This window comes from Thamnophis elegans, chromosome 4 (assembly GCF_009769535.1).
Source record: "Thamnophis elegans isolate rThaEle1 chromosome 4, rThaEle1.pri, whole genome shotgun sequence".
NCBI lineage: Eukaryota > Metazoa > Chordata > Lepidosauria > Squamata > Colubridae > Thamnophis > Thamnophis elegans.
The window spans coordinates 76,564,652-76,636,740 of record NC_045544.1 but is presented as its reverse complement, the minus strand read 5'-3'; positions in this window follow the sequence as shown (position 1 = coordinate 76,636,740).

Here is a 72,089-nt window from a genome sequence, read left to right as displayed (position 1 = left end):
ATTGATTGCTCTCACCATTAGGAATTTGTCCTTCATTCTAGGTTGCTTTTTCTCCTTGATTAGTTTCCATTCATTGTTCTTTGTCTTGCCTTCTGGTGCTTTGGAAAACAGGTTGACACATACACAAACATCTTTGTGGAATCCCCTCAAATATTGGAACACTGCTATCATGTCTCCCCTGGTCCTTTGTTTCACAAGACTAGATATACCCAGTTCCTTCAATTGTTCTTCATATGTTTTAGCCTCCAACCCCTTCATCATTCTTGTTGCTCTTCTTTGCACTTTTCCAGAGTCTCAACATCTTTTTTTATACTCTGATGACCAGAACTGGATGCAATATTCCAAGTGTGGTCTTATTAAGGCTTTGTAAAGCAGTACTCAGAATTCACATGATCTTGATTCTATCCATCTATTAATACATTTTAGGATTGAATTGGCTTTTTTGGCTGCTGCTGCACACTGTTGGCTCATGTTTGTTATTGAAATGTGTAGACATGACAGATACTTCAATTAAATGTAAAGATATGGATAAGCACAATGGCAGACCACTAGCAGGGAGAAGCATAGTGCTTCACTTTCCGCTGCAGTGTTTGTTAGCATTTAAATATAAGGAAATTAAGAACAATTAGAAAACAAATTTCTGCAAACACCAAAGGTAGCTGCATATTTATCAGTCCTGTTGTTTTAATGCCCTCTACACTTATTTTACATGTATGTCAGAGCCGAGGTGGCGCAGTGGTTAAATGCAGCACTGCAGGCTACTTCAGCTGACTGCAGTTCTGCAGTTCGGCTGTTCAAATCTCACCGGCTCAGGGTTGACTCAGCCTTCCATCCTTCTGAGGTGGGTAAAATGAGGACCCGGATTGTTGTTGGGGGCAATATGCTGACTCTGTAAACCGCTTAGAGAGGGCTGAAAGCCCTATGAAGTGGTATATAAGTCTAACTGCTATTGCTATTGCTATTTGCATAATTGTCATTTCCCTCCCCATGCTATAAATGCTTAGTATTTTTTTTAATTTCTCTTTTAACGTACCCATGTGCATACATATCCGTGCATCACATCTGATAAAGTGAACTGTGGTGCACAACAGCTTTTGCCATAATAAGCTTTGGCTAGTTTTTAAGCATTTATTTGTTTACTGAGGTATATACAAATTAAGTGCATGAAAACATCTCAGCCTGGCGCCCCCAAGCCTGTACAGGTGGTGCCAAGCATACCTTTTTTTGAGAGTGCATTCCATAACTAGGTTGTCATTATTGAGTTTCCTCTCTTTTGCAGCTATAGAGGGCACTTCCAATAAGAAAAGTATTTGGAGCAGAACGTTGGCAGATCTTTAGATACAGACAAGCTGGTAGGGAAACTGGCTCTCCTTCAGCTATTTGGGTCCCAAAGCATTTTAGAGCTCTAAAGGTAAGTGTTGGGGGTAACTTCTCTCTATCTAGACCTTGTAGCTCCAGATTCAAATGAAGATCACTTTAACTTTTTACTGTTAAAATTTACCAGTAAATAAATAGTTAAATGCCAGTGCTCAGACCTAAAGTCTTTCTTGGCAAGCAGAGATATGTTGATTTTGCTCACCATTATGCCAGCCAGCCCAAACATTTTTTTTATTGTTTGCCAAGATGCAAACAATTCTGTTTCAGTTGTAAGAACTCCTAGAATGATATGAGCAAACCTAGTTTTCCTGATTAAAAATTCTAGCCAATAAATTCTGCTTTAAAGGACAGTTCCAAATTGTCATTTTATCTTTTGTTATAAGAATGGTCAGTTTTGATACATTAAAGCATAACTGCTGTCGTAAAAATCCTTGCAAACCAAAAATTCACATATTATGTAAAAACGAGAATCTTCGTTAACGGGGGTCATTGTTGTTCCTGTTGTCATCTGCAAAAAATCTTTTTGTCTGTTCTTTAACTGAAGGAAGCATTGAAAAGTAAAATGTTCTACTGTTTCTGGCCCTCGGCTATTATAAAGATTTATTTGTAATAAAAAGAATCAAGGTGGTGCTGTGCTTAGAGTGCAGTACTGTAGGCTACTTCAGCTGACTGCTAGCTGCAGTATGGCAGTTCAAATCTCACCAGCTCAAGGTTGACTCAGCCTTCCATCCTTCCAAGGTGGGTAAAATGAGGACCAAGGGGCAATATGATGACTCTGTAAACTGCTTAGAGAGGGCTGTAAAAGCACTACGAAGTGGTATATAAGTCTATTGCTAGTGCTATTGTTAAAATCCACTCGTTCATAGCTCTACCACCGATTTAAAGTAGTGTAATACAATCTGCCATCTCTTTTGCTGTCCTTAGGGATCTTTATACTTGAAAATTGATTTGGACCCTGTGTGGTTGCCACCAGCTCTCAATCCACCCAGGTATTTTGGACAATGATCAACCAGGGAATAAGGGAAGCTAGTGGAGCAGCAAGTATAAGCAATATTTGTTGAAGGAGATGATTTGGACCCTTGCAGTCTGCACTCAATTGCTGCATGAGATGAAAACCACTGGTTGATCTTGCAGATGATCTATAGTGGGATTTAGATGGAGATTATATTGATCTGTTTGAACTCTCAATGGTGTCCCTTTGTATCACCCATGAGGGTTAGGAGTTGAGGATACTCCTTTACGGTGCCTCTGCTCCTTCCTTCCTGACTGGTTCCATTTGATGTGGGAGGAGGAATAGCGCTTAAGCCCTTCAGTGGGACATGCTTCAGGGCTCAACCATCACCTCCATTTTGTTTAATATCTGCTTGAAACAGCTGGGAAATGTCATCCTAGTGGCATCCACAGTAACAATCAACTTTGAACTTCTGGCCTCCCCCACCAGGCACGTATCAAGCCAGTGACCATCAGTGTGGATGATCCCTGGATCATCTGTTAATTAGGAGCAAACAGGAAGGCTTGAATAACCTCAAAGAAAGAATGCAGGAATGGTTAAGGCAAAGTAAGAGAGAACTCAGTCCTGGGAAAGGAGAAGGCGTAAGAAAGAAACTCAAAATAACTCCGCCCTGAGTCTCTTTGCTATAGGAACTCTGGCAGGCTTTCAAGATTCTATTATTATATCCATCAACAATAAAGTAGCTTGCCTATAATTTCCCAATCTGGCCTACCTCAAAGGGCGCACAAGTATCATCAATATTCTGATAATGCCCAGTTTCACTTCTACACCACAGGCTAAGTAAGAGATGCATTTCCTGGAGGCTGTGAGAGGTCGATCAGAACAGAGCATCTTTAGGATCACTCCCGGAAAAATCAAAGTGCTATTTGTCAAGAAGCATTCTGGCTTCAGAACACTCTGTCTTTAGTTCTAGATTGGGTGGCAATATCCCTGAAAGAGAAAACCCTCAACCTGGGTGCAAGTGCAGAAGGTGGAGATCATAGCCTAGAGAGCCATAGCCCAGTTTTGGTTGAGGTGGCAGTGGCAGCCTTTTCAGTATCAAAAAACATTGGCAATTGTAACTTGTTGATACTTGCCTGGATTACTTCAATTCATTCTTCATGAGGTTGCCCTGGTAGGCAATTCAGAAAGTTCTGTTAGCCCTGAATATAGTTGCTTACTTGCTAACTGGCAATATTTGCACAATAAATGAATTACAATTTCACAGAAGAAAGGCTGACTACTAATAGTCTTCCGTGCCCAATTCAAAGTGGCGGGTATTTTCTACAAAGCCCTATTTGGCTTAGATCCTCATTAGCTCCTGGACCATGTAACCCAGTCAGTGTCTGAAAGAGCACAAAGGCAGACTGAGAATCTCTGTCTCCTGGGAGCAGTCAAACAGAGGAGGTGTCAAGAATCAAGTCTTTCTTGGTGACCTTCCTTGGTGTTGCCTCGTGACATGAGCATGGCCCTTGTCCCATGGCCCTTCCAAAAATATTCAAGACCAGCCTATTACAGTGGGCCTTCAGAGCTAGAGATATCCTTTAATGGAAGCTGCTGAATGAGTGTATAGACTAGAGGAAAGTATTTAAAGATTGGGGACATGCAGTGGGTTTTTATTTCACTTTATGGATCTTGTAGTATCAGCATCAGAGGTGGTATTCAGCTGGTTCTCTCCAGTTAGTGGGAGCTGTGGGAGAGTCTGCCCACCTGACCTGATGTAATGTACAACCTTCTGCACATGTGCAAAAGGCAGTGTGCATGTGTAGAAGGCACACTCACATTTGGAAACAGGTAGGGAAGGTAAGTGGATCGCATCGCTGATCACAGAAATGTTCTGCATTTGTCAAAATGTTGAAAGCCACATCATACAACTTGCTTAACCCATTCTGTACATGTCTAAGACATGACAATGCATGTACAAAAGGGGTAAGGCTGAATTTGTCATTCTCACCACCACCCACCCACCCTCTTCAGCTACCACTGTTTATGGGTTGTGATGTTGTTCTCATATTATATTATGATCGTTTGGGTTGATTTTTCAGGGAGTCACTTACAGCTCCAGGAGAAGGTGGGAAAATAATTAAATGTAATAAACAAACAAACAAAATCAGGCTTCTATGTAAACCTGGAAAAAGATGCCGTTGTTTTAAGGAATCTATTCATTAATGATTGTGCAACTCTTAAAGCAGCCACACCTTTCTGTGAAACATGTATCCCCGCCTGAACCCTTCCTCCTTGGCTCAGAAATTCCATCCATGATCCACTCCAGGGACATAAAGTGAAACATTAGCAAACTTAAGACTCATTAAAAGCATTTTGAGGTATCAGTAGGCTTTTGCAGTATGTGTCCATTGTATGAAAATGAAGTGATACAAAGGCTTCAAATTATCTTGCAGATGTTTGCAACTTTCAGCAGTGTTTGCAATTTTTTTTTCTTTTGTAGTTCTGGTTGACAGGTTTTGTTTTACTTGTAAAATAAATCAACTGGTTGCAGAAAACTCTGGTGAAGAATTCTTTATCTATCTAACCACTTGTCTATCTTGCAAGTCTGCCTTAAAATCAGGAAATCAGGATAGTGAGACTGAAAATAAAGTACATTTATTTGTTGCAATTTATCCATCTGAACTAGTATAGAAATAAACACTTCCTGTAAAATGTCTGTCTGTATTGATCCTGGAACGTCAAAAATGCAATCAAATGAATGTTTCTTTTTCCAAATCCATATAATTGTGGGAGTGTCTTTTGTATTGTTGCACATTGATTACTGATCACTTGCTGCTTTACCCTCTTTAATTTCTTTATCATTTATTCATGTCCGTATCGTATAGTGGTCCATAACATATAACAGACGTGCCCAAAGTGGCACATGGAGCCATGTTGCCTGGCATCCACAGTGTCACCCGTTCCTCTTCTGGGTTTCTAGCGTGCATGCACACGCGACGATCAGCTGGCCTTTATGCATGCAGCAGTGCTGGAAACTGGAAGAGCTGGTCTTCCATTTTCCAGCTGATCGTTGCACATAAAGGACACCTGTAACCGGCTGGCTGACGTACTTACGTACACACACACACACACACACAGTATATTCATATATAGAGAGAGGAGAAACAGAGAGAGAGAGAGACAGAAAGAGAGACAGAGTATATATAGTATATATATAGTGTGTGTGGATGTATGTGTGGATGTACGTACATACATACATACATTCATATATACAGTATATAGGGATTCAAAGAGCAAGTGCTTTCTTTTTCCTCTACTAAATTTCAATTTTTAAAACATGAGAGAACAGGAAGATAAAAACAAATTGACAAACATCATACACACAGAGAGAAAAACATACACATTCCTGTTCTTCAAACCTCTTTACAATTTGGCATCAGATCAGGTTAAATTGTCTTTAAATCCATACAGTTCCCATTTATATACATGTAGAGACGGGAGTACAGATCATGGTATTTTATTGTGTTCAAGAACAGGTATGACATTGTGAGTATATAATGATCTGTGCATAGAGCATTCTCTGACTGATTACAAGCACTCATTTTCCAAGACCCTTGGTTGCACCAAAAGGACTGAAGACCAACTCCCACTGTGTTACGTTGCATCCAAAGATAGAAGAGAAGGAGCAAAAGACACATGAGTTTATTTCCCTTCCACATTAATCGGTAGAGTTTTTCCCAGGATTTGGATTCCATCAGTAAAATTACCTTCTTGGAGTTTCAGGACCAGTTCTGCTCAAACTATAACATTGTCCAGAAAGAGAAGGTGTGGCATTGATGTTAGACAAGGACAGTGAAACCTTAAGGAATACCTACTGACCTGAATGAGTTTATACCTCAAGGATCAGGTGGCTTATGTTCTAAGAAACTGGAAGAATTGCTGAATACATATCACCCTTGGAGAATGGGTGAAATACTAGATGACTGAAGCAAAGCAATTTTGTTCTTATCATTCTTTCTTTCTTTCTTTCTTTCTTTCTTTCAAGCCCTGATATATTTCTCACAGGCACCTAATGGCTATTAACCTTGATGGCAATGTGATTATCTCTCAAGGGAATTTGTTGCAGTTGGTTGGTTATGTAAGAACAGACTGAAAGCTAACAATCCAATCCAGCAGGCACTGGATTATGTTAAATGCTAGGAACTGATATCCAGATTTCACCTGAAAATATACTCATAAGTCAAGAGAAAAATAGAGGGATGTTGAGATGGCAGACAGCATCCACGGGGGTTGGAAAACAAAGTGCAATGTGATTAGCTTGTCCTGATAAGTACACGTTTTGTGATCAGCCAACCTCTCTACAATAGGCACTACGTAAATGAATTCATAATATGTTTTCAGAACTTCAAAACATGTCTTGTGCACCCAAAAAGTTGGTAATCCCTCTTTTACTCATTCAAGGTTAATGTTCTTCTACAATCTCTTTTCATTCTTATATAAAACTTCAGTTTTAGTAATCTATTCCCTTCATTACTCCAATAACGTAGAGCAAAGGAGATATCTTACTCATAGAAAGGAGCAAGATCATTCCATGAACTTTGATGTCCTTCCAAACAAAGCAATGATTTCACCTTCTACTAAAAAGCTGCGGGCCCCAGGGAAATTACATGCTCCTCTGAACACTGCCCATTTTTTCGCACTATTTGTACCTGGAACTTCAGTTTGTACAAAACTTACATAATAACTATGTTTGTTAACATAACAACAAACAACTCTGTTCGTCTTTTGATTCCATTCCCAGAAAAGGCAGGAGAAATGAGGTACTGCTGGAAAACCATAAGAAAGGGGGAAGAAATGGATTGCATGGGGATATATTCAGTCTTCCAAAGCCGCATGTCAAAATGAGAGTTGTAAAGGATATTCACCACAGATTTCTTTTTCAATGAAATAGTGTGATGGAGCAAAGTAGCATCCATTGTGGCACAAAGAGGAAATTTACACCAGCTGCCATAATCTGGGAATATTCATTAGCTCACAACTGCATACAAAAAAGTGAACATCTGCTAAAATTCAATGCTAGGAAGTATTAACTCAAAAGACACGTGATATCAACACAATTCCCTCCCCACTTGATGCATCAGCTGATATTAGTTTAACCTCTGCCGTCATCTCAGAACTATTGGCATGTCTAGACTCTATTATATTTATATTAAGGTGAGGAGGTTTGCATGCAAATGATCTGGAATAGATGTAGCAATCAATGCTGTACATAAACAAGGACATCGGAATATTTCTACAATGAAAACCAAATATCATACACTAGCATACACATCCCTGCATTATTCAAAATAATCATTTTCCCTGAAGCACAGGGTAGGTTTTGGCATCTGTTTTTCCCAGTTTTTATTTTATTTTTATTTTCTCACCAAAAACCAATACAAGTAGTCCTCAACTTATGACAATAGAGCCCAAAATTTCTATTGTTAAGTGAGACATTTGTTTAGTGAGCTTTGCCCCATTTTACCATTTTTCTTGCCATCGTTGTTAAATGAATGGCTGCAGTTAATTAGTCAGTAACTGGGTTGTTAAGTGAATCTGGCTTCCCCATTGATTTTGCTTGTCAGAAGGATGCAAAAGTTGATCACATGACCCTGGGACACATGAAAGGTCATGAATATGAACCAGTTGCCAAGCATCTGAATTTTGATCACAAGATCGGGGTGATGCTGCAAAGGTCGTAACTATGAAAAACGATCATAAGTCACATTTTTCAGTGCCATTGTAACGGTCACTGAATGAACGGTTGTAAGTTGAGGACTACCTGTACTGACATGTCTCAAAGGTGCTTTTTTTTTTCAAGAGGCAACTGGACTTTCTGGATTTGCTTTGTTTCTCTTTGAAGATGTTTCACTTCTCATCCAAGAAGCTTCTTCAGCTCTTGGATGACAAGCAAATCATCTTCAAAGAAAAACAAAGAAAAACCAGAAAATCCAGTTGCTTCTTGGGGAAAAAAAAGTGCCTTTGGGACAATCACTCCATAGACACCTGTACTGACATTTCTTAACCTCTTATTTTATGATAGGCTTTGCATTTGGTGGCACAGTGGTTAGAATGCAGTACTGCAGGCTACTTCTGCTGCCTGCCAACTGCCTGCAATTTGGCACTTCGAATCTCACTAGGCTCTAGGTTGACTCTGCCTTCCGTCCTTCTGAGGTCAGTAAAATGAGGACCCGGATTGTTGAGGGCAATATGCTGACTCTGCATACCGCTTAGAGAGGACTGTAAAGCACTGTGAAGTGGTATATAAGTCTAGGTGCTATTACTATTCTTCATGTCAAACTCCTAGCTGGGATGAGGCTTCTTCCCGAAGCTATCTTTCTTCTCCTAAAGTTTTAGTTGAGTTTATTTGTGGATGTGGTTTTTAAAAAAAACAAAAAACAAAAGCTGGTGACTGCAAGGAAACTTTAAAAAAATAGAGAAGCTGCTAGAAGCAAAGTGAGCACAAGTCCACATAGCTTACAGCACTATTTATTTAGCGTATTGCAACAGCAGTTGCAAAGACGCAGTTAAATAAACAAACAAACAAACAAGTAAGCAAATACGAAACCATGAGTTTAAAGATTTTTTTAATATATAAGCAGCCCTAGGCACTCTTAAAATGGGCAAATTCACATTTAAGAGGAGTTTGCATTACAGTGCAACTGATTAGAAACGCAGAGAAAATGGGATTCAAGGCTCAAATCTACTTTCAAATCTATTATTGTCATGGCAGAAGGAATTTTAGATTGTCATTTCTCCTTGGGAGAAAACAAAAAGAGTAAGATAGGACCTTGTGATATATTTTAGAATATCATCTCTCAGACTAGCATTATCCCAAATTATGAGAGCATAACTCCCATAATTCTGTTTATTTATTTGTACCACACCTTTATTGTTTGTACAAATAACTCAAGGGGTCAAACATATCCAACATGTCTACCCCCTCCTATTCTCTCCACAACTACTACCCTGTGATATGAGTTGGGGTAAGAGAGAGTGACTGGCCCAAGGCCACTCAGCTGCCTTTCGTGGTCTCTTTCTAGCCTGGTGCCTTACTGTTTGTAAGAATTGCACCCAGATTGGGAAATACTATTGTAAAGTTTGCTATTCTGAGGAATCCCCTTAAACAATGGTGTGCTCTCTTTGAGATCATATGTGGTTAATGGATTAAATGAGAGCTCTTCCTTATTTGTTTTGTTAGGAATGGCTCATGCAACTTGCCTCCTGGCTTGCATCTTCCTGGCTGCTTTTCCACAGGTGTATAGAAATTCACTTCAGCTGTTGCATCATGTTTGAAAGGAAATATATTCACGCCTCTGGCTGCACACCCAGTCATCCAGGGTAGTCAGGTTACACTTCTCTTTATAAACTGCTCTAAAATGTGTCATCAGCTTTAAAATGCCATCAAGAAAGGAGTGTTTTCTTTCATCATCAGCCTTTATGTCTTGCTCTTCAGAAGACACAAATATTTGGCTCCTTGTTAAATCATTCTGTATTCAGTTGTCCAGTCTATGCCAACACCAAAACAAACCCCAGAGAGAAGAAAAAGGTTATACAACATAACACAAACATTTGTGTCTGAGTGCACAAAGAAATGACTGTTGGTGGTAGTAATTGTGGTAGTATGACCTGTTCTTTAATGCCCTTTTCCAAAGGTTTGCAAAGCTAGTTCATGCAGTGACAAGGGATGCTGTAGTCATATATAAAATTCTAGAAAAGGTAATGTTATAGAATACTAGCCGATAACCCGGTGTTGCCTGGGTATTTATTTATAGGGGGGAAATGTCCAGACCAAATGTAATTTCTAATGTTGGATTTTCCCTCTTACCAGAGGAGCCCCCTCATGGAGTACTGTGAAGTAATTACCGTAGCAACTCCACTGCGCTGTACAGTAGAAGCCAATACGGCAGTACAGCACAACAGGCTGTATCTTAACAGAACACGCACCCTGAGGAGTATTAGGGGTGTCTTACCCCCACAGTATTTTTCTCCAGAGAGTAAGTCATCTGTGTACCAAGTTTGGTTGAAATTGCTCAAGACGTTCCGGAGTTATGTTGGAACATACACACACAACCATTGATAGATAGATAGATAGATAGATAGATAGATAGATAGATAGATAGATAGATAGATGGATGGATGGATGGATGGATGGATGGATGGATGGATGGATGGATGGATGGATGGATGGGTGGGTGGGTGGGTGGGCGGACGGACCAGACCAGACCAGACCAGAAACTGGAAGACTGTGAGTTCTAGTCCCACCTCAGCCATTAAACCCAGTCACTCTCTCTCAGTCCAACTCACCTCACAGGGATGTTGTTGTATGGAAAATGGGAGGAAGAAGGAATATTAGATATGTTTGCCACCTTCAGCTGTTTATAAAAACATAATAAAGGCAAAATATAAATAAATAAACAACAAAATACAAACAAACAAACAAATATCAAACAAACCAGCATATTTTAACTATGGCTCACTGAGCAGGTCCTATAAATATGCTGCACATATCACTAAGCATAATGGGTTACTTCATGCAACCCCCAGACCAAAACCAGACAAATCACCACATCATGGTTTAACCTTAGGTATGAACCAGGTCAGTGTCTGCTTCCGCCTGATTCTGATAAGCCGCTCAAGTGGAATAGCTGCCAAATACTGAATTTACTTCTGGACACACTTGAGCCAAGGTCAAGTCCATTGCTGACACATGCTAAATGTTGAATTCTGCATAGCGCCGTGGCTTCACATAACCTTTGCGAAAGGCTCCTGGCCAACTTTCTCTATTAAAATCCTTGCTCCAGGCTTTCCTTCAGCAGGCTGGGTGTGTGAGTGAACTCAACTTGATCTTGCTTTAAATAGCCCATCGCCCCTGATACTGGTGTATTCCAAGAATTTCTCCTTGGCCTCTGTCAATGGTTTTAGAAAGGTCAGATACATACTGAGTCATTGTGAAGCCTCCTTCCCTCTTCAACCTCATCAGGTATCAAGAATCTGAGAACCAATCTGGAAATAACAAGACCCCCTGCAACACGAGCTGCTTTTTCTTCAAGAGTCTCCACCCCTTTTGCCCTTGTGGACAGGTTATATGTAATAAATAAATGATGGCTAAAGTGGGAGTGGGTTTGAGTAGTGCAAAGAGATAGATGTTTACATTCGGGAAGAGTAACAGAAATAACAGCCAGCTCCAGGGGAATGCTGCTAAGCCCTCACAAGCTCTGGGTGTGCTTGTATATGCGTGTTTAAAATTCTAGTGCTACTGTCCTAAAAAAAACACCCCATTTTGGAGACTTTCTAAATATGGTGCTTAGAAGGTGGCTGAAAAGAGGGACTGCCCCATTGTTCACTACACAAACCTTTTTTTATCAGCCTCTCTGGCCTCTCACCCTTCTATTAAATTCCTGAGTAAGATGTCAATAAGGAATTCTTGCCATGAGAGTTCGCTTAATAATGATGTGGTTAACACTATCAACACTACTTTTGAGAAAATGTTGGAAAAGATCTTCTTTCTCTTCACAGATAAGTCTTTCTGGTTTTTCAAAGTTTGATGGAGCATTATAGTGCAAAAAAATGGTGCATTATAGTGCAGAAAAATGGGAGCAGGTCCTATAAATATGCTATACATATAACTTGGTCAATTTTCACAGTTGGACTTGACAAACTATATTATTCTTGTCCCCAGTGGAAATAAGTCAGCTTATTCTGAGTGCAAAATTTGCATCTCATGCCCTTCCTAACATGTGTCTAGTTCCAGTCTTATCTTCCTGCTCTTCAGCAATGATAACAGAGAAGCCTTTTTAAAGGTCTGTTGGAAGTTCTCCATTTTTGTCTGGATGGATGAAAGCTCTGTTGGAAGACTTTGAACCCATCTGAATCTCTGCCCTTTCCATTCCCCAATTGTCAGAAGCAGTTTGAAAATGACCTTCACTCAGAAACGCTGAGAACAAGGTTAAAAAATCACTGCTACAAGTTTCACACTAAGAAAAATCTCTCAGCCCTCTATGTCCAAAAAGAAGAGAGAAATATTAAAAAACCAAAACAGATTCTTGGTGCTCTGCAGCTAGTTAGTCTCCTGCACAGAAAAATGTGAAATTAACAGGATCTTGTTAATTTCACCCATACCTGCTTCTGTTATTAAGTGGAAGTTCTCAAGTCAATTTTTTACTTACAGGACCTGGTAGAAGACCTTATAGGAGGACAGCTGTATTAATCTATGGTAGCAAATGCTATTAATTTTAATCTATTATTAATTGTTACAAATTATAACCTATACTGGACAGTGACACTATACTTTCTAAGCACTGAGTGGCAGGCCAATAGTGACACACAAACCACCACTCAACCCAAACTCAAATAGATTCTAATAAGCAACAGGAAACAACAGGATAATGATACTATTTATTTATTTAATTTATATTCCACCACCACCACCACCCACCTCACTGTCCAAAATGATTCTAGGCAATCCAAAATAACTAACAGGGGAACCTACTCCCTGCAACAAGGTTATTTTGCCCCACATCTATACCAACAGCCCATGATAAGCACATACATAATGTACACACTTTCATTGCTCTTCTTCTAATATGCTATATCCCCTGGGTCTCCAACCTTGGCAACTTTAAGCCTAGTAGACTTCAACTCCCAGAAGTCCCCAGCCAGCAAAGCCAACAAAGCAAAGCTGGCTGGGGAATTCTGGGAGTTGAAGTCCACCAGGCTTAAAGTTGCCAAGGTTAGAGACCCCTGATATATCCCATCATCTGCCAGCAATGCAGATAGAGGACAGATAGAACATAATTTGCTCAAAAGAATTAATGGACGCAAAAGCAAAGGACAAAGGAATATAGGTGGAGCTCAAGGGCCAGTAATGAATCCAACAAAATGGACGCACTATTCAAGTTTGCACTAACTGAAATTATATTTCTATGGAAAATGTAATTTATTTATTTCTTTATTTGCATTTCTGAACCGCCCATCTCCCTCAAAGAGTAATTGACTCCAGTTCAGCAGAAATGGACAATGAAAAATTGTAAACATAAATTTTGGTATGTATATTAGTACAAATATTACAATATAGGATAAAGAGAATAAGCTTATTTAAATGTATGGTTAACAAAGTCAAAGTGGAGTTATAAAACACAAAATAAAAACAAAAAAATATTTCCAACATTTCATCCTATTTTAAGTTGCTATGACCATCTTGATGTTGTCAACTACACAAAATTTTGCTCTAAATTAATTAATAATGAGCCTCACTTTTTTAAAAAAAATTCTACTGCTTACCTCTGATGAAATCTTCCTTTTCTCCATTCTGCACGCATGAAAATTTAACAGCATCTAAAACCACAAACACAACTGTGTATGTGTATTAGCCACAATTGCGCACTCATTAGCCTCAACTTAACTGAATTTTGGGTGGCATTAAATGTGACCATGAATGAATTGACGACTCACATTTGATTTACTTAATATTTGAACTCACATTAATAGCGGCCTGTATCAGACAATTTTAGCTTTCCAAAATACTCTATTGTAGTTCTCAAAGTGACCATTCAGGAAAATTAGATTTTGACGCTAACATTGAGGGAGAGGTTGTTGAACTCATATACATGTAAAGTTTTAGTCCAGGGGTCCACAACCCCCAGGCTGCAGCCCACTGCCAGGCCACAGCCTGTTCTGAACTGGGCCACACCAGTAGCCAACTAGTGCGCATCCATGTGCAGCTCTATTTGTGCAAGTTGCAGGTACTCGCACTGAACCATCTCCATTCACACCCACCAGACCGCCATGACCCACTCAGAACTGGACCACGTGAACAGTGGGTGCAGCTTTACTTGCATAAGTGGCAGGTGCTCACACCCGCACCAGCCACTCACACAAAAACATCCCTTCCCCTCCACCTGGCCACCAAGCCAGAAAGGTTCGGGCCCACTGGTTTAGACTATTTCAAAAGGTCTCACCACACACATTTTTTTTCCCATTACCATTGTTAATTGATAAAGCACTTGTGATCTGTCTCGCATGTAATCCGCTTGTCTTCCCTCCCTCCCGTTGCCTAATACCAATTTCAGTCTTACATCAGTGAATTCACTCTATGCATCTAATGACATGAGCTACAGTCAACACAAGCTCATGCCTTGTACTGGCATTAGTTAGACAGAAAAGGTGCCATCGCACTCTTTTTCTGGCTTTGGGCGGACCAGACAGTGTGTCTGAAATGTAGCAAGATGGGTGTGGCCAAAATTACCTCCTGTGGAGAAATGGCCTGCCTCCAAGGTCAATAGAGTTCCTAAATTTCCCCAGCCAAAAATCAATCCCTGAGCACATTCTCATGCACCAAAATTCAAATTTAATTGTTTCTTGGCTGCCAAAAGACATCTTAGGGGTACAGAATTGGTCCTGTCGCAATAGTATCCTCCAATAAAATGTTTGATAGTCATCATAACTCTGGAACGCCTCAAGCAATTTCAACCAAACTTGGTACACAGATGTCTTACTCTCTGGAGAAAAAAAACTGTGAGTGTAAGACACCCCTAACATCCTTCGGGATGTGTGCTACAGCCTGTTGTGCCATACTGGCTTCTACTATACAACGCAGTGGAGTTGCCATGGTAATAGCAGCACAGTACTCCACAAGGGAGCTCCCTTTGGTAAGGGGGAAAATCCAACATTAGAAATTACGTTTGGTATGGACATTTTCCCCCTATAAATAAATACCTGGGCTTTGCCAGGTTATCAGCTAGCGTACAATATTAGTTAATGGGATTTTCATTCATCTTTAAGATTCTGTTAAAAATTCCTTACATGATCCAAGACACAAAAGTGTCATCTTTGCATACAGCTAAGCTTCTAAGCAAAGCTCAATGAAATTGATTAAGAGTCAATCCTTAATGACCATGGCGTTTGCTTAATGCCCTTGGTACCACTTGCAAAAGCTGCATTTGTGTAATGACTGCCACGAGAAAGCTCATAAATTGGATCAACCATGTGACCCACCCATTTTATGACCATCACAACTTATAACTGTGAATATGTTTTTGTCTCCTGTTATCAGTAAAGTTATATTTTAAATCTTTTATGCTCTTTCTGTGATTGTGCCATCCTTACTTTCATGATGCAATTTAAAAATACAGTTTACTTTCAGAGTTGTTGTTATGGGAAAAATTGGAAGAGAGAGGGCTCCTGGAAGAAAGACAGAACAAGACAATACCTTAAAAATGGCAAGCTATTATTTATATATAAGGCTTCAAAGTAACAGACAGAACAAGCACACACACATACACACAGGGGTGGGGATGGATGAGATCGCACATTGATTCTCCTTTGGGAAAACAGTTCTAGCCAGAATTCCATTTTGCCTCCCCAGAAATGTGATTGGCAGCCTCTCTTCCCTATTTCCCTTCAGTATAGTCATGTGCCAATTTTTTTACATAAAGAATTGTTTTTAAAGGAATGTCACAATCTATGTGAAATGGTCCCAGTTAAATGTACCTACCTAGGTTTCAAGCCAAACTAAGGAAATAAAAGGAAATTTCTAGACAGTAAGTTCAAAAGAAAATATTGACCAGGATGTAATACTTATAGTAAGTGATACATAGTTCCTCTGCCAGAAAAGGAAATTGCATATGAGGTTTTATCTATTTTTATCCCATTTTTATTATTGTTATAAATAACTCAAAACAGCAAACTTAATACTCCTACCTCTTCCTATTGTTTCCACAACCACAACCAGTGAGGTGAGGTTAGCTGACTAGTAGTGACTGGCCCAAAGTCACCCAGCTGGCTTTCATGCCTAAAGTGGGACTAGAACTCACAATCTCCTGGTTTCTAACTTGGCACCTTAACCATTAGTTAGAAGCTCCAGAATTACCAGCAGTTCCCCTGAAGATTGTCTGTATTTTGCTAACCTTGTTGCCAGTGAACCTCAAGTTTTACCATCATAAGTAACAGACCCATTCAACAATTTAAGAATTGAGAATAGTTATAAGGAAGTTAGAACGCTTGGGGCAATTCTGCAAATTAACCACACTGGCTTCCCTCATGTGTATACATGTGCTGTATGAATGAAGAATCCAGTTTTCAATTTTATGGGCATGTTGCATCAGGTTATGCAAAGTTCAGTTGCATCAGCTACTTTATAACAATTGCACAATTGTGTCCCAGACCCTCTCCAACGCCAAAATATACATCTACCCATAAAATCTACTTACAATGCTAAAAGTCGCACCCGTTCAGAGGGTACTCAATACTGGATTTGGATAATTCTCAAGGATCGTGATTTTGTTGGGCATTAACTCCTAGGGAGAGCAATCTATTAGGGAATGCCTATGAATCTCAAGTACACACAAGCATTTATCAACATCATTTGGGTAGAAAGTAAATATTATTCATTTGGCTCCAATTCATTATTACTGGGTGATTTTAATCAGAAATAGCCGATGCATGATGAAATACTCCTGCAATTGCATTCATGCACTTATGGCAAAAGATATGACAGCAGATGCTGCCCGAATTATCAGAATTTGTGTAAACTATTGCGTTCTCATTGAAATAGTTTCCAAGATGGAAAATCCGGTACAATTTTGACTGATACTTTTTAATTATACATTCTTCACAACAGTTTGTCAGCAGATTTTATCTTATTAGGAACAGACCTTGCTGATCCTTTTTCATTTCCTTTTACTTATTAGACTAAAATCACATCAATCAACAGTTCCTTTTAACATGCTTGCAACTATATGCTCCAAAACCATGTTTGAGTCCATTCTTCAGGGCTTAAAATTATCATCTCAAATTCTGATAAAGATGCCCCTATCTAATTGAGGTTTGGTTCAGGAGCTAGTAAGGACACAACTTTGTCTGACACAATGTCACAAATGTGAACTTCCTCTTCATATCTATCTATCTATCTATCTATCTATCTATCTATCTATCTATCTATCTATCTATCTATCTACCTACCTACCTACCTACCTACCTACCTACCTACCTACCTACCTACCTACCTATCTATCTATCTATCTATCTATCTATCTATCATCTATCACTTTTCTAAGCCACCTATCTCCCTCAAAGAGGGACTCTGGGTAGTATATAGTTAAACATCAACATATGGAATAGTATATAAAATTAAAATGTTACATTTTTAGAATTAGACAGACAGATTAACAGAGTTGGAAGGGACCTTGTCCAACCCCCTGCCCAGGCAGGAGACCCTACACCATTTCTGACTGATGGCAGTCCAGTCTCTTCTTGAAAGCTTCCAGTGATGAAGCTCCCACAACTTCTGAAAGCAACTTCTGTTCCATGGATTGATTGTTCTCACTGTCAGAAAATTTCTCCTTATTTCCAGGTTGAATCTCTCCTTGTTCAGTTTTCATCCATTATTCCTTGTCTGGCCTTCAGATGCTTTGGCAAATAGCTTGACCCCCTCCTCAATTGTAAAAAATGATTTCTCCTCTATTGTTTTATTTGGTCTTTCCTATTTTCTCCTCCCTGTACATTATTGGAAGTATCTTCCCAGTCCTCAGAAGCCGTTAGAAATGGATTACAGAAGAAAATAGACTTTCAGCTGATCTATCCAGCAAGGCACTTGGGAACCATTTTATGTGTCAATGAGTTTTTTGGTTTTGCTTCATGCCAATCCCATCTTAACTGCTTAGAAAGCTTAATTAGGGAAAGCATTTTTGAAAGATGCTTTCAGAATATCATTCTAATGACAAAGATGATGTCTCTATCTGCTAATTCAAATATAGGGAGAGCCAGATGATATAGCGGAATAGCCATTTGCACTTCAAAATCAACTTCCTTATAGTATAGAAGTGGTTTAAAAAGCATCAGTGTGACTATAAGTGCTATCCATATAAATGTAATGAAACTATCAGTGTCATTGGAAACCAGTTGGTTGGGTAGCTAAAGTGATGGGACATTAGGGAAAGAAAACAAGATGGAAACCCCGGTTTGACTATTAGTCTTGGATAAATAATTGCTTTGGTCTTAATTATGTGGGTTGAAATCCAAAGAATATGAGGTATGGAAGGTCTATGAGCATTCATTTTCTTCTTTATTACAAGCAGAGTAGTTCCAAATTTGATCAAAGCAGGACTGTTGTTATCCAGGCAAACCTCCTTTTCCTACCACTATAGTAGCTCTCATAAGAAAAAAATGCAAAAACTCTGCCTTCCTTCCTATCAGCTTTGTTCCAATCAAGTTTGCAGCTCTCTTTGCCTGCTTAATTTTATTTAGTTTTTTATTCTAAATAGCATTTGCTAGTGGAACCATGGTGGTGCAGTGGTTACAATGTAGTATGGCAGGATAACTCTGCCCACAACCAGGAGTTCCACCCTGACTGGATCAAGGTTGCCTCAGCCTTCCATCCTTCTGAGGTGAGAAAAATGAGGACCCAGATTGTTGGGGGCAATATGCTGACATTGTAAACTGCTTAGAGAGGGCTGTAAAACACGATGTGCAGTACATAAGTCTAAGTGTTATTGCTATTACTATTTGCTGATTCAGCCATAGATCTTCCCATGTGATTTCCCTGGAGTGTTTACATTCAGTGAGTTTGTTTTACTCAACCTAAATCTGTATTTGCCCCCATGATTAAATTTGGTAAACATCTCTCAGTGGAAATTAAAAGATATTCTTCTAAACCACCTAAAACCATATTTTCAATTAGCTGACAGCAACTATTACAAATCTCCTTAAGGAAAGCACCAATTTCCTTTCTAAGTTTCTTAAGAAAACTTATGCAGCTTTCACATTGATGATAGAAGTGCAAAATATTATATTTGCAAAATATTACAGGAATGAATGAATAAATGAACAAAAAGCTGGATGAAGCTGCCTTTAAAAAGGTTCAGGTTCCCAGTTCAGCTTTGATTACGATGATGCAATTTTTGTGATACTTTCATAACTGTAGAAGAAGGGAAGTATCACTTTCCTTGCCAAAAGTATGATAACATTTATGGGAAGAACCCATATTGAAAATGCTTTGAGCCAATCTAGCTAGGTACAAAGCCAACAAACACTCTGTATACTTGTGACATAGATTAATTTCTCATTTTTTTTTCTCATTTTTCTGTTTGTTTTTCCATGTTTCCATGATCTTTTGAGAAAAGCTTTATGTATGCTTATATTAAATATTTGATTTTGACAGTCATTTTATCCAATTATATTCCACTTCATAAATATGTTAGATTCTTATGGAAACTTTTCACTACTATTCACATTTTTATAGGGAACTTGGAAAAATTCATAGAAGTGTGTACTAAAGAATAGTCAATTCTTATTTTTCAATTTTAAAAAATGCAAGATTGTTAAAGTTTATATTAAAATATAAACTGAATAAAATTTGTCAACAATTAAGACTTAATTTCTCTGACAAAACCATGTCTTTGCTATTATGATTTCTTTCATTTGCTGGGATTAGATATATTGGATTAATTCAAAACAACATGAATCTATGCTGTTATAGATCACCCAGTAGATACTGAAGACTATAATCATATTTGATATCTCATTTCTTTATTAGTTACTGAGACTTCTGTTTCTAAGTCCCTTTAACTTCTCTGAGCACTCTACATTCCTTAATATCTCTGAAATTTTGTCAGCTATTTCCTGTAGCACCTTGGGCTGTATGTCATCAGCCACCATTGACTCCAACTTTATTTATATTAACAAAATACTCTGTACATTCTTTTGTTCTCCCAAGTTATACCACACCCTTTTTGTGTTTCTGCCAATTATGATAATTATGTGATCATCGTTTATTTCCTAAAGAATAAGGCACTGTGAGCACAGACAGACTCTGCCTTCTCTAAGCTTAACGCAAAGCCACAAAAATCACGAGAGAAGAGAGCAGGGATGCCCTGACCTCATGTCTCTTACGCAGTTAGCCAGTTTCAACCAGGAAACCCTTCCATCTGGGATGGAATCTGGATTCCCCACTCAGTCAGCTGACAAGTCTACGCCACAACAACAGGTTCTCCCTCATCTCATTCTCAATTCATGATGGGAGTGTGATTATATAATTAGCATAAAATTGAGAGTGCATTTCCACTGCTTCCCTCAATGAAGAAAAACCAAAATAATTGAACAGGAGCAGGACTTAGAAGGACATTCCAAGAGCACCAGTGGTGGGTTGCAATTTATTTTACTACCGGTTTGCGCAATCACCCAACACTTTTGTGCATACGCAGAAGTGTCTGGGCGGATGGATGGAGCCTCCCACCACCACCAATACCTGTTCACCTGATCCAGGGCGAACTGGCAGCAACCCACCTCTAAAGAGCACCATTTGAAGGGGGAAGTAGCAATCAGGCCTATTCAATTTTGTTGCTGCCTCTATTCAGTCTTCAGTTGCTTCTGACTCCCCATAGCCTGATGGACATTATTTCATCAGGATTGTCTGTCAGCTTTATTGAATTATTAATGGCTGGTGCTTGTGTCATCAGTGACCAGTCCTTTCATATTAACATTTTCTCTAGATCTATCATACTTTCTCCCAAGTAATTTGTTAGTCAACGGAGATGCTACCAGTTTCTTCCTGATTTTGATTCCCAAGGAACAGATGTCTCTTCATTTCATTATTATAATATGGCAGCCTCTCCCACTGGAAGTGATCCTCTCATTTTTTTCTTCTTTGTTTAGGACAGAGAGACTTCCAGACATAGGAAGGAAGGTCAAATAGTTCCAAAGCTTCCTTCCTTCCTCTCATCTAGAAATCCTGTCAGTCACACTTTATACTACATGCAACTGATATTTATAAACTCGGGGTCACAATATTTCCTAAATTATATGCCTCCTTTGTATGTATTCAATGCAAAATCTCAACGTATCAAACCCTGCAAAAAAAGTAATGAATACAAATGATAAAAATCTAGTAGAGTGTGTGTGTGTGTGTGCATGTGCACATGTGCATGCATTTGCAAACAGCTGGCAGAATTTATTTTCCGTCTGTACAAGATAGGCTTCTGGCTTCAAATAGTATGATTTTCTGGAGCCCTACTGTCTCGCTGCAGAGCAAGATCCATTGCTATAACCTGCCTTTAAATCAGTTCCTCTAAAACATTAATAACTCTCTCCTTGTTCTCCCCTGGCTTTTTCAAGAAGAAAAGTAAGTAATTCAAAGCCGGTGAAAAGATCAGAGTTGATTGACTTATGGAAGTTTTGTTAACCATTTCTAAGAAGTTATTTGGAAGGCAGTCAAACAGTGGCAAAACACTTAGCATAAGACTTCAGCCAAAATTGCAAAGATGGCACTGGGTTTTGTCAGAGATACAATGACCTCTGCTGGCTGCCAGGAAAGCAGAATGTGCGCTAGCATCTGTCGTTTGTTCTCTTGGTCCCAGCAATGAAAAGAGGGTCTTGCTGTCAAACATCCAAGAGAATGACATATCTGCCAGACTGTAGATTTGTGAAGGAATTCTTCTTAAAGGCTGGTCATCCCATCCATTCATAAAAACAAGCTCATCCATTCTATCTTGGTTTTCTCATTCATTAGAAATGACAAAGGCAACTTCTCAATCCCAAGATTTGTTTTTATGGACTTGTTAATGATTGTGGTTTAAACCAACATTTTAAAGAGTTGTGACACTGGGGAGGTGGTATTTGGATAGAGGCCTTCAGAGTTAGCTGACAGTGTGGGAAATGATTTGGGATCAATAGTTCTACCTACTGTGATGGCAGATTAATTCAGGGCTCTTATAAAAACAAATAGTGTTTCCATGGAATTTCATACGGTATCATCTTTGTGACAGAATGCTGAAGGTAGTTTTATGAAGTAGGAGTTGGTGAGTCTTTCAGTTTTGAATTTTCTAATGTTTGAGTTTTTTCCAAATATAAATGTATTCCAGCCCATTGCAACATATGTTTACAATGTTTTTAAAAAGTCCATATGAAAATTCATATTTGTTTTGTAGCACATTTATTTATGCATGAAATTCATAAGCACTTTTAATATGCACATTATTTCCAAACATTTTCCTAATATATTCCTCTTAATGTGCCCTGTTTTTACTCATGTGCACATTTCTATATGTGCTTTATATCAAAGAACAGCCCTGCAAAATTCAGAGAAGTACAAAAATGGAAAGCTAATTATAACAAGACGTTAGATCAGTTCTTATTACTTAGACGCCGAGCAAATTCATTTCGCCCTGTTTCAGTTCTGCAAATTCAAGCTGTAGTGTTTCTTGTAACAATAGTGATGGCACTAGATGAAATTGCTACGGTGGTTTACAGGTAAGTAGATTAGATCAATGACATAGAATGGGTGACACCAACTCTGAGGAACATTCTCAGCACCACAGTACAGACAGTGCCAGAAGGAGACAGAGATTGCAGAAACAACTGAAATAAGTCATTTGTGTATAGACTCTTGCCTGATTTCTAAACAGTTTCTATTTACAAATGCTACTTTGAAAATTTTATAGTGATTTGAGGAGGAAGATGTTACAAATCATCAACATGATTCAACAACCCCATAATCCCTTGAAGGGGTGGGGTCTGGGCACCTGAATGGAACTAGCAGAGTGTTTTAATGGCCGGGTGCCCTTCCTGTCACCAATGGAGAATTTTGTTCAGCAGCTCATTCTTGGTGAGCCCAGAGAGAGAAATACCTGCCTCTACCTAGGATCAAATTCACAGCCTCCTAATTGTGAGACGACAGCTCCACCTCTAGGCCACAGCACCACTCCAGGAAGATGTTACAAATAAAAGATGTAAAGCTCTCTGTACTCTTCATATAAGCCTAGCCCCTAAAATATCTGGCATACTGGGATTTCGGCCAGGACCATATATGGTACCTAATCAGGTCCCATCCAAGCTGATTCCTTGTCCTCTAGGATAATACTAATAGCACAGGACAGTCATCCAAACTCAGTTTATGATGCTATTGCAAAACTAAACCAGCTTACCTGAGGCAGAAACAAGACCATAGTGCCAGATTCCAATGAGGCATCAGTGGAAGACTACAACGTACTTTCAAACCCTGGATATGGATCAAGTTATGGAGTTAATGTGATGTCCTCTTTGCAACACTTAAATATATGTAAAAATAGACAGCGGGACAGCCTTTGCACAAAAAATGTAAAATAAGCAAATGGAATAATAAGCCACGATCACCTTTTCGCCACAGATGTACTACAAAATGAGAACTCCCTAAAATGTTTAGGAGAAGCATTTTTGCTTCAAAGTTCAACCAAAGAGGGACACAATCTAGAAACTATAACAGCTTGAAGGGGGAAGGCAAAGTAACATTCCTTTAGGTCATAGTTGCTTTGTATTTCATAGTCCCACAGGAGGGAAGCAAACTATCTGCAGAAGCTTTTTGTGGGGGTCTACTTGCTATGGTAGTCTACTTGAGTGGCATCCCTATTTACTGGGGTGTCCACAAGATTTGGTTAAAAAAAAATAAGATAGTGGATGCCACTGTGCAATCGAGGCTCCATCCAACCTGTGTTTTACAGAATGGGCAGAGCTTCAATTGCATCATTTCAGTTGCCATCATGCCTTTTTTGACAGTACCCTAAGGCAGTGGTTCCCAAACTTGGCAACTTTAAGACTTGTGGCTCTGCTGGCTGGAGAATTCTGAGAGTTGAAGTCCACAAGTCTTAAAGTTGCCAAGTTTGGGAACCACTGCCCTAAGGACATCTCTCTCCAGTTGCCTGGGTCAGAAGCTGCCGCCCTTCAGTTCTGGGGCCTGTTGTTCTTTCGTAGAACATCCACATTAAAATAAAAACCTAGAGGAAAAAGCTCAAAATGTCTGAAGTGGGGGAAAGATAATAACAATGATAGATTAAATGTAAAAAGCCAGGGATGGTTGGAGCCAGAAGCCTCAAGGACAAATTGCCAAAAGTCAAAAGAAGAGGATGCTTTTAGAGATTCTTGCACAACAGATTTCTCAGGGCCTCTGATCATGGCTGGGAAGTAGACTTTGGTGTCCCAGTAAATATTTTGGAAACTTATTTTAAGTCCATGATTTTCTGCTTGAAATATATTTAGCCTGACTGATAAAAATGCAGTAAATTCAGACTGAGGCAGAAGACATTTCCCATATGAAGATACTCTGCTTTGTTGTTCTTCAAGGGCAATTGAAAGACAGTTTTCATCCGGAAGAACCTGCCCACCAGCTGCATAGAGGGCAAGGATCTTTGTTGCAGTACTGGAGAAATCAAGACCTAATGCCACCACCATACTCAGCTCTAGAGGTCTGAGCCTCCGGGTCAAGGAATAGATGAGAGAGACCACATAGAAAATTCACATTTGTCACTTTGAATTCTGTGTTAGAAGTAAAATGAATGTATTCTTTGATATGAATGTATTGGCCAGTGTAATATATAAGGCCATTTTGGGATAAGGCCTTCTTATGGAACTTCCTAATTGAAGTAACTTCCAAACTGGTTATGGGTATTCCACAGTATCAGAGCTGGACTGCAACACAAATAAAGCAATTGAAACACCAGGGACAGGAGAGTAAAGCAGGGATGGGCTGCTACAGGTTCGCCCAGATTCAAGAGAACCTGCAGCCAGTTCGGAGAACCTCCAAATCTCACATCTGGCTGGCCCCGCCCACCCTGCCCCTCCCAGGAGTCTCCATGCAGCCCATTCTGGATGCGAGGTAAGTGCAGGGCCCCCTTGGAGGCTTGGGGAGGGGGAAAATTGGGTCTCCCGGAAGGCCTCTGGAGTCCGGGCGAGGAAGTTTTTGCTCTCCCAGAAGCTGAAGGAAAGCCCCCAGAGCCTGGGAAAGGCGAAAATGCTCTCCCCCACCACCACCGCTGCCATGGTACAGGAGGCTGACTATGGCCACACTCACGCAGCAACCAGGCAGAGAACTTTTGAATTTTTGAAGCCCACCCCTGGAGTAAAGCCATTGAAAGAGTGGAATCTCAGCTCAATTCTCAAGAATACAGGACAAGTAAGAGGAATGGCACCAAGGTGAGCTTTCTTGAAGCTGTTCCTAGCTTCTGGAAAAGGGAAGTGTTTTACACATGTCATAGTCTCTGTCTTCTTTGATTTTTTATATATTTGCAAGGTTTTATTAACAAGGGATGGTTTATATGCATAAATAAAAAACAGATATTTGAGATGAACATCTATGATTTCATGTCATATTTCCCAATATACAGTATTTCAAAAACATGGGTTGAGTGACACCACATTTAATATCACCCCAGTCCATGGTCAGTCCAATATTTTCCCCACCTTTCTCCTAGTAATATTTTCCTTGGGGCGAAAGCAGAATAGGAAATGGACACTGATACTATCCTCTCATTCTGAATAGAGTTCCTGGAAACTATGCTATACAGCAGTAACAACAACAGTTCATAAATCTTGGATCATAATGCCAGAAGAAACGGTTTCACATCATCTTATCTCTCACACAACATGAGCCAGGAGACTTCAGTTAATATTATTTATTAAGAAGTCCTTGAAGTAAAGTTCTGTCTTGCCCAATACACTATAGCTTTTTGGCAAGTATCAGGAAGACATTCTGAAGTCTTTCCATTACTGGCTGAGACACTGAATTGATATATGCTGTTCTAAGGAAAGAATGTGTGTCTAAATCTCTTCACTGATTGCTGAAATAATTTGCCTGTTCCCACTTCTGCCTAGCTTTCACAAAGTGCTTTTCCAGATTGAGGTGGAGACCTCTTTCAGTAGTGAGGAAAACTGTCCCCACCACTCATGTTCCCATGAAAATACCATGGAGTATCTACTACTGTGCTGGATTGTAACTGTCTCTTGCTACAATCGTACATTTTAAAGGAGCTGAAATATGAGAAATCACATTTGCCCTGTGACGGGGACATGGCAATGTTGGCAAGGGACCAGTGGTGGGATTCAAAAATTTTTACCATTTCTGTGAGCGCAGTTTGGTGGGCATGGCATGGCTTGGTGGGTGTGGCAGGGGAAGGATACTGTAAAATCCCCATTTCCTCCCACTCCAGGGGAAAGTTACTGCAAAATCCCGATTTCTTCCCGATCAATTAGGACTCAGGAGGCAGAGAATAGATGCGGGCAGGGCCAGTCAGAGGTAGTTTTTACCAGTTCTCTGAACTACTCAAAATTTCCGCTACCAGTTCTCCAGAACTGTCCAAGATGTGCTGAATACCACTTCTGAAGGGAGCTCTTTTGATGGATCTATACCCGACTGAGAACAGACCAAACGTTTCAGCTATACCCAAAGAACTGTGTCTAGCAGATAAAAAGACAAACCTAATTTCCTTTACCAATAGGTGTTTCTAAAGGAGAAGGTGTAAGTTCCATCAATCAGCAGGACATTAAACATAGACTTTAAGAACGCATTTTAATAAAAGGAAGGAAAAAAACCAATGCCTTTCCATCAAATGGAAAGATATGAAAAAACATGTAGCATTAACATGCAGTTTGACTTTCTCAGGCAAACTGAATGGGAGCTGTGTCCCCTATGACCCTGCCTGTACCATCGGCCAGAGCTTCCCGAGGGAATAGTGTCAGGGGAAAGGGTCTTTCTATTTATACAGTGAGATGGTAGATGCAAAAAGCTAAAGCCGTTTCAAAACTCTGGTGAAATTCTGCATTATCTATGAATTTAGCTGCATTATTCAACCTGGCTATCAACCACATTTTTCATCATCCTTAATCCCTCAAAAGGAGGATAATTAGAATGTTCTTTTCTGTGTAAACATTGCTTAAGTGGTTATTCTCATTTCTCCTATGTGATGCATACATCAACTAGTAAAGATACTATAGGAGAAAAAAAGCACCAAAGTATCAAGAATCTAATTGGTGCTATTTCCTCATCTACTATTTGCCCGAGGAATCACCAGGTATGCTGCTGTTTGCTCTGTTGTTTAAATCTATAACGATGGCATATTTTCTCTAACAAGAAAGGTGGGGAATGGGCATTGAAGATAGAAGAAAAGAATTATCTTCACACACCCAAAACATTAACCCTCCTGCAATTTATATTGCCCCAAAATTAAAGAATTAGGACATTCATTCCATATACCTCTTGTCTCCTCTAATTTAGCCTTTAAGGTGAATATTTATCTTAGTCAGAATGTAGTGTAATTGTGTTTCATTAAAAGCCCAATTTATTGGGCTGTTCTGAAAATATGAGGCTGTGGAATTAGAGGTTCACTAGAGCAGGGTTCTTCAAACTTTGGCAACTTTAAGCCTGGCAGACTTCAACTCCAGACTTCAACTCCAAAACTGGCTAGGGAATTCTAGGAGTTGAAGTCTGCCAGGCTTAAAGTTGCCAAGGTTGAAGACCCCTGCACTAGAGTTTACTGAATTACACTTCCCAGCAATCTACATGAATGGATGTTAAGGGTGGTTGTTCTTCAACTGCAGCTGTACAAGCCAGGAATAATATAAATGACTTGGTGCCATCTTCATTTAATAAGGGCCCCTGGAGTTAATAGCTATTGGGTTCCCATCTCTAAATCAAAAACACAAAGAGTGTCTCAAAACTAAAAGCTCAGTGAGTTTCCAGGAAGGACTTGCCTAAGATGAATGGGGTTTCTTCATTAATGTCCATATCTTCAAGAGCCGGAGTGGATAACCATTTAAATATGAGCCAGCAGTGTGCAGCAGCTGCCAAAAAAGACAATACAGTTCTAGGCTGCATAAACAGAGGGATAGAATCAAGATCACGTGAAGTGTTAATACCACTTTATAATGCCTTGGTAAGGCCACACTTGGAATACTGCATTCAGTTTTGGTCGCCACAATGTAAAAAAGATGTGAAGACTCTAGAAAGAGTGCAGAAAAGAGCAACAAAGATGATTAGGGGACTGGAGGCTAAAACACATGAAGAACGGTTGCAGGAACTGGGTATGTCTAGTTAAGGACTAGGGGAGACATGATAGCAGTGTTCCAATATCTCAGGGGTTGCCACAAAGAAGAGGGAGTCAAACTATTCTCCAAAGCACCTGTAGGTAGGACAAGAAGTAATTGGTGGAAAGTCAAGGAGAGAAGAAGCAACTTAGAACTAAGGAGAACTTTCCTGACAGTTAGAACAATTAATCAGTGGAACAACTTGCCTCCAGAAGTTGTGAGTGCTCTAACACTGGAAGTTTTTAAGAAGATGTTGGATAACCATTTATCTGAAGTTGTGTAGGGTTTCCTGCCTAAGCATGGGGTTGGGCTAGAAGACCTTCAAGGTCCTTTCCAACTCTGCTATTCTATCTATCAAAAAGTAGTCGGGAGCCAAACATATCAGATAACTGCTCTCTCCCACTGAATTGCTGTCATAGGTCTGCAGAAGGAAGGCCTTCATATTATACTTGCACAACTCCTGCCTTTCTCTCTGCAAACAGCCACAATGATCCTGCAAGTGCTTCCAAAGACTTGGGATAATTTGACTGACAATAGTGAGGGGTAGAGCTTAACTAGAGCAAATTAGTTAATGAATTCTTGCTGTTTGAATGTCTCAGTGGGGTTATTATACGATAACAGGTTCCAAACTTTTCCCATCATGTAGTCCTGAATTCCAAGATATGTTGGATTCAAGCGTATATAATAGCACTGTGTTGAAGGACAATCTAAGCTGAACCTTTATTTTCTTCTTTTCCTTAGAAATCCCCCTGTATTCAAATTATGACTTCTGCCAAGAAACTAAGTACAAATTTGCAAATAAGTAATTTCAATTACCAACAGCTGTACGAATGTACTTTGATTTCAACATCAAGATTTAACAGAAAGGATCTTGTTAAAGCTGAACCCAAAGCACATAGGAATCTATTTGGCTAGCCCTCCAGAAACAGAAATGCTTCCTCTACATTCTCACTGTAGCAGCAAAAGCTGAATTAGGTACAAGTAGTCCTCAACTTACAACCACAAATGAGCCCAGAATGTATGCTACTGACTGAGAAATTTGTTAAGTGGGTTTTGCCCCATTTTATGGCTTTTCTTGCCACAGCTGTTAAGTTAATCACTGCAGTTGATAAGATAGTAACCTGGTTGTTAAGTGAATCTTGTTTCCACATTGACTTTGCTTGTCAAAAGGTTGCAAAAGGGGATCATGTGACCCCGGGCATGGGTGGGTTCCGGCAGGCACTACTGCCAGTTCACTTGTGGGCATGCTATATGCGTGCATGTGTGTGCTTGATTGGAGCTATGCGCACATGCACAATACAATAAAAATTGTTCTACACATGCGCAGAAGCGAAAAACAAGATGGCACCACCGTAGGACAACCAGTAGGAGAACCGGTTCGGGGGCATGGCAGGCCTGGGTCGCTCTCAGTTCCAGTGATCCAGATTGCCAAATCACTACCAGTTCGGCCAAACCATTCTGAACCGGTAGGAACCTACCACTGACCCCAGGACACTGCAACCATCACAAATATGAGTCAGTTGTCAAGCATCGAAAGGTAAATCACGTGACCATGGGGGTGCTGCAATGGTCATAAGTATGAAAATGGACGTAAGGCACTTTTTTCAGTGCCATTGTAACTTCGAATGTTCACTAAATGAACTGTTGCAAGTCAAGGGCTACCTGTACTATATGCAGCACTGTTTCTTAGTGAAGAGGTTTAATGCATAATCACTGTCCTGGAATAATAATATACACTCACAACGCCCCCTGACTCATAATTTCAGAGGGATGTGCCTATCTTTTGCAAGCTATTTCTGTACCTGAGAACAGGAGCAAGATAAGTTACAGAATAGCTTGCTTAATTTCTCGCTTCTTCCTCTTCGAAAGCAAAGGTGAAAGCTACATTCTAGCCATCAACCGCAATGAATAGAAGTGGGTGATTTTTCCACGCAGCCTCCTCTTGTCTCTCTTTCAAACAGTTGCCTTTGTTCTCCCCATCTCTTAAAGTCACCCCCCATTCAAGGCAAATATTTCTCTAATCCCTTATGAGATCCTTCCCAGCCCCCACTCAAACATTACCTTTGAATTAGGGCTGGGATGTGAATAGGCCCTCTGCATTCCCCCCAGCATCTGCCCTTTCCTATAGCAACCCTATTGGGAGCAAATGTGACACACAGACCCTCCGTTGTATGATGGACCTTGTCACCTATCGTTGTGGAAGCGAGGGGGGAGGTGTCCGCCACTGTGTTGCTGTTTCTAGGAAGACCCTGGCTGAACTCCTTAGGGCAAGCCAAACCAAGGAATAAAAGCTAACATCTTCGAATTGAGCTTGACCTCCAAGCCACTCTTCTGCCCAGTTCCACAAGCCATGCGATTGACGTAGTGTGTGTACCTGGATTTGATTTCCTTTGTGGGGGTTTACTGGAGATTTCCAGCATTTCTAAATATTCCAGCTTTGTTGCATTTTATAATAACTGAGCTTGGGAAGAGATCTCACCTTGAGAAAGAGACTTTTACTCTCAGAGCTAATCATGGCTCGGCCCCCTCTTGATGTTCCCTTGGCTCTTGCTCAAACAACAGTTTTCCTTTGTCCATTCTCACAGCCAAACCTAAATGACATCATGGTTTGGGGGGAGGATCCCCCCCCATTCAGAAAAGAAATTTGTCTCTAGTTCTTTTTCGAGAAGCAGCTGTGCTTCAAGAAGAAGAACAAAGAGACTTGTGGCACCTTAAAAACGCACACATTTATTTATGCATACATTGATCACACATTAAGTCCACTACTTCATATGCAGGAAATATTATCCTGTAGGTACCTGGAGCTGGGAAGGGAGTGAAATGAAATAAAATACGGGCAGTGACAATTCAGTGAGTGCCTGAATTTATGCCCCAAAGAGTTGCTTAGTTCACTTGGGACTGTCATATCAAGTAAAATGATATTTCATCAGTGTTTATCAAGGAAGGATGAAAGGAATACCACACTAAAACTTATTGATTAGCACTACGTCCTCTTCGCTGATGACATAAAACTATTCAACACTACCAACAATGCTGTTGCCCTTCAAAATGACCTTGACTATGTGTCTGAATGGTCAAACAATTGGCAACTCCAAACCTCAACCAACAAATGCTCTGTCTTACATATTGGCAAAAAAAGTCAGAACACCAAATACAAGCTAGGTGGATACGACCTCGTAGACGACCCCCACTCTGTCAAGGACCTTGGAGTACTCATATCAAATGATGTAAGCACCAGAGCTCACTGCAACAGTATTACCAAAAAGGCATTAAGAGTTGTTAACCTAATCTTGCAAAGCTTCTTCTCCAGAAATATTGTACTGCAAACTAGAGCATACAAAACCTTTGCTAGACCAATTCTCGAATACAGCTCATCTGTTTGGAACCTGCACTGTATATTGGGCATTAACACAAGTGAGTGAGCCCAGAGGTATTTCATGAGAAGAGTACTCCACTCCTCTGATCTCAACAGAATATTTTATGCCACCAGGTTTGAAATTTTGGGCTTGGACAAACTAGAATTACACCGCCTACGGTCTGACCTAAGCGTAGTATACAAAATTATCTGCTACAATGTCCTACCTGTCAATGACTACTTCAGCTTCAACCACAATAATACATAAGCACACAATAGATACAAACTCAAAGTAAACCGCTCCAAACTCGACTGCAGAAAATACGACTTCAGCAACAGAATGGTCAATGTCTGGAATGCACTACCTGATTCTGTTGTTACATCCTCAAACCCCCATAACCTTTACCTTAGACTGTCTACTGTTGACCTCATCCCATTCCTAAGAGATCAGTAGGGGCATGCATAAGTGCCCCAGCATGCCTAATGTCCCTGTCCTACTGCCCCCATTGTATGCATTTCCTGTATTCTTATTCATGTTTATTCTTATTCCTGTTGTCTTGTACATGAGTGACAAACTAAATAAATAAATAAAAATAAAATAAATAAAAATCTGAGCTGCTGGATGGCAGCATAAAGATACAGAAAACTTATTATTCAATTGTCTGGATTTCTGTAGCTCAGCCCTGGTAACCTTACAAATGATGGGAGTGATGATTTTGTAGCTAGTATATTTTAACAGTGTGTAGGACTTGTAAGATGGAAGCTCTTAAAGACATGACCTTTTTCTGCCTAACTAACTGCTTTTAAGTACATTTCTTGGCACTGTCATGAATGAGCCCTCCCAATTTTTTCCATGTCAGCGACAGCAATAAAAGGAAGAACTTCACACTATACATTATTAAACCATAGAATGGGTTACTACAAGATGTAACCACAAGCACTTTGAATGGCTTTAGAAAAACGATAGACCTGCATCAATGGTTATTAGTCTTGAAGGCAAAATGCATTACCTCTAACATCAGAGACTTCCAATACCAATTAGTGAAGAACATAAATAGGAAGATGTTCTTGTGACTCAGTTCACTCTGCTTCCAAATTTCTAGACAGCTAACTGGGGATGAGCATTTTGTTTTGATCAGTAGTGGGTTTCAGCTCCCGTTGCAACTGGCAGATGCATGCACCATGGGCACACTAGCGTGCATGCATCTGCACCTACCGCCTGCGACGCTCCAGATGTTCAGCGGAGCATCGCACAGGCGCCATACGCTGTGCATGTGTGCACAGATGGGCATTTCCTTCAAATGCAGGTAAGGAACAAGGGTGGGTGGGCAGGCCCTCCAAAGCACCATTCCAGTATGGTGGCTGCTGCTTCTGGCAGGCACCGGTAAGCACATACCGGGCGTACTGCTTGCAACCCATCACTGGTCTTGATCCTGTTCTTGGAAAAGGAAGAACAAAATATTAAATTAAGTTATGCCACTTTGTTAAGAGTAGTTGGGACCATGATAAGCAAAGGGATTGTTGGTGCTCAGAATTGGCATTCAAGGTGCCCGTTCACCTACAAGTAGCCTATTTGGAAACACCTTCATGTACATTTCCAGAAGTCATGCAAATCATTCTGTAACAGTACGCAGAAGAAAAGGGTATGTATTTTCTTTTTTTTTTTCTTCTGTTCTCAGAACTACTGTACTGCAACCATCTCAAAAAACTACTGAGGATGGGAACTGTGTGTGAGAAAAAAATGTCTCTGGATTTAAACTGCACTGTCTCTCTTCATTCATCTCAAGGGAATTTCTGACTGCTAGACTATTTAAAACTTGCTGCTTCTTTTGCCTTTTACAGGACACAGATTTTATAATCAGAAGAGATTGTCTGGCTGTTTTCAGACTGAGGACTGCATGAATTTTAGAAAAAAATATTTCTCAGCAGTGCTTGGTACTAAAATCCACATGTATACATTATTCCAAGACAGACATAACAATATGCATATTTAAATCAGGACATTATAAGTGCTGACATCCAGAGCAATGGGCCAAACTGAATTTTGTTTTATAGAAGCACTGTTGGTATCTATGTTAAAGGACAGATAGTATCTATTTTGATTAACCATGAAGACAGCAGCTCGTTGGTTTAATTAGACCATATTCTGCATGTCCATTTGTCCATATTATGCACACATGGATGTACATACATACATACATACATACATACATACATACATACATACATACATATATATATATATATATATATATATATATATATATATACACACACACACACACACACACACACACACACACACTACCATAAATTTTAGTATTTTAAGCATTGATTTTATGGGCATCCATACTTCTAAATTTCCAGTTAGCATTCTATGCAAAGCCAACTAGTAAATCAACAACAGGTACTGTACCATTTCCAGATTCTCACAATTAAGTATTTTTTATTCTCTTTTTTGCAAGACTATTAAATCTACAATGTTAGCATTTTTATTGGTGATTTTGTGAGATTTTAGGCAAGAATGTTGAAATCTCGTTATTTCTCTCACAATATAATATGCAAGTGCATCAAATCATATACTGTATAATATGATTTGGTGCACTCACAAGATTTCAGGAAATTTATTGAAAATTAATAGCTGCACCTATGCCAGTGCATGAGATCTCATAAGGATGTCTAGAGTCTGTAAAAGATATCAATGAATTTGTATAAAATAGTAAAGGCAAGGGAGGCAGCCAACCTGTGGACAACCCATATACTCAAGAAATCTCACTGTGTAGAATACCGCTAGAAAATCGGGATGATCGCTGTAGGGAGGGACAGAAATACAGAAAATTCAGAATCTTTGCTGTTCTGTAAGGGTTCTTGGGGTTTTTGCAGCACGAAGGACTGTCTGGAGCATGGAGCATATCAGTCATAATGGAAAAGCAGTGCAGGAGGCAGGACGGGGAGAAATAATGGCCAGCCCTGCTATTACTGCTGCTGTGACTTCATTCCTAAATCAGTCTTTGCCTCAGCTAGCAGTAACAGGAATGGAAACAAAGCCTTGAAGATGAGGGTGATTTCTCTGTTGATTGCTATTGGCTGCTCTTTTCCTCTTCTTCTTCCTCTCCTTCTTCATCCCAACAGTGAAAGAAAGACAGGTGAGAGGACAGCATCCTATAAGAAGCCCTAGTGGTGCAGTGTTAGAATGCAGTATTGCAAGCAAACTCTGCCCATAGCCTGGAGTTTGATCCTGATGGGGGCTCAAGGCTGTCTCAGTCTTCCATCCTTCCGAGGTTGGTAAAATGAGGGCCCAGATTGTTGAGCACGCTAAAGAAATAAATATTTTCCCATTCAAACCAATTTCTAAAGCAGGGGTGTCAAACTCAAGGCCTGCCGGCCAGAGTTAACATTTAGATTTGCCCCATGGGGTCACCCTGGAAACAGCAAAGGACCAGTCCATGATGCCTCTGCCAGTGAAAACAGAGTTCGGGAGGGCCACATGTGGCCCTCTTGAACTCCATTTTTGCTGACAGAAGGTTGCATGAGGTCGATGCAGCTGAAAACAGAGCATAGGAGCCTGTTTTGGCTGGCAGAGTGCTTGGGCCACTACAGTTGCCCCTGACTTGAGTGACGTTGATCTGGCCACACCCATCCCAGCCATGGCCACCCCGGACCCCCTAGGTCAAACACAACCCTGATGCAGCCCTCAATGAAATCGAATTTGACACCCCTGTTCTAGAGGCAGATGGCAGATATATTAATCCAGTATTAATTTAGTCATTTCTGCAAACATGCTGCAGAAACACAACCTGGTTATTATGATGTTCCAGTCTGATAATTTCAGTTAATGTACTTTTAACACGCACAGCTGCTGGGATGAATCTGTTTCCATCTGAAATGCTACAGTCTTGATAACAGTTTCCTTTTGTCTGAATGCAGCACTTGCCTTGGATTCAGTTCGTTGGCTCTGAGACTACTGCATACCTTTTTGCATGTTCTGTTTTGTTCAGGTGGAATAAAGAATAACAACCCAAGTCATTTTAAACCTTCCCAATTAAACTTTCTCACAGCCACCATTAGATTTATACATCTACTCTCTCATTTAGGGCTCATATTGGGAGGGAATTTCAGAAGTGTTAAGCAGTGAAACGTTGTCTTAGGCTATTCCAGTGTTTAAAGCAGGGCTGAAATTCAGTAGATTCTGACAGGTTCTGGAGAACCGATAGCGGAAACTTTGAGTAGTTCGGAGAAACAGCAAATACTACCTCTGCCTGGTCCCAGAGAGGGGTGGGAATGGGGATTTTGCAGTATCCTTCCCCTGAAGTGGGATGCAAATGGAGATTTTGCAGTATCCTTCCCCTGCCATGCCCAGCAAGCCATGCCCTCAGAACCGGTAGTAAAAAAATTGAATTTCACCACTGGTTTAAAGCACCCATTTCAAATGTGAAAAGCCAACAACTCCCCACATTCTTGCCTTTAGAAAAGCTATGAAGACCTGTTTGTTTCCACAGACATCTGTGGAACCTCTTAGGTCACCATTTTATATATTATATTGTTTAAGTTGTTGTTTTTCTTTGTTCTTTATGTGTTTTTCTTGCACACTGCATAGGGTTAACACTATTTGAATTATTAAGTCTTAAAAGTTCATTAAGAAACAAACAAATGCATGGGAAGATGTTAATCCTTTTTTTTTTTTTTTGCTTAATCCACTCTGGACGGTTTGGGGATTGCAAACATCTGTTGGCAGGTAGGGTGATGAGGGAACAGAAGGGAGCCTCTCCTTGATTGTGTCCTCCTATCCCACCACAGATCCAATAGGAGAGGCTTGCTATGGATCCCATCCAGTAAAGAGTGCTACTTGTCAAGACCCAGGAAGAGAGCTTTTTCTGACATGATTTTTCTTCCTTGGAATACCATCCCCCCTGAGAGCAGATTAGACTCAATTCTGTTGACCTATCATAAGGCCTTGATGATTTGACTATAAGACCAAGAATGGGCCTCATGCCTGGTCTTGGCTAAGACCAGAGAGTCAGAACACATGGTCATGCCCATGGGATGGTTGTGTTAGGGTTTTTTTTAATCCCATTCTTCTTATACACTATATTGCCAAAAGTATTCATATATTTTTTAACTGTTAACCACCCAAAGACATAATGTTGAGATGAGCAGCCATATGAATTCAAATGAAAAATGATGAGGCCATTGGAAAACTCTTTTTGCATTCCTAGCCTTATCTAATATTCTCTACTTGCAATATAGTGCTTTAGTATCGCATTATGGAGCCTCATCCAATCACAGACTGGAGATTTAAAAGGTGGCATATTCAGATTAAAGAGCTTCCTGAGTAGAACAAATTCCCAAATGCCTAGTCTAAAAGTCCAAGAAAGTAAAGTTGGCACAGAGCCCGGTGCCTTGCAGAGGCAAAGTCCTACTGCATAAGGAAACGTTTGTACTTGTAACATTACATGTAACTTAGTTGTGCTGATATTTTTAAAAGAGGGAATAAGCAACTGAAAAATGATTTCATTAAAAAATAATTTTGTAGCCATACAGGTTTACATTATCTTTAACTTGTCCCAAAGATTACTGCCAGCTAATAGTGTCTGATCCAGAGGGGGGATGAAAAGAAACACTTTATCATCTTCATAAATAGTAGGGGTTTTTATTATTTGACAGACAAAAAGATGTGCTGATTCTCTTGTATCATACTGGCAAGATGATTCAGGACAGGCTGAACAGTGGCTATTTCCTTGACACTAAAAATGTGTCATCCCAATGATGGGACAGGCTGTTGTCTACATGTGCAATCACTTGATTACAATAGTTTCATTATCTCTGGATTCATTAATTCTTTATTATTACCAGAACTTCCATGATTTGTTAAACTTTTATAAACATTAGTGCATTGAGCTAATCTAACAGGTAAGGTTTGCAAAAGACACACACTGCATCAGATTCTCTAATCCAAATGCCCTGTCAATGCGCTCACCAGGAACTCTGGTGAGCGCATGTTCACACATCTGGAAGGCATCCCTGTAGAAGCAGGACAGAAAAATATGGGTTATGGGGAAAATGGTTGTGTAATAAGCTGGCACTTAACTGACTTTTTTCTATTAACTTCTGGGGGGAAATATATAATAGTCTTAATATAAATCATGACAACATAGACCTTAATGACAGCCAACAAGAACACTGCTGTTTCCCCTTTTCCTGTCAGTTCTCCATTATTAAGATTTTTGTCTAGCACTAGGAAATACAGGTTTGGTGAAAGAAGAGATGAATGGGTGAGAATTTTTAGGGTTTCATGAAACAAAAAAAGCATTTTATAGAGTGTAAGGAAAACAATCCTGCAGATTCCTCCTTCCCCCAAAACTGGATGTGGGCTGGAGAGTCATCATAGCTGAGGAGGGATAAGAAACCAGCAGCTGTTCTTCCATTTGCAAAGCAAATCGGACTCTGGTCATAGATCTGTGGATCCATCCTTCAAAAACTAAGAAGTAGTCTGCCAATTTGTCTTGATGGTAAGACTGATTCAATACCAGGAACATTTTTTTTCCATTGTTTTGTGCCCAGAGGAAATGCATCATCATTATCTGGGAATTAGATTGTGAAGATCCCTGCAATATGTGATTCTATGTTTTTAATGAATACTATTTGACATTCTTTTTCTTCCTTGCGACTGAAAAAAAGAGAAGAATATATTGTGTCATTTAATTAAGTTAAACTCTCTGAAGGAGAATGATAAGGGCACCATTGTTAAGGATGACTTTCCTTGTGGCTTCCTGTGCCAAGGCCGAATTCCAAGCAACACACCTCTTGAAAAAAGACAGTCTCTTATTGTCTAGCGACTTGAAACCCAGTCATTTCAGAAGACAGTCTGTGGTGGTACCATGATTACCATACCTGGGAAGCAAAATAAGCCCATCGCTCCTTCCATCTCTTTGTATACTTTGGATCCAAAGGCTTCTGTTTTTTCTGCTTAATTAGAAGAAGTATCCTGAAAAGGATACTTTTCGGGATAATTCTAGGGGACATGGTGACTCAGTGGCTAAGACACTGAGCTTGTCGATCAGAAGGTTGGCAGTTCAGCAGTTCGAATCTCTAGCACTGCATAACGAGGTGAGCTCCTGTTACTTGTCCCAGCTTCTGCCAACCTAGCACTTTGAAAGCACATTAAAAATGCAAGTAGAAAAATAGGGACCACTTTGGTGGGAAGGTGACAGCACTCCATGCATCCTCAGCATTTAGTCCTGCCGGCCACATGACCACGGAGGCATTTTCGGACAGCGCTGGCTCTTTGGCTTAGAAACGGAGATGAGCACCACTCCTATATGCAGAAGTGACTAGCATGCATGTGCGGGGGAACCTTTACCTTTACCTTCTATCCTGAAAAAGAACACATCAAAGCATCCCATCCTGCTCCTGGGATTTTATAACTCAGCATATGTCCTCATTTCACTTCTCGACTGGCAAAAATGAAGAATTTCCCAACTTCTTCCATCCCCAAATCATGAAAATTGTGGTCTGCCTGTCAAGTCTTGTTTTAAGGTTCTTGGACTTGGCGAGATGTAGGTCTTTTTTTTTTTAAGTGGTTTCTATCTAGTAACTCAGCTACATATTTCAACTACGTTTTTTTTCCCCTTAGCGGTTGGTGGGTTCGAAAGCATGCCTGGAAGTTTTCTGCTCAGGGCTGTGTGGCTTCTCCTTCAGGTTATTGTAAATGACGTATCAGCTTGGTTTCTCTTATTGGAAATCAACGAAATTATTTGGGAAGAAGCCAAACAGCTTAGTAGTAGTCAAAATAGTACATTATGACCTTCTGGTCACAAGTCTCTTTTACGCATGAAGCTTCAATCCTCTGTGAATGTCTGTTTCACTTGATGGTTATCCAAATTTGGAAGAGAAGCAGCAAAGTGGCATTTATAATGTACAGTAGCTTTTGGGGAACTACAACTTTAAATTGCATTATAAACCCAAATATAATATAGGAGATATTTTGACGTTTCTGTGCAAAAATAGCAGCAATGACATTAGAATGCAGTAAAATGTAGAACTGTGATATTTTTTTATATTGTATTATGTTTTTAGATAATATAATAAAGAAATATAATTCATATTGTCATTACACAGGTCATTTTAAGTCACTTATTGTGTCACCTATAAAAGAGCAATTACAAGAGAGGAGAGTCACAATTTGGATGGGATGAGAATCAGCTTCTCTATGTGCATTTGATACATGTGGCTTCTCTCTCCAAGTAGCTCTCTTGTAAGAATATAGAAAGCCTAATTTACTTTTATAAAGACATGATTGAACGTTTAACTTGTGTCCAGCCAAACCAAAATCACTATGTGAATTTCAATGTAATATTGAAGCCAGCCAAATATCCTATATTCATGCAAATAATACAAACCTAACAATTATAAAATGAACTCCAAATCAACATTTTTAATTTATATTGAATTTGAATTTGACATTCATTTTTAAAAAAAATCAGATGTGTTCACTTTTCATCCTATCATTTACTGGCTATTTCAGAAATCAAATCCTTACTTAGATCTTCCAGATCAATTAAAATTGGTAGCTTCAACTATTATTTTGACAACAGCCACACATGGAGTACATTTCAACAATCAAGATGGGAAGTTACCAAATTTTGAATCACTTCATAGGGAAAAATAACCAACCTCCCACAACAGGAAAGAATTTATAATATTGGCTGGAAAACTCTCCCTTTGTACGTAAATGAAACATTCAGCTGTTCATGTGACAGCCAGCATAAGAGTTTCCTTAAGACTATTATTATATCTTTTTCAGAGAAATGTAAGGCCCCAGAGTCTGCCAGAGCAGAAAGCCCCTCTCCCATTTCTTAATCCACTCCTGACTGGTGTCCTGACCCCAGTCTCCACTGTTGTGATATGCCTTTAAGTTCCCCCTGTCCCATTGGAGAACTGACTTGGCTTGGAATTTGCTCAGAATAGACAGAGAAAAGGAAATGAATTCCCAGACCCTTCATCCTACACAAAGCCTTAGAAACGAAGGAGAGAATGTTATTAAAGAATAATAACATTGATAAAAAGAAACACTTGGATCCTGTTCAAACTATGTGTAGGATAGCCACAGGAGATCTTTTTGAAAGGGAATGAGAATCAGCCTCATCTGAGGTACAGTTCACAGCGCCTCGGGCAGCTAGTCATATTATCTGTTGGGACTTCTGCTGAGAGCCAAATCCATGATTCCTGACCAAGTCAAGCTGACTTCAGATTCTCCTGACCTTCTTTTTCCCTTCCCCCTCCAAAGATCGCTGCTCCTTTCCATGTGCAGAATGGCTTCTTCCTGGAAAAAAGGAAGTTTTTTTCCAGCAATACTTCTTTCAACAAAGGGGATTTCCTCAAGCTACAGTCAGGGCTTCCCCTTTAAACTCTTGCACCATCCCACATGAATGGCCAAAGGATCAAGGGCATCCATTGGTTCAGGCACACTTAGCAAAAAATAAATACCTGAGCTGGATCACATGATAAAAGTTCATCATGACAAAAGTACATTTGGTCCCAATGGTTATAGATTGCCCCACTCCCAAATGGACCGAACTCAAACTATCAGGCCTGCTATCTGAGGTTTCCTTCCCAGTAAAGTAATTTATACTCTCTCTTTGCACAACTGAAGTACTGTAGGAGAGCAGATAGGAACAGAAACATTATCTAAAGTTGCTTCTCCTAAGCTATTGCTCTACACCTTGGCAATATGATCCATGGACATCTACTCCCAGAATTCCATGGCCAGCATGCAGCATTCATTAACATGGCCAAAGTGGAGAAACACTGTTCTAGGGGTATGTTAAAACTTCATCTCTAGCATTTCCAGGATATGTTAGGTCTTACCCATGTGAAAACTCATTCATGGTTCATGGTTCACTGCTTTATACTTTTTCAACCCACCAAATAATTTTACAAATCTAACTTTTAAACTTGGTACCCCTTGGTACATTGCTCCAGCGGCTCCAGAACTTTTCTAGTTCAAGAGTTTCCAAACCTTTTCAGACTTCGTTAAAAACTCTCATTCCCAGAATCCCAGATCTAGAAGAGAATATTTGTACCTCAGGATTGAACTGTGGAGTCCTTGATGATCTCCAAGCTTGGTTATTGGTTAACTAAGTCCAAAAATACTAGAGAATTCCTGAAAGCTTGGCACTCAGACAAATTAGCAATCAACAGGCACATAGAGATAAACAATGTTTACATACCTTTCAAAAAAGACAATAAAAAAGCTAAAAAGAAAAAAAGCTAAAACACCTTGCAAGAAATCAACATCTGGATAAGCAAATAAGCAGAAAATAACACCAGAATTAATTAGACCAACAATCAAGCATTAAACAATACTTCTATCAACTACCAACTCAGACAAACAAACAGTAGAGAACAGCCTAATCAAGGAACTGTGGAAAAAACAAAACAATACTGATAGGACAAATCATTGTGTATAAACAGAGAGTATACCCCACTTGTTTCTAGCACTGAAGATATTACCTAGTTGGATAACAAAACTTCTGCAAGAAAATAGCCAAGCTCAGAGAGTACCAAGTATTCCCCAAGCAAACCTCTAGTGAGGGAAAAGAAAACTGACAATATAAATGATTGCCCCTACTTGCTGCCTGTGCACACTAGAAGGATTGATTTCCAGAAGAAAGAATTGGGGAGAAGTTCTTCCCTGATTCAACCAAACTATCTATTGCCTTGCACAGATGAAGGGAAGGAGGGAGACAGGGACAGTGCAAGAGGTCAGTAAAATGAGGATCCATATTGTTGGGGGCCAATATGCTGACACTGTAAACCACTTAGAGAGGGCTGTAAGGTACTATGAAGCGGTATATAAGTTTAAGCGCTATTGTTATCTTAGCCAGCATTTTTGCTCTTTCCACTCTAACTCAGAAAAAGTGCCATGGACGCCCTAATTGCACTCAGGTAATCAGTTTTTTTTAATCATTTAGACTTTTACAGAATCCCATCAAGTACTTGTGAGACTATAGGCTTCCACAGAACTCAAGTATTTCTCAACTTCAGCAACTGTAATATCTCTAGACTTCAACTCCCAGAATTCCCCCTATAGGTGTGCTAGCTGCAGAAGTCCTGGGAGTTAACGGTCACACATCTTAAAGTCAGTGAAGTTGAGAAACACCGCTCTATTGCAGCAGAAAATGTTGGCTAGCGTTTTTCTGTAACATGATATAATCTTGTAATGAAAGCTAAATTGCATGCCTCCCTACAACAGCAATGATGCAAAAACCCCTTAAGTAATACATCTGTTGCTACTTTTGTCCAGCTGTGAGATTTTACTCATCCCCTAGTTAAGTGTACATCAGAGGAAGGGAGGATAGGAAGATCTATATATTAGAGACACTCCTAGCACAGGCAATGCATCTCAATGTACTTTGCATGAGAAATACTCTACAACCACCCTACCCTAAGGTTTTGTCAACAAAAGCTGCATCTGAATGATCCTGAGCATTGCCTTTTACCCTATATCCTATGTAAGTGTGTGGCTCCTGCTATTGTCTGGCTTCTCTGAGATGATGCAGAGCTACAGTGTCTGGCTTTTCTGTCTGGCAGCTGCTTTGTTTACCACGTCTAGTCACAATATGAATGTTACTTAATGAGGCCACATCTCCATTTTTCTTCCGTAGGATGTATTGCTTCTACAGCTGGTGCTATCATTGTGGCATGTTGCCATAGCTTTTATTTGTCAACTGCTCAGAGTCACTTAGATAGTTAGATGGGTGATGTATAGAGTTGACCAGTAGATAAGTAAATACATAAAAATAGCTCACTTCACCAGCCTTAAAATCAAGGGTGGGTTTCAGCCGGTTCAGACCGGTTCGGGCAAACCAGTAGTTATGGTCAGCATCTAGACTCACTGACCCACACTGGCACTATCCCATCTTTTACAATTGCCATGTTTTTGTTGCAGCGCACATGTACACATGTGCGAAAGGGTAGCAAGCGAGCAAGGCTATCCCATCCTATACAATCACTGTGTTTTTGACGCAGTGTGCATGTGCAGAAGGCGCATGCATGAGCGAAGCGAGTGTACATGTGCACTCACATTTTTGATTCTGGCCAAACTGGTTGTTAAATTATATGAAGCCCATGTCTGCTTAAAATCATGACAGGGATCTATCCCTCATTTCTCACACCTGGCTTTCTACCTGTTTCTTATTCTTCTTGTGTGTCTGAGAGTCCCTTGTGATTTTACTGACACAAATCTGTTTTTCAATCCAGCAGAATTTCTCAATATTTCCACAGAGCAGGGATTATTTTGACATACAAATGAAACTTTCAAGAACCAAGGGAATGGTAAACTAAGCCAGGTCAGGGTGCATCACAGAGCAAGGCCACTGTATTATCAGAAACCAGGGGTGGAATGAACTAGAATCAGTCTTGCCTCCTTCCTTCCAGTATAATCAAATCCTACAACTGATATTTCATATGTAACTCCAAAAGTCAGTCTAAATCAGTATGTCTCAACTCCTCCGGCTTCCTGGGGAATTCTGGGAGGTGAAGTCCACACGTCTTGAAGTCCACATATCTTAAAGTTGCCAAGTTTGAAAACCCCTGATGTTAAAAAAGCCCTCGATATTCTCTGCCTAAATTACATATTGGATGCTTTCTGCCTCTGTCAGTAAAAGGATTTTCTAAGAAACATGCAGGCAAAACATTTACTGCCCTTCATTTTTTACTATTATTTGAATCCAGGGCTGCATGGGGGGGAAAAGTGAGACCCCTTTGAAATCTTGCTTCCTTAATGAGGAGGCACTTAGCTTCCTAAGGTATCCATCTTGTTAAAAGCCTGGAAACTCACACACAGTCAGAATGGCAGTTTTTCTGGTGTCCTGTTAATCTCTCATCAAGTATCTGTCCCAGCATAAAGGGGTTCAGTCCTCCTGTTTGTCATGCACAGCAGGCTATTACTGTTCTAAATTTCCACCCAGCAAGAGGCATTCCTATTGATCCTGTATCATGCAAATGAGGACGCTGCCACTTTGTTTTCAATTGATATTCCAGCCAGATGGAATGAGGAACTTTCCTCTTTAAGACCTGAGCAACCAGTTTAGCAAGGAAGACTTACTATAATGTATGTTTCCCCAACCTGGTGCCCTCCAGATAATTGAACTTATAAAAATATAAAGTCAACTTTCAGATGAGCTCAGTTCTTGATAACATGAAAATGTCCACATAATTATCCTGGAAACCAAAAGGAAGTGATTACACTTTTTTTTAATGGAATTCCCCACCCCCACCCCCATGACTCTATCTAGCCATATTGGCAGTTTGCTTAGTAATCTTTCATCCAAAGAGGCAATTAGACCTAAATCAACTTCCCTTTTACAGTTATCCAAGTCACTATATGCTGTCAACTATTAACATCCCAGAAACTGCAGATTTAGCAAATATGGTGGATGCCAGAGTAGAAAGGTTGCCATCTTGGTTGAATTTCTTCTGGCAAAGATACAAACTACATTCTGTAATCTGAGTAGTAGTAATAGGATGGGGGGGGGGGCTGCCCTGGCAATCATACTGAAATTAAGTTAATTAATTTCAATCATATATTTATGATTTTCACCACCAACACCTCTCCCTTTCATACACACACTCTGAGAAACAATTCATACATTTGCACACTTACAACAAAAATAATACACAAGGAACTGGAAAAAAATGTAGCCAACCATACAAGAAAAGATAGAAGCCTAAGCATAGTGAAACTATTGTAGCTCCAGTGACTGCTACTTCTGCTCCTGTAGTAGTGCAGCATTGCTTGGTTGCATTGGAAAGGCTCAACACAATACAATATAATTTATCTTGAACTGGAGCTCCTCTCTCTTCCTTTTTATGATGAGAGGTCTTTCCACCTTCCAGTTCCCGTAAATCCATTCTATAATCCATCTGAGATTGAACCAGAGTGATACAACGTTTTATAGATTTATCCAGCGATCAAGACTGTCAACGTGGCCTTGTTTTTATGTTGGCAATCTAGAAAAGTTTTTCTCAACCATTCACCCTTGAAACAATTTTCAGATTTCAGGGAAGTATTTTAAAAAATCATAAAACATAAGAAAACTTCACAATACATTTCGCTTTTAATCTACACAATCCACATATTACAACATTATACCAGCAGACTTAGCAGCAGACCCATGGAACTTAAAAATTCCCATCACTGCAGGTGCTGGCATTACACAGCATACAATGTACAAAAAATGAAGTTTATTTTCTTTTCATTCACAATCTCTGATGGTACCCTTAGTGACTTAGTGACTTCTCACAGAAACCAGTTGATGAAGGCAGATCTAGAGGTTGGAGAGAACCATCAGCCAATTAAGTGCTCGATTTTTCTGTTTAAAAAAAATGCACACAAACATTGAAAGTTTCCCACTTGCCAAAGGTGTCAGGTCCCAAGTTATGTAGGCTTTGCTACTCTAAAGAAGAAATGAGTGCAAAGAATACTGAAGTAAAATAACATCTGTTATTTTCTTGTGCCTTTTCCAAAATATCATGACAGGGCACAACTTCTAAAAAAGCCATTCTTGGGTTGGAAGCTACAGTTGCAAAAGCTAAATAATTCTCCATGGAATTATAATTGACAAAATCTGCCTGCCTGTTGAGGATGACTGAATACCATCAACATATTCAATTTCCGCTCATTGTTTGGGTTTGCAAAGTGAATCCAGCTCCATAGTATTTCTATATTAGTTTCCTTACTAAACTGCCTTTGAATTGTTCAGATAAAACATTGATATAACATTTTCCATTTAACATTTTCCATTTTAACATGAAGATTGCAAAATTTCAGATTTAAAACAAAAATACTGAATGCAAAATGTTACTTTAAATTTCAGAATGTGAACAGTTTGGCCTTGCTGGTGCATTGATTTTGGTAGGCATCTCAAAAATTATTAATTTATCAATTATTGTTATACTTATTTTACAGAATCTCATACTACATACTGCATGATAACTAACAAATATTGCAAATGTATCAATATTGAAATCAAATACCTAAATCAAATACGGAAATTACAAATCTGTAATTATCATATGTTTGGCATAGTGTATATTTATTTTAGATAATAACTAGTAAATACTTAACATGAAATGTGAAAGTTCATTTTGGAGAAAATATTTCACATTATATTATTAAACATATAATTACAACTCAGCTATTGCCATGGATTAAATAGCTCCAGCTTCAGCGCATTGTATGTTTTATGTTGTAGCAACCCAGCACTTTTCAATATTCATAGAGCAGTATTTTAGTATAGCATATGTTTGTCCTGCTAGAGCCCAAATTCCATTGTTCATTAATTTATTTATAACATTTCTATATCACCCATCAACCTTGTGTACCTTCAGGTGATTTATAACTACAAATGAAATCTAACACTAACTTCATTTGGTATGCTTTTTCTGTTTGAGATCTTTATAATGTTTTAAAATTGTATTATAATTTTCTTGTTATTCCAAAAGCTGAGACATTATATAGCAATAGCACTTAGACTTATATGCCATTTCATAGTGCTTTTACAGCCCTTTCTAAGTGGTTTACAGAGGCAGTATTTTATACAGAGGAAGGCTGAGTCAACCTTGAGCAGATCAGGATCAACTCCTAGCAATTGGCAAAATTAGTCTGCAATACTGCATTCTAACCTCTGTGCCACCATGACTCCTATTATACCACTCTGTCAGAATTCTTGTAATTTTTTAATATTCCTTTCATAATTATATTATTTTCTAATTATTTTATACAATCTTTTTATATCATCCAGCAAGTTTGAACAGGGCAACCTCTTCCCCCATAGATTGTTGCACGAACTGTGGAGTTTTTCCAGTAGATCTTCTCCAGTAGAGCAGATAAGGTTGAATACTTTCATTCTCCATTCCTATCTTCTTTCTTGATTGCACTTCTCTTTTTTTATACATTAAGGTCACAGGGTTTTGTCAGTATGTTTGGATCCTAATGTGGAAGGGATCTCCCATTTATAGAGCCAGAAAAGCCCACATATGAGCTTTACTATAATATTGCAAAACTAGTAGTAGCATTTTGTCTCAGTCTGGAGTGGACTTGGCCTGATGAAAAATGAGGTGAGCTGGTTATTGCTGCAGATCACAGATTAAGATGTGATTCATCCATAGATCCCTAAAATGGCTCACCATTTGGTTTAGTCAATGGTGTGCTGATAACTAGACCTTGATGAAACTTGTTTATATTAGTCTGAGTCACATCCTGGATTTATCCACAATTATTTTGTCATCCTCTGTCATCTAGTCAGCCCATCAAGAGTCACTAAGTCAATTAACCTGTAAAAACTTAAGTTGATCCTATCTTTGTTATTTGAGAAGGGCTGGGAAGATATCCGGTCAAAGCAATGATGCAAGCAGCATTCCTACTTACACCATGCTCTTCGTTCTCTTTCTGAATATTAGTACTCAATAACTTTAATGACGTCATCCCACTCCACCTCTTCAATGCCTATTTGCTCTCCGACTTCCACAAGCTGCAGTTTTTCACACACAAATGAACCAGCTGCCAACTCAGGCTCGGGCGTTTTCCTTGGCCTTTCTCTGACTGGAGCAGCCGATGGGCTTGTTCTCTCCTTAGTTGCTAAAAGGCATAAAGAATGTCAGACAGGGTTCAACTCTCATTTTCCTGACTAGTGTGCAGAGGGGGAAAAAAGCTATGCGTGTGGTTTTTTGTTATTGTTGCAATTAAGGAAGAATTAATCATTGGGTGAAGGAGGAGAGGCCATGATAGAGCTTCAGTAAGCTCCAAATAAAATACATGAGGAGTATGTGAAGCCTGGACAGCAGACAACTTTTGAAAACCACTGTGCTCACAATCCCAATAATGCTGGCCAGTAATGTTTGGTGTGTAATCCACACACCTCTGGAAAGCACCCTTTGGAAAAGGTTCATTTTTAAAAAAGAAAACCTTCCTCTTGATATGGTATGGCCAAAAATTTGTGCTTTGTGCACTACTGAAACAAAATTGAAACAACTATAGGTCCAATCCAGGTGAGGCATATGATATGCAGTTGACAAAATCCATGATTTGATGTTTCTAAACAATGAACCAGGAGGAGCCTTCCTGAAATCAGAAAAAAAATATAGCATTTTTCAGATGGAGGTGTCATAGTTTCCTCTGATGACAAATGCTATAATTTATCATTTTTTAAATAATTCTTTTTAATGTGTTCTTAATCACTACAGTTAAGAACAAGGAAGAACACTGGGATGTCTTCTTCCAAGCTACTAATTTAAAAAGTATACTCCTGGGGTTGGGGGATGAAAGTTTACAGTATGTGTATTTCATTTTCCATCAGCCCTTCATTACTGGTTGGGAGGATGAAAGTTTAATTTAATTTAATGATTGAATCTGGAGAATAGCAGATTGGCAAAAGATAACTTCGGCGACCATTGGGAAGAACAGAACAAGGTCCATGGTCTTCCTATGTGAAATTAAATCCCTTCCTTTTTCTTTCTATCAAATGTGAGCTTTCAGATCAATCTAGACTTCCTGGAATTTTTATTCCAAAAGAAAGAGAGGCAGAAAGAGACAGCTTGTTATTTATAGTACTATATTCTACTGAGATAATTTTTCAGCAAAGAGAGGCCAAATGCCATTCAGTAAAAATGTCCTATTAATGTTGATACTTTGAGTATCTAGGACCTCTTATAAACAAACACCCCAAGATCTTGCTTTGTCAGGGGTTCCCCTGTCCTCATTTCCTTCCTATTTTGGCATGCATTCCAATAGCCTTTTGGAGTCCTTTCATTTATATTAATCTGTTCTCCTCTACAGCAGAAACATGTCACCATTTTTTCCACAGCCCTGGTTATTACACAGCTGGTCATTTCTGTGGTAAAATGTTTCCTGAACATAACTTTCACATATCTTCATTAAGCCTGGAAACATACACTCATATAAACACACACACAGAGAGGGAGGGAGGGAGGGAGGGAGATTCCTGCCTCCAAAATATATTATACAATTGTAATTCTCAATGTAAAAATGAGCAATTAAATGTATGATGAGAGAATGCTTACTATATTTTATTTACATTTCACATGTCAAAGAAATGAAATCAAATTTAATTGTTCTCCTGGCCCATCATCTGAGAAATGGAATTTGTTTTTAATTGCTTCTTTCTACATTTACATGGCCCACAGCCTAGTAACAGTTTTTTATTTCTGCAAATTATATGATGTTCAATCCCAAACAAGGCTCTAGGAACAGATTGGATTAATATCCCCATTTCCTTTTCAACTAAGCAATCAAAGCAGTACCTGAATGGCAAGCAGAGTTGTTAAAAACATGAGCCATAAAACAAGAATTCTCCACTTATTATTTAATTTGGGTGACTAGTCAAGTTCCTGTTTCCAATCTGCAGTATGGATTTTCATATTATGGATAAAATACCACTGGCTTATAAGCATTGCTTATGTCATTTTAAAAAAACAAAATCACACAAGACTACTATTACATTTTCCACATAACAATGCATTTTAAATTCTAAAAGCCCATCCCTTTGGCCATTGGAAAACAAAATATTGAATAGGATATTTGATCAGATATATTGTAGTGTATTCAAATCCCCTAGCACATTGTGTTAAAGTGCAAAAAACAGCCTATTGACTGGGAATTATGGGAACTATGCTCTTACCACCTCTACAGAGAGGAGAAGATAATGTACTCTATTAGTCTTCTGAAATGAACTACTGAAAATAATGCCCAAGACCACATTCTAGTAATGCTCTATTCTATTACATTGTAAGCCACTCAGAAACGCTTCAAATGGTGAGATGGGCAACATATAAATTTAATAAGTACATAAAAAAATAAAATATTCTTGATACAAAATTAAGACTAATGTCTACAAACTTTCTGATTTTCCTGGTTGCAGTTGAAGCAGTGGTGGGTTTCAAAAAATTTTCGAACCTACTCTGTGGGTATGGCCTCCTTTGTAGGAGTGGCTTGCCAGCCATGTGACCTGGTGCCGAGGTGGCGCAGTGGTTAGAGTGCAGTACTGCAGCAGCTTCAGCTGACTGTTAGCTGCAGTTCAGCGGTTCAAATCTCACCGGCTCAAGGTTGACTCAGCCTTCCATCCTTCCGAGGTGGGTAAAATGAGGACCCGGATTGTTGTTGGGGGCAATATGCTGACTCTGTAAACCGCTTAGAGAGGGCTGAAAGCCCTATGAAGCGGTATATAAGTCTAACTGCTATTGCTATTGGTGGGTGTGGCTTGCTGGCCATGTGTTTTCTTTCTCTCTCTGTCTCTGTCTCTCTCTCTCTCTCTCTCTCTCTCTCTCTCTCTCTCTCTCTTTCCTTCCTTTTGTCTCTCTGTCCCTTTTTCCTTTTTTTCTTTCATCTCTCCCTCTTTTTCTTTCCTTTTTTCTTTTTTTCTTTCTTTCTTTCTTCCTTTCTTTCTCTTTCTCTTTCTCTCTCTGTGTGAGTCTGTGTGTGTGTGTGTGTGTGTGTGTGTGTGTGTGTGTGTGTGTGAGAGAGAGAGAGAGAGAGAGAGAGAGTGGTGGGTTTCAAAAAATTTTGGAACCTCTTCTGTAGGTGTGGCTTGTTTTCCGGGTCCACTGGTGGAACCTCTTCTAACCGGTTTGGTAGATTTGACGAACCGGTTCTACCGAACTGGTGCGAACTGGTAGGAACCCACCTCTGAGTTGAAGTATCAGATAAGGGCATTCTTGGGCACTATCTTTTGAGTTCTCAAGCAGCAAAGAATTAGTGGGGGAAAAATACAACAAAAGGGGGAAAGTGTATCATTTTAACTTTAAATGGTTACAATCCAGGGGTGGGATTCTACCAGTTCAGTTTGGTTCAAGTGAATGGGTAGCTCTGAAGATCAGCTGAGAGCAAACTGGTTCGTTCCGACCTTCAGATGGACCCACCCCTATATTTGCTTGTTTTTTTAGTCCAGCTGATCAGCACATCAGAGTGGATTGCCGCACCTCAGCTGTTTTCCTGTAAACTGTACAAAGCACTTGTTCAGTGAACCAGTTGTTAAACTGGTAGGATCCCACCCCTAATACAATCCTATATATACATATTTAATACAATTATTGTTCAAATGCATATATTTTCTAATACATTCATATAACCATCTAGTTGACCATCGACAGGCAAACAAGGCTGTGGATTTATTTTTGTACCAACATTTATTTATTTATTTATTTATTTATTTATTCATTCATGCATTCATTTTAATTTGTCAACAAGTACAAGGAAACAAATAGGAAGAACACATGAAAAAATGGCACAAATTAATTAATAAAAATAAGCAAAGCATAGCCATAAACACATAAAAAGACACGCTGGTGTGCTTATACACACTCCCTTAGGGGCCTCTTAAGAAATGCATAAGGTCCATTGTAGACATCTTAAGGAAAAAGGTATGGGGGTTAGAGGAACTAACAACAGGATCGGGTAGGGTGTTCCACACATTGACATGCCATACTTATTAGGAAAATGGTGGAATGCAAAGCTCTGGTCATTCAAATGTTGATTAACTACAACTCCCAGCATCTCAGTCAGCATGACTAATAATGAAGTTATCTGGAAGTGGCATTGAGCCAAAGCTAGAAGGGTATACAGGACAGTGTGTTACATTTGAAGGTTCTAGGATACCTATGGATACTTCTTCCTCTCTTTTTTTCTAGCCTCCCCAAAATTTAGAAATGATCCATCTCTCTGTGAAGTCATCTATTCTATTTACTTGTTATTGACTGACTACGTGAGAAGAAAGCCTGGCCTCAACCAGAGAGAAAGGGCATATTCCCACCTGGCTTCTTTTCCTTCTGCAGCTAATCTGCACAATCTGCTTGCAGTGCCATGACTGGTAAACTGATTGCTACCAGTCACAATAATTCCATTAATTCTAATGATTCCATTGGGACTGAAAACCAAAAGCTCTTCAGAACTTGTATGCCACCCTTCCTCACTTATTATGCTCAATAGTCAAGTTTTATGAAGGTGCTTTTCTTCTAGAAGCTAAGCATCATATACTGATTTTATCCAATGAGACCTTAGGACATGATATTTCTATGGTTTGAACTTTAAAAAAAACCACTGCATGAGGTTCATTTGCACAGCTCCCAGCAGTTTCTCCAGAAAAGCCCAAGGAAAACCAAAACACAAATTTGGGGACAGCAATTGGTGGTTAATTTTCCTATCAGTTGATGATATTCAGACCTTATTCACAAGGAAACTATTGTTTGGGGAGAGGCCTCCCACAGACCCAGAAAATCAGGTCAACTATTGGAGCAGTATATCTGCTTCTCTTGTGACTTTTCCCCCAGTTTCTCCTCATATTCCCATTGTCATCCACACAGAAACTACTTCTGTACATTGACTCTGATGAAGCAAGTTGTCCCTGTTTCCTGTAGCGGATACAAAATATAATCAACGAAACCAGTTTTAAAATCTTTCAAACTTGGGAGAGAAGATACAACTGTTTCATAGGCATCTTTCTTATCAATATACTTTTCTGCCCCTATCAATCCTACACTGAAAATCTTCACTTGACCCTCCCACAGCAAACCTCACAAATACACAATAACAAAGCATCCTCGGAAATCCCATATGGCAGTACAGTTGCAGACGCAACACTTGTCTTGCTATATATCCATGGAAGAAAGCTATTTTGGTAACTGTCCACTCATTTTGAGAATGTGATGTCATTCTGTTGGTTAATCTGGAGGCATCCTTCCTCAGTCTGGTTTCCTTGAAATGTTCTGGTTTACAATCATGCCATAGATTCATTTACTTGCTGATAGGGCTCAGTAGCTACAGTTAAATGTATTTTAGTAAAAGTGTACACTTAGAATTATGCCCTAGAGCCCAAGTTGATCTACTTAGTTACCCAAGAAATAATTAGGATCAATCCAAGTTTTGTGAACATCTGAAAGTTATTTTTTTTAACAAATGTTTGGATTTCCTGCTTGCTAGATCATTCTCTGTATGTGTGTGTGATTATGTGCAATGTGTTGCCTTTTTAGCATAGTTTGTTCTTTTGCAGCCCTGCTATATTTTAATTGTTTGCAGGAACATTGATCTGTTTTTGTTAGCTGTTTTCAATGTATTCATTGGGGATAGATGAAGGAAAGGAAATTATGGAATAGATCTTTTATTATTAACAAATAAACAATTCAGGATGGCAGTCAAAAAGGCCTCTCCCAAAATTTCACTGGTTGATCATCATAGCTGAAGCTGACAAAAGTTCCAAGATGATAAATGGGAGCACCCGTCTGTGAGTCCATCCAAAGGGAGTTCTGCAGAAACATACATGTAGAATGCAATTCCATATCTGGATTGCATTAGGTGAAGGGAAGGTTTCCAGATGGATGAACTTCATTCTGCTTTTGAAGGGCCAAATCAAATGGATAATAAATAAAGTTCCACTGACTGATATGCCACAGAGATTTCCTCCATGTTTCTTCACAGAAGATGCTACTTGGGAAAACTGATCCCCTAAGCCAGCTTTTCCTAAACCTAAAGGTTTTCCCTCCATAATTTGTTTTGGGTATTAATTTCCATAAATTCCAGAAAATTGGATCTTACAATTAAGAAACTGAATTTGAACATGTCCAGAAAACATCAGATCAGTGAAGACTATAGTAGGGTATAAAATGGGTATAGTTACAAGAAGAAGACCAAATTAAGTAGATATAGTTTTCTTCACTGGGGTATATGAAAGAATCCAACTGATTTGAAAGAGTTACATGATGTTGACTGAAAGAGCAAAAATCTCAGCCTGCAGTAAATCAATTTTGTGGTTTTGATTTTTTTTTTAAATTTGGCACTATAATAATCTTCAGGAAAATCCCATTTTATCCATAAAATAAGAATCATTTCAAGCATTAGAGTTTTCAAGTGGAGCAAAGAATTTGCAAAGGCAGTCACTGAGAGCATTTTTTTTCTCCTTTCCTTTCCAAATAAAATTTTGCCAAGGACTCAAAATTTTCAAGTCACAAGATAATATTCAACAAATAATACAAAAGTGATAATATTACTGCTTATGTAACCATTCCTTTCCAAGTGATTTACACTAACAAAAATATGTAATCCTTTATTATATTAAATAAACACCAAAACATTCAACTGGGCTTTCAGTTTTAGTGCTTTTAGATCAGGCTTGGAATGGTATAACTTTTTTTTTGACAAGGGTGTTTCTTTAAATATTGGTTTAATTTAAGTTTTAATTAAAATGGACAGATACAAACTTCCTATTTTTAAGAATCACCTCTGGGTAGAAAATGCTGTTTCTTTTGAACATACACATAAACATTTTTTTAAAAGATCTACTAAAGAACAGTTATTGCTACTAAAATAAGTGATAGGGCAAGGACAGAGTTGAACTGTGGGCTGCAATTCTTTGTGGAATAATAAGCAACTAAGAAGATATCAACATCATTTTTTAAAATGATGATCAGGCTTACCAAGCAAAGCAAGAACATGTCAAAACTTATTCCCACTTTGTCTAGACAAGCTCATAGAAGGCTTACCCAGAAAAAATATGGGGAAAAACCCACAATGAGTTTTCAGGGATGGCTAAACTTGTGGCTCACCTCTATTCATCTTTCAAAACCATTGGCCAATCCCAGAAGCACAATGGTTTCCTGTGTGAAGTAGAAAGCCATAGTTTGTGTAGTGTCTAGAAGTATCTAAGAAGAATTTGGAAAATAATGGAGTTTTATTGTCAATGTGAAGAAAGTTTAGCCAGGTGGTCTACTTTTATGGAGAGGAAGGCATTCAGTTACTTGACCACCGACTATGTAAGCCCTGGTTGACTAAAACACTTCTAACTTCAGCTCCTGACAAATTATTGGTTCTGTGTGAGCTCTGAACTGATCACATCCCTGTATTTATAGTATTCTGCTGAATCAATCTCAAGTGAGATTTAAACTGAATTTACTAGGATTGGGAGGAAAGAAAGGGTGGTTTTTTGAAAGATCCCATACTTAACCAGAACATTTAGAAAACATGGAATTAAGTACAAATTACATCTGTTTCTCTCTCTTCCTCTCTATCTTATGATCAGACAGAAGGCAATTGAAATATGGGAACAACAGAGCAAAAGTCCCAAAGGTGCTTTTTCAAGAGGCAACTGGACAAAACACCTGTGGGACAACCATGACCTGGATGACTGAGAAACTCCATAAACAGAGCAAAAAGTGTCCTTAATAATTTCATTATATATTATTTTTCCAAACTACTTCCTGCAAATTTACTACACTGCAAAGTTACTAAGGGAAAGACATTTTGGCAGCCTCGATGTGTACAATTTCAATCACTCCCTAGTCACATAATTTACAAAATGGTCACTTGAGACCAATTAGAGGAACAGCATGTTCAAATAAAAAGGAATCTTTTATCTGTGTTGAGGATTGAAGGACTAAAGCCTGGGAATAAAATGCATTGATTTCAGAAGGATGTGCTACTTCTGAAAACCCCACACAGAACTATGCATACTTAGCTTGACAGATCTACCTAATATCATTTCACATCTGAATAGATATACTTAATGTTGTACCATAAGGATATACTGTGGAATTATTGGGCACAATAGGAATTGATTCTGAAGGAAGTATTTGCATTGCATGCAGATGACTGAAATCTGTTAAGTACTCTTGATAAAAACAGACTTATAATATACTAGAATGGACAAAGTTTATGCACTTTTTCAAGGAACAACAGAACTGTCACTCCCCCCCCCCCAAATGTGTCAGACCATGACCAGAACATTATAAACCTCTTCCTGTTCTTGAAGATTTGTTTTTGGAAAGCTACTAAATAAATGGCTGGTTGGACACATACTGGAAGGAAAATGGATTATTTCAATATCCTCCAGAAAGTTCCATTCCCTCAAGTATGAATTTTGCAGCAAGCTATAATGTAAGATTCAACGCAGCGAAAACAGAAAGAACAAATGGTGTTTATTACTCTGAAGACATTTTTCTAGAATAGCAACGAGCTGATATTCAGCTTCAGCAAGTATTTCATTGCCTTTGAAAATTCAAGGGTAACGAAATAGTAGAAACTGTTTGTTCCTCTTCATACCTACTCAACTATTCTGTCTTTGATACATTTATTTTTTCCTAATTAGGCATTACTGGCTAGTTTTTCCCCCAGGCATAAGAAAAATATCTGTTCAGAGTCTACCTTCATTCATACATTCCACATCTATAAAGTATCTCCTCTCTCTGCTAGGCTAAATGATTCTACTGTAAGGTTTTGTTTTGTATTGCGGTGGGTGTAAGAGGGGGCTATTTTTGTTTTTGTTTTCTTTTGTGGAGAGGATTTCGATTTCCCCCACTCCCCCAAAACCTCCAAACATTTCATGATATATCTTGAAACTCCCCAAAACCTTTAAATATCTCCCCACCCCAAATCAGCACTTTTTTTCTGCTAATTCCAAAGCTGTTTGTGGAAATAGGATGTTTCATACATATCCTATTAAGTTTTGTTTATAGTTCTACAGACAGCAGGAATCAGATCACTTTCATTTTCCAACTTCCAGAGTCAAATTGTCTCTTGGTTTTTCTTTAGCCTTACTTATTTCCCACAATTTTTTTTCTACCTCTCACTTGATTACCCAAATTTATGGTCTGTAATCCACAGCTCATTCATGGAAAACCCCTGCAAATCCTTTTCATCATGCACTCTGTTCTCATCTGTCTCAGAAACAAAGGAAGTTCCAACTTCTGCTTCCGAGAACTCTCCCTCTTTCTCCCTCTCTCTGCCATTCAAAATGCATGGTGTGTGTGGCCTGGAAGCACGTTTACATGCAGCTTGTTCCGAGTTGGAGCAAGGCTATTTTTCACATATGTTTCCAGACATGAGTCAATCCTCACCCGGTGTGGAGTTATTACAGCTACAGAAATAAGAGTTCATGTGTGTCATGACAGCTTTTGGAAATAGCAGAGTGTCTAGCCAAGCCACACAGGAGAGTAGGATGAATCTAAAGGAAGATCGCCTTTATTCGTCATGTTCATTATATATAAATAAATATATATATAAAAGATAAAAGTATGACTCGTATCAAATTGATGCCTTCACCCTCCACTTTCTTACCATGTCTCCCAGTGGATAAAATGTTTCAGGGCATAGTAATTCCTTATTCAGGCTTCATCACTATTGGGACAGTGATTACTGAGCAACCAAAGAGATTTGAACAGATCTCTCCCCCAATTTCCCTGTGGTTGTACTTAGTTTCTTTCACAATTGAGCCTTCTCTTACTTGCATCTAACCACAGGACAAACATGTTCCAAGCAACACGTTGGGTCCTCCTAATGCTGACTTCACCTGAACCACAACCTATCCCTGTGGCAGTGTTAAGTTGTCCTCAGCTTCACCAGTATTGAAATCATGTAATATTAAGTTTAAACTTAATAATACTTAATAATTAGTTTTCCCCCCCCTTATTCTTCCCCCCAATCATTATCTGATGGTGCCCCCCCACCTATTCTCTATATATCTGGTGAGAAAGTATGAAGAAGAGTGTATTACATTCACTTGATCCTAGGTATCATGATCCAAAGGACCTTATATACTAATATGTTCTAAATTATACATGAATTGTACTACATTCAAGTGAATATGAGCATAGTTTTCCTTCCCTTTTGAATGAATGGACACAAGCAAAGGGAAAGGACCTAGAACAGCTTGCACTCCACATTCATTGTCTTCTTTCAAGCCCCATGAGTTCAATTAATACCCAACGCACCCAGATTCCCAGAACTTACATAACGATGGGGAAGACTTTCAAGGAACTCTATTGCTAAGCAAGACAGTCATAAAGCAGGATGGCCATCATCATGCCAATCCAGTTGTCTGTTACCATTGTTAGGCAAATCCCACCTGATTGCAGCATTGCAAATTTCCCAAGTTAGCTTAGATCTGCACCCAATCAAGCAAATGAAATTTATATGGCACTAGCCAGGAGAAGATTAAATGACAAATCTTGCTCTACTGTATTTGTTTCACAAGAACATCATGTTGAGGCAAAGATCCAAACACAATTAAAAATACAAAATCCATGTTAGTGCCTGGAGAAATGGGTGGCATATACACTAAATAAAATAAAAATAATAAATAAATAAAATAAAATAAGGCTAAACTTGGCAAAGATAAGTTGGACTCCCATCCCCAATGTAGCACATGTAGCCCAGTATATGATATCTTGATATCTATCTTTCTTTTATTATTATTATACAATTGTATCACAGCGGCCAGTTGTTTCGCCAGATTTGGCATTGGTTACTAGTCGGGCCCCACCCAGGGGCCTAGGACGTCGTAACGTATTTTCGTAATATGCGTGCAGATCCAAGCAGTGCAGCTTTTTGCATTTGACTGATGGTGATTTTGTCAATTTTTAACTGTTTTAAATGTAATTCCAGTGCTTTTGGAATAGCACCCAGTGTGCCAATTACCACTGGAATTACCACTGCTGGTTTGTGCCATAGTCGTTGAATTTCGATTTTTAAGACCTGGTATTTTGCTATTTTTTCATGTTCCTTCTCGGCGACCCTGCTATCACCTGGTATTGCAATGTCTATGATTGTGACCTTATTTTTCTCAACCAGTGTGATTTCTGTGCATTATGCGCCAGTATTTTGTCTGTTTGTATACGGAAATCCCACAAGATCTTGACCATCTGATTTTCGGTGACTTTTTCAGTCACCGAAACTGATGTTCCCACCAGTTTGTTGCTGTTTTAATATTATAATTTTTGCACAAATTCCAATGGATCATTTGTGCTACTGAATTGTGCCGCAATTTATAATCAGTCTGCGTGATTTTTTTACAGCAGCTGGGTATGTGATCAACAGTTTCATCAGCTTCTTTGCAAAGTCTGCATTTGGCATCATCAGAGGATTTTTCGATTTTGGCCTTAATGGCATTTGTGTGGATAGCTTGTTCTTGCGCAGCCAGGATTAGTGACTCTGTTTCTTTCTTTAATGTACCTGTTGTTAACCATAACCAAGTTTGTTTACTATCCACTTTATCTTTTATTTTTTCCAGAAATTGGCCATGCAGTGCTTTGTTCTACCAACTCTCCATTCTTGATTTTATCACATCTTTTCTGTATTCTTGTTTCGTCTGTTGGGCTTTCAGTAGATTTTTGTTTTTTACTTTGATTAATAGATGTTCTTGACTTTCTTTTAAATAATCAGCCAGTGCATGTTTTTCTTTTTCAACTGTTTGCTTCACTTGTAATAATCCTCTGCCACCTGATTTTCGGGGCAGATATAGTCTATCAGTATCACCACGTGGATGTAAACTGTAGTGCATTGTCATTAGTTTCGTGGTTTTTCGGTCCAAAATGTCCAAATCAGCTTGTGTCCAGTTAACTATACCAGCTGTGTATCTTATAACTGGTATTGCCCAGGTATTTATGGCCTGGATTGTATTTCCACCATTCAATTTAGATTTCAAAATTTTCCTAACTCTGTTGGTGTACTCTCGCCTGCCAATAGTTTTAACTTCTCCATGCTTGATGTTATCCAACTGCAGAATGCCTAAGTATTTGTAGGCTTCATTTTCGTTGCATTTAATTAGTTGGCTATTGGGCATTTCAATTCCCTCACATGCAGTGATTTTGCCCCTTTTTATGGATACAGTGGTGCATTTTTCCATGCCAAACTGCATTGAAATATCGGTGCTGAATACTCGGACTGTGTTTGTCAATGATTGGATTTCTATTTCTGACTTTCCATAGAGTTTCAAATCATCCATATATAGTAAATGCGAATATTTTTCAGCTTCTTTGGCTGTTTGGTAGCCTAATTTCATTTTTTTAAGATTACTGATAGTGGGATCATTGCGATGATGAAGAGAAGAGGTGAAAGTGAATCACCCTGGAAAATTCCTCGCTTGATATTAACCATTCCGTAGATCTCATTCCCTACTGCCAACTCAGTTCTCCATTGTTTCATCGCCTTTTCAGTAAAGGATGTAATATTTTTGTTAATGCCAGTTGTTTCTAAGCATTTTATGATCCAACTATGTGGCAGTGAGTCGAATGCCTTTTTGTAATCAATCCAGACCATATTCAAGTTCGTTTTTCTGTTCTTACAATTTTCTAATATCATTTTGTCAATTAGGAGCTGATCTTTTGTGCCCCCGCTCCTTCTTTTGTTGCCTTTTTGCTCTACTGGCAAGATGTTGTTTGTTTCCAAATAATCCATCATGTTATCTGCAATAATGCCTGTGAGTAATTTGAAGGTTGTTGGCAAGCATGTTATTGGTCTGTAGTTTTCAGGTGTTGTTCCTTTAGTTGCCTCTTTCTGAATCAAGTATGTTTTTCCAGTTGTCAACCATTCATCAATTTGGCCCTTTTGTAAAATTTCATTCAGTTGCCTGGCCAATATTGCATGTAAACTGGTCAGATATTTGAGCCAGAAACCATGTAATTGGTCCTTTCCAGGTGATGTCCAATTCTTTACCTTTTTTACTCGATTTTTGACCATCTCAGTTGTTATTTCTAATACTTGCATTTGTTTGTTGCCAATGCTTTTCTCAAAGTCATGTATCCACTTTGCTTCCTTATTGTAGTCCTTTGCATTTTCCCACAATTCTTTCCAGAATTCAACTGTGGCCTGCTTTTTTGGTTTTTGGTGTCACCATTCACATTAAGACTTTGATAAAAAAAATGCCGTTGGTCTGATCGAAATTGCTGATTTTGTTTATATTGGATGATTCGTGCCTCATATCTTTCAATTTTTCTAGCTGTTGCTGTTATCTGCTGTTTTACAATCTCTACAGCTTCATTGATGTTTCTTGTATCCAATCTATATCTTCTGATTAGCCGATCTATGATTTTGTTGTTTTTAAGCCGTTGCTCATGCATGTTCTTTAAGTTACTAGCGTCTGCCCTTAATTTTTTGACTTTTTGTTCTAATCGGATTTTCCACTTTGGCTTTGATGCTTTTTCTGTTGTGTGACTAGGTACTTTGATTTTAATGCCTAGTTCATTAGTGACTATTACAGCTGCGCTGTACATTAACTGGTTCGTTTCCAAGATGGATCCCGATTCAATTGTTGAAAACACTGCATTAACCATTTTCATGATAGGGGCCAAAATTTTCTTCGGCACAGTTTTTAGTGATGGTAAACGTTGCCTTTCCTCATTAAGCAGAAAATGCTCCATGATCTTATCCTTCAATTCTTTTTGTTTTTGAGTTAGTTCATCAGTTGGTTCAGTGATAAGTGGTTCTAGTGGTGGTGGTGTTATTTCCTCCCCGAGAGTTTCTTCTGGGAGTTCTACTACAATATCTTTAGTTGTGTCTTGAATATCAGTTATTTCCACTTGTGATATTGTTTTTTTGGTTTTGCAATTTGCCTGAATTTCCTGAAGTTCAACTTCACTAAACACTTTATTCCATATAATAAATTGCCTTTGATCTGCTAGTTGTTGTTCACTAACATTTGAATTTGGATATTGTTGTTTTCATAATTCATACATTTGCTTTAAATTATTATTATACAATTGTATCACAGCGGCCAGTTGTTTCGCCGGATTTGGCATTGGTTACTAGTCGGGCCCCACCCAGGGGCCTAGGACGTCGTAACGTATTTTCGTAATATGCGTGCAGATCCAAGCAGTGCGGCTTTTTGCATTTGACTGATGGTGATTTTGTCAATTTTTAACTGTTTTAAATGTAATTCCAGTGCTTTTGGAATAGCACCCAGTGTGCCAATTACCACTGGAATTACCACTGCTGGTTTGTGCCATAGTCGTTGAATTTCGATTTTTAAGTCCTGGTATCTTGCGATTTTTTCATGTTCCTTCTCGGCGACCCTGCTATCACCTGGTATTGCGATGTCTATGATTGTGACCTTATTTTTCTCAACCAGTGTGATGTCTGGTGTATTATGCGCCAGTATTTTGTCGGTTTGTATACGGAAATCCCACAAGATCTTGACCATCTGATTTTCGGTGACTTTTTCAGGCTGATGTTCCCACCAGTTTGTTGCTGTTTTAATATTATAATTTTTGCACAAATTCCAATGGATCATTTGTGCTACTGAATTGTGCCGCAATTTATAATCAGTCTGCGTGATTTTTTTACAGCAGCTGAGTATGTGATCAACAGTTTCGTGAGCTTCTTTGCAAAGTCTGCATTTGGCATCATCAGAGGATTTTTCGATTTTGGCCTTAATGGCATTTGTGCGGATAGCTTGTTCTTGCGCAGCCAGGATTAGTGACTCTGTTTCTTTCTTTAATGTACCTGTTTTTAACCATAACCAAGTTTGTTCACTGTCCACTTTATCTTTTATTTTTTCCAGAAATTGACCATGCAGTGCTTTGTTCTGCCAACTCTCCATTCTTGATTTTATCACATCTTTTCTGTATTCTTGTTTCGTCTGTTGGGCCTTCAGTAGATTTTTGTTCTTTACTTCGATTAATAGATGTTCTTGACTTTCTTTTAAATAATCAGCCAGTGCATGTTTTTCTTCTTCAACTGTTTGCTTCACTTGTAATAATCCTCTGCCACCTGATTTTCGGGGCAGATATAGTCTATCAGTATCACCACGTGGATGTAAACTGTAGTGCATTGTCATTAGTTTCCTGGTTTTTCGGTCCAAAAGGTCCAAATCAGTTTGTGTCCAGTTAACTATGCCAGCTGTGTATCTTATAACTGGTATTGCCCAGGTATTTATGGCCTTGATTGTATTTCCACCATTCAATTTAGATTTCAAAATTTCCCTAACTCTGTTGGTGTACTCTCCCCTGACAATAGTTTTTATTTCTCCATGCTTGATGTTATCCAACTGCAGAATGCCTAAGTATTTGTAGGCTTCATTTTCTTTGCATTTAATTAGTTGGCCATTGGGCATTTCAATTCCCTCAGATGCAGTGATTTTGCCCCTTTTTATGGATACAGTGGCGCATTTTTTCATGCCAAACTGCATTGAAATATCGGTGCTGAATACTCGGACTGTATTTGTCAATGATTGGATTTCTATTTCTGACTTTCCATAGAGTTTCAAATCATCCATATATAGTAAATGCGAAATTTTTTCAGCTTTTTTGGCTGTTTGGTAGCCTAATTTCATTTTTTTTAAGATTACTGATAGTGGGATCATTGCGATGATGAAGAGAAGAGGTGAAAGTGAATCACCCTGGAAAATTCCTCGCTTGATATTAACCATTCCGTAGATCTCATTCCCTACTGCCAACTCAGTTCTCCATTGTTTCATTGCCTTTTCAGTAAAGGATGTAATATTTTGCTAATGCCAGTTGTTTCTAAGCATTTTATGATCCAACTATGTGGCAGTGAGTCAAATGCCTTTTTGTAATCAATCCAGACCATATTCAAGTTCGTTTTTCTGTTCTTACAATTTTCTAATATCATTTTATCAATTAGAAGCTGATCTTTTGTGCCCCTGCTCCTTCTTTTGTTGCCTTTTTGCTCTACTGGCAAGATGTTGTTTGTTTCCAAATAATCCATCATGTTATCTGCAATAATGCCTGTGAGTAATTTGAAGGTTGTTGGCAAGCATGTTATTGGTCTATAGTTTTCAGGTGTTGTTCCTTTAGTTGGATCTTTCTGAATCAAGTATGTTTTTCCAGTTGTCAACCATTCATCAATTTGGCCCTTTTGTAAAATTTCATTCAGTTGCCTGGCCAATATTGCATGTAAACTGGTCAGATATTTGAGCCAGAAACCATGTAATTGGTCCTTTCCAGGTGATGTCCAATTCTTTACCTTTTTTACTCGATTTTTGACCATCTCAGTTGTTATTTCTAATACTTGCATTTGTTTGTTGCCAATGCTTTTCTCAAAGTCATGTATCCACTTTGCTTCCTTGTTGTAGTCCTTTGCATTTTCCCACAATTCTTTCCAGAATTCAACTGTGGCCTGTTTTTCTGGTTTTTCACTTTTGGTGTCACCATTTACATTAAGACTTTGATAAAAACGCCGTTGGTCTGATCGAAATTGCTGATTTTGTTTATATTGGATGATTCGTGCCTCATATCTTTCAATTTTTCTAGCTGTTCCTGTTATCTGCTGTTTTACAATCTCTACAGCTTCATTGATGCTTCTTGTATCCAATCTATATCTCCTGATTAGCCGATCTATGATTTGTTGTTTTTAAGCCGTTGCTCATGCATGTTCTTTAAGTTACTAGCATCTGCCCTTAATTTTTTTATTTTTTGTTCTAAACGGATTTTCCACTTTGGCTTTGATGCTTTTTCTGTTGTATGACTAGGTACTTTAATTTTAATGCCTAGTTCATTAGTGACTATTACAGCTGCGCTGTACATTAACTGGTTTGTTTCCAAAATGGATCCCGGTTCAATTGTTGAAAACACTGCATTAACCATTTTCATGATAGGGGCCAAAATTTTCTTCGGCACAGTTTTTAGTGATGGTAAACGTTGCCTTTCCTCATTAAGCAGAAAATGCTCCATGATCTTATCCTTCAATTCTTTTTGTTTTTGAGTTAGTTCATCAGTTGGTTCAGTGATAACTGGTTCTAGTGGTGGTGATGTTATTTCCTCCCCAAGAGCTTCTTCTGGGAGTTCTACTATAATGTCTTTAGTTGTGTCTTGAATATCAGTTATTTCCGCTTGTGATATTGTTTTTTCGGTTTTGCAATTTGCCTGAATTTCCTCATGTTCAACTTCACTAAACACTTTATTCCGTATAATAAATCACCTTTGATCTGCTAGTCGTTGTTCACTAACATTTGAATCTGGATATTGTTGTTTCCATAATTCATACATTCGCTTTAAATAGCCTCTTTTTTCTGGCTCTGAGTTGTAGTAACAGGCCATTATGGCACGGTTTTCATCTGCACTATATTTTTGTCGTTTTGTTGGCTGGTCCACTTGTAGCCCACTTGTCGACGGATGTCCAGGGACCCCAACATCCGCCGCGGCCCTTGTTAACCCGCGCGACGACCGATGCGGTATGGAATTCTTATTTGTTTTTTTCACCATATTGTATGGGTTGGCGGGGGGTTTTTTACGGGACCAGATGCCAACCTGATCCCAACCTTCCTCCTTTCTCATCCGGGCTTGGGACCGGCAATGGCGGAGTTAAATTATTATTACTATTATTATTATTATTATTATTATTATTATTATTATTATTATTATTATTATTATTATACAATTGTATCACAGCGGCCAGTTGTTTCGCCGGATTTGGCATTGGTTACTAGTCGGGCCCCACCCAGGGGCATAGGACGTCGTAACGTATTTTTGTAATATGTGTGCAGATCCAAGCAGTGCGGCTTTTTGCATTTGACTGATGGTGATTTTGTCAATTTTTAACTGTTTTAAATGTAATTCCAGTGCTTTTGGAATAGCACCCAGTGTGCCAATTACCACTGGAATTACCACTGCTGGTTTGTGCCATAGTTGTTGAATTTCAATTTTAAGTCCTGGTATTTGCGATTTTTTCATGTTCCTTCTCAGCGACCCTGCTTTCACCTGGTATTGCAATATCTATGATTGTGACCTTATTTTTCTCAACCAGTGTGATGTCTGGTGTATTATGCGCCAGTATTTTGTCTGTTTGTATGCAAAAATCCCACAAGATCTTGACCATCTGATTTTCGGTGACTTTTTCAGGCTGATGTTCCCACCAGTTTGTTGCTGTTTTAATATTATAATTTTTGCACAAATTCCAATGGATCATTTGTGCTACTGAATTGTGCCGCAATGTATAATCAGTCTGCGCGATTTTTTTACAGCAGCTGAGTATGTGATCAACAGTTTCATCAGCTTCTTTGCAAAGTCTGCATTTGGCATCATCAGAGGATTTTTCGATTTTGGCCTTAATGGCATTTGTGCGGATAGCTTCTTCTTGCGCAGTCAGAATTATTATTATTATTATTATTATTATTATTATTATTATTATTATTATTATTATTATCTACATTTATTAGTGCTTAATGAACATCATGTTGTCTGGGTATTTAGTTTACCTGGTATCATACCTAATAAAAATAATTCAGGTTTAAAATCTACATGCTTTCCTATCATTTTTTCCAGCCATTTGTGTATTTTTCCCCAAAAAGTTTTCATTTTACCACACATCCACCACATATGATAGTATGTGCCTATTTTTTTATTACATTTCCAACATTTGTTAGGCATATTTTTAAACATTTTAGCTAACCTGGCTGGTGGTAAGTGCCATCTATAAAACATTTTATATAAAAAAAAATTATATGAGGTTGACATTGTTAATTTACAATTCCTTTCCCATAAATTTTGCCACTACTCTAGTTCTATATTATGGCCAAAAAATTCCAATTGTGTCTTTTATTTGTTCATTTTCCATTTTTAAATTTAATAAAAAGTTATATATCTTCTTAATTAGTTTTTCATCTGAATTCAACAGTGTTTGATCAAAGGATGTCTGTCCATTATAAAAGCCAAACTTTTTCATATCTAGATTGTATTTGCAATTGAGGCCACCATGATAATTTTATATCTATCTTTCGAAATACTTTTCCTATTTTCGCTGAAAAGCATTGAATAATTCTGGAAATAATATTAGTAATGTTTTTATATGCATCACATTTCTCCAGAAAGGCTTACACATCAGTCACATCTGTAATACACAGTAAACATCCTGTGTATTGCTGTATTTGGCAAAACATAATAGAAGTCAGTTGTCAAGGAACATATGGCACTTGAATTTTATCATTGTAATTGCACCCTTTCTATGAAACCTGTATGACAAAGCTTGACATAAAAGGTCATAAATTAAATGAGTTTTCCAAAGCCTTCCCAACCTTCTAGATTATTAATTAGCTTGACATTCATCACTGAAACAATGTACAGGTAAAATATTAAATATGAAGTCAGATATTGTTTCAAAAGGAATTACTTTAAAAATCGTCAATTCTTTTTAAAATTAGATTTTAATTTTAATTCCACTATATGAGGGTCCAAGCTACCTATTCATAAACTAGAGGTTTAATGTAATGCATCTGAATTCTTCCTCCCAGTAATGTGAAACAAATCCCAAAATAAGCTAAAAGAGTACTGGAAGCACTGGATTCAGAGTTCTTCAGATTCCTTGTGAATTTTTACCTGACGCAGATTTTTTTTAAAGTTTTAACAAAAGCCACGAGAGAATTTTTGGCTTTTAAAAAAAACAACTAGAGGAAAAGGGGAAGGGAGTGCATCTCCTTCTTCAGAGGTTCTGGCCAGAACAAACTGGCAAAGTGGTAGAGAAATTATGACAGTTCTCTTCCCCACCCATTTTAGGATTGCACAGCTAATCTCTTAAAATTTAATACGTGACTGACTATCAAACTCCATGAGGTGAAGCCTGTTTTTCCTGCATAAACATTAATTTAATAGAGAAAAACACCCTTGACTTTTGCAATCAAATTAGATTGCTTCAGTTATATACTTTCCAAACTTGGGATAATTCCAAGTAGATTGTCTTGTACCCAAGGTGGAGCAGAAAAAGCTAATATATCAGACTTTATTCAACATGTCCCATGAAGTTCTGATTCCAATTTGTTGTTTGAGAGTTCCAGCATGGTGTAAACAACAGCACCATGGCACTACACCTAAAAGAAGGAAAACCTTTGGCATTTCTATTGAAGTATCTGGTGGAGAAGGGAAGAAGACAGAGGATTTGATTCAGTCCTTGATTCAGAGCGATTCTTCAGTTCAGATGCCCTATTGGTTTCCTCAGACAAGTTTCTTAAATAGATGGTGAGATCATATGAGCAAAGCATTCTGATAGTGATTGGGAAGACAGAGATGGCAGAAAAACTATGAAATGCTCTTTGACTATATTAGCTATTTTGGAGGGAGGACGGTTATGGGTGTGATCTTTGTCCCAAAGGTGCTTTTTTGACCTGGATGACTGACAATCTCCAGAGTGTCAGTGTTCTGATTAAATCACCCATTGAAAGCAGAACTCCAAGACAGGTAGACTCCTCAAAGAACATATTATTGGATACATCATATCAGCACAGCAGGTGAAAAACAACTCTAAAGGTTCCTGCAGTTTTCACCGAATTAAAAGAGCAAAATTTCCACCTCTCAGTTGTCACCGGTCACATTGTCCAAAGGAAGTAGCTAGTAGGCTGCTTGGTCATTCTTCTCTTCCTCTCACAGCACCTGTTAAGATGCCTTGGTTCTCACAGGAAAACTTTTTGTTTTGATGGTTAGGCTGTCTACCTATTTTTCCCCTTCCTTCCCCCTCCCAGGGTTCATTGAAACTATGAAGTAGCAAAAGATGGCTTCAGCCAAGTTTGCTTCAGAGTTGACACATAGATGGGACCTTTGCAAACAACTTCTAAGATCTGGAGTTCTAAAATATACTTTTATGATGAATTATACTGGATTTCAAAGGTTGCAGCCAAGCATGAAAGATACAGGGGCTGCTACTGTGAGACTGCCAGGATCAATGTAGAACTTTGGGCAAGGAAAATGGCCTTCCTCTCCCTTCTCTCCTAATATTCAGGACTGTTCCTTTCCCATTTTCTCCATTATTTGGGACTGGGGAGTTCCTCTAAAGGGTTTTCTGAAAGAACACTTTTTGCAGAATCCTTTAATGAAGCACCCTTACTCACAGAGTTGTATTTTTCTCACTGCAGAAAAAACAATTACTGCCAACTGCTTTCCATTGAGGACCTGTACACTGCACAAGTCAAAAAGAGGGCCGTGAAAATAATTACAGACTCCTCACATCCTGAACATAAATTTTTTCAACTCCTACTCTCAAAATGATGCTATAGAGCACTGCACACCAAGACAACTAGACACAATAACAGTTTTTCCCCAAACATCATCACTCTGCTAAACAAATAATTCCCTCACCACTGTCAAACTATTCACTAAGGCTGCATTACTATTACTCTTAGTCTTCTCATCATTCCTATTGCCCAACTCCTACCACTTATGGCTGCAGGACTGTAACTTTGTTGCTTGTATCCTTACGATTTATATTTATATTGATTGTTTCCTGATTGCTTATTGGTACCATATGACTATCATTAAGTATTGTATCTTATTATTCCTGAAAAAATGTATCTTGTCTTTTATGTACACTGAGAGCATATGCACCAAAGACAAATTCCTTTTGTGTCAAATCACACTTGGTCTATAAAGAATTCTATTCTATTGATTCTTGATTGATACTACAGCATTATTTTACATAGCAACTGCATAGTAAACTTTCAGATATCTGCATCTTAAAACATTTGCACATATGTGAGCAAGCAACTTAACTGGGCTGGAATTGGATAAAACATGTACATCAGAAACACCCTGTATTAAGTAGGAAAAAGGATGTTTCTTTCTATATATCTGGAAAACCAGGTATCTAGAAAAATAAGTAGTATATAAGATTTCTCAGGAACAGAAAATGAGAATAATTTTTCTTTGCAAGGAAAATGAAATAAAATTGTCAACTATAAAGGGAAATTTTTTGTCTATGCAGTTTCCTTGCAATGGCCAATTTTTTCTTGTACTGTATACTGTAATTCTGCTCCGAACTAATGCAGTTTTTCCAATGCTGTCATCCAGATTCATTAGAAATGCAACTTCCTACCTAGGATTTCCAACATCTGGAAAGCATCAGGTTGGGAAAAGCTATTTTGGTGAGGGACTAGTCAAATTTTGTCTCATTCCTGGATTCCTAAAAGCACTTATGGTTAGAATAGCTGCCGAAAATTAGTTTTTAAAAACATCTAGGAATCATTTGGATTGAATCATTGTTGCCAATGACAACTTCTTTCCAATGATTCAACCATGAGTATCTTGATCATAGGACCTTCCCCCCACCCCCGCATCTACTCATGTATTTAAAAGTAATTTGTTAATTCTATCCTCTGACCTTTTCTGGAAAGCTAATTACCACTACAATGTCATCCTTTGGTTCACCAGAACTTTATTTGAAACAGAAGCTTAGCAACCACAAGGCAACTGGTACTTGTGACTGGAGTGACAAATGAGTCCAGTAGTTTTTGAACATCTTAGAATTGCTGTTCCTGGAATCTGTGACCACAAACACCAGTAGTCACCAATTAGATTCTTTCCCTTTTATTTGCTATATTCCAAAAGTCCAAACGCTTTTATAAATCTGAAAAAATGTATAGATATGGACAAGATAAACAAGAATAAAATAGAACATAAAGATTGGAAATCTGAACAGTTTGGTGCAATATTTATCAATTACTTTATTCCTCAAATTAATGTTGATCTTGTTTTTTTAGTTTAATTTTATTATTTTGCTTTTGAGTCAGTCTTGATTTCTGGCTCCTGCAGGTAACGGAACAATGTAAAAACTATGTTTGCACAGTACAGAATTTGGATATATAAAAGCCTCTTGAAATGGGGCTGAACGGAATAACCCCGTACTGTAATTATATGGATGTCTTAAGAGTAATTCCTTTATGACTTGTCTCAAAGGTGCATTTTTCTTCAAAAGGCAACTGGCCTGGGTTTATTTTCCTTGAGGAAGAAGAAGAAAATGTTTAGCTTCTCATCCAAGAAGCTTCAACAGTTTTGATGGCAGGGAGATGAAAGGATAGGTACTGACAGTTATTGTAATCCTTCCATTCCCCCCCCCCCATCACCATCCCATCAGAACCTATCCTACCCACCATTAGAACTGATGAAGCTTCTTGGATGAGAAACAAAACATTATCTTCTTCTTCCTCAAGGAAAAAAAACCCGGTCCAGTTTACTTTGAAGAAAAAAGCCCCTCTGACACAACTATAATCTGGGTGACTGAGAATGTCCACAGACATTCCTTCCTGACTTGAGCTTTGGAAATTTAGTTCTGGAAATACTGAAACCAGATTTTCCTTCACTCATGAGAATTGTGTGTGACAGTATTAATCTCCACATAGGTGTCAATTCCACATTTTCTTCAGCCCAGTGGTAGAATTCTTTCTTTTTTACTTTATTCTTTATTGGCTAAGTGTGATTGGACACACAAGGAATTTGTCTTTGGTGCATATGCTCTAGTGTACATAAAAGAAAAGATACATTCATCAAGAATCATAAGGTACAACACTTAATGATAGTCATAGGGTACAAATCATATTAGGAAACAATGAATAGAAATCCTAAGGATACAAGCAACAAAGTTATAGTCATGCAGTCATAAGTGGGAGGAGATGGGTGATAGAAACAATGAAAAGATTAATAGTAATAGTAATGCAGACTTAGTAAATAGTTTGACAGTGGTGAGAGAATTATTTGTTTAGCAGAGTGATGGCATTCAGGGAAAAACTGTCCCTGTGTCAAGTTGTTCTGGTGTGCAGTGTTCTATAGCGTTGTTTTGAGGGTAGGAGTTGAAACAATTTATGTCCAGGATGTAAATATTTTCATGACCCCCTTTTTGACTCATGCAGTATGCAGGTCCTCAATGGAAGGCAGGTTGGTAGTAATTGTTTCTTCTGCAATTCTAATTATCCTCTGAAGTCTGTGTCTGTCTTGTTGGGTTGCAAAACCAAACCAGACAGTTATAGAGGTGCAGATAACAGACTCAATAATTCCTCTGTAGAACTG